The 64,204-nt window shown below is 45.2% G+C and overlaps 1 protein-coding gene and 1 non-coding gene across 13 annotated transcripts; one reads left to right on the top strand and one right to left on the bottom strand.

Moving 5' to 3' along the window:
* Window positions 1-3,502: 3,502 nt before the first annotated feature.
* On the bottom strand, window positions 3,503-3,619 carry LOC139035817 (U5 spliceosomal RNA). The gene has a single exon (XR_011488521.1). It is a non-coding gene; the product is annotated as a U5 spliceosomal RNA (small nuclear RNA).
* Window positions 3,620-12,747: 9,128 nt separating this feature from the next.
* On the top strand, window positions 12,748-51,656 carry PARP16 (poly(ADP-ribose) polymerase family member 16). 12 transcript variants are annotated; one of them, XR_002313869.2, is made up of 10 exons: window positions 12,748-12,817; window positions 13,251-13,549; window positions 30,277-30,414; window positions 32,684-32,890; window positions 35,781-35,952; window positions 37,390-37,531; window positions 38,920-39,001; window positions 46,173-46,267; window positions 46,676-46,848; window positions 51,345-51,529. XR_002313869.2 is itself a non-coding variant. In XM_020893481.2 (8 exons), the coding sequence occupies exons 2-8, from the start codon at window positions 13,376-13,378 to the stop codon at window positions 51,420-51,422; spliced, it is 990 nt and encodes a 329-aa protein (XP_020749140.2). In that variant the 5' UTR covers window positions 12,748-12,817; window positions 13,251-13,375; the 3' UTR covers window positions 51,423-51,656. The 12 variants fall into 12 exon arrangements, 7 of the variants coding, with proteins under 7 accessions (XP_020749140.2, XP_020749139.2, XP_070324736.1 ...); XR_011488137.1 differs by lacking the exon at window positions 38,920-39,001; XR_002313870.2 differs by lacking the exon at window positions 46,676-46,848.
* Window positions 51,657-64,204: the final 12,548 nt, after the last annotated feature.

Below are 64,204 nucleotides of genomic sequence, written 5' to 3'. Positions count from 1 at the left end.
CAATGCCGGAGACTTGAGAGACTCAGGTTCGATCCTTGGGTCGGGAAGATCCCCTGGAGAAGCAAATGGCAACCCACTCCAGTATTCTTGCCAGGGGAACCCGGGGAACCCCATGGACAGAGGAGCCTGGTGGGCTACCGTCCTTGGGGTTGGGAAGAGTTGGATACGACTGAAGTGACTTGACAGGCATGCACACAACAATGGTGTTTTTGTTTTGTTTTGGCAGGTCTGTGAACCATATGGGATCTTGGTTCCCTAACCAGGGGTGAAACGTGAGCCTCCTGCAGTGGAGGAAGGGAGTCCTAACCACTGAACTGCCAGGAAAGTCCCCACAATCTAGTTTTAGGGCATTTTCATCAACTCCAGAAAGGAACAGTTCCCATTAGCAGTTATTCCCCAGCTCTCCCACCCCCCAGCCTCTGCCAAATAGTAACTACTTTCTGTCCCTGGTGGCTCAGAGGTTAAAGCATCTGCCTGCAATGCGGGAGACCCGGGTTCGATCCCTGGGTCAGGAAGATTCCCTGGCGAAGGAAATGGCAACCCACTCCAGTACTCTTGCCTAGAGAATCCCATGGACGGAGAAGACTGGTAGGCTACAGTCCACGGGGGTCGCAAAGAGTCGGACACGACTGAGCGACTTCACTTTCACTTTATGTCTCTAAAGTGATTATTCTAGACATTTCACACCAGTGAAAGCATACAACCTGTGGCTTTTTGTGACCTGCTTCCTTTACTTAGCCTGTTTCTGAGATTAATTCACACCATTCATTCGTCCATTCATTTGAGATTCCTTTGCCTTCTTCCATATTTCACAGTGTGATGGGGAGTTAAAGACCCATGGAGGTGCAGTGTTCTCCCCCTATGAGGATAGTTACACCTCACAGGGCTTGGCCAGGGGCTCAGTCGCTGAGGGGACAGGAAAAGAGTATTTCTCCGCTCCTAGATTGGGGGGGACCTTTGGTCTCCTTCATTCTGAAAGGGTCCTGGGCAGCTTACACTGCCTAGAGAACTACAAGGAGGGTTAACTTGTTTTTTAGCCGTTCCAAGCTCCGTGGACGTTTCCAGGACTCCAGAGCTTGGGCTCACCTCTGATTGTAAATATGGGGCTTGAGGGGCTGGAGCAATTTGTTTATAGTGTGCCCGGAACTTCCATTTCTGGCAACAATTCATACTAATATGTAAGATAAGGTGGCAGTCCCCAACCTGTTTGGCAGCGGGGACCAGTTTCATAGGAGACACGTTTTCCATGGTTGGGAGTGTGGGGGATGGTTTCATGATGATTCAAGTGCATTACACTTATTGTGCACTTTATTTTGATTATTATTACATCAGCACCACATCAGATCATCAGGCATTGATAAAAGGCATACTAAAAAATATAAAACATAAAAACCTTTATTGGAATTTTTTGATTGAAATTGTGATTTGTTCTTGTCTTCTTCCTGACTCTAAAGGGAACATTTATAACACTTTCTGTTACATGTGGTGTTTGCTCCAGGTTTTTGGTTGCTAAAATTCTTCCTTAGGTTAGGCAGATGTTAAATTTTACCTATATTGTTGTTCAGTCACTTAGTGAAGTGAAGTTGCGCAGTCGTGTCCGACTCTATGACCCCATGGATGGCAGTATGCTAGGCTTCCCTGTCCTGCACCATCTCCCGGAGCTTGCTCAAACTTATGTCCATCAAGTTAGTGATACCATGCAATCATTTCATCTTCTGTCGGCCCCTTCTACTCCCTCCTTCAATTCTTCCCAGCATCAGGGTCTTTTCTAATGAGTCAGCTCTTCGTATCAGGTGGCCAAAGCATTGGAGCTTCAGTTTCAGCATCAGTCTTTCCAATGAATATTCAGGGTTGATTTCCGTTAGGATGGACTGGTTTGATATTGCAGTCCAAGGGATTCTCAAGCATCTTCTCCGCAACATCACATCTAAATGTATAATGAATGGGTATTTGAATTTATTCAATACTTTTTCTGCATTTGCGGAATTATTATAGAATGCTTTTTCTCTAATCTCTTCCAATGAGGATCTACATTAAGAGATCAGTGTTAAATCAGTCTTATCTGTTCTTGTGGATTATTCTTTAGTTCCTTTTTGTTGTGGTAGGATCCCAGAGGACACCGCTACAAGTGGCCAGTCTGAGACTTAGAGCAACACCTAATCCTTTCAGATTCTGCAGTGGAGAAGCACGGTCCTGTGCAACGAAAACTGGGCCTGCGGGTCTCAGCTCCTGTCCCTTTCTCCTTTCCGCTGCAGCCTCTGTTGGCCACAAGAGGGCGCTTGCTTCCGCTTTTCGTGCTCAATTCTGCCACAAGGACCTACGTGCTGTCCGGCGATCGCGTGGACTGTAGCCCGCCAGTCTTTTCTGTTCATGGGATTCTCCAGGCAAGAATACTGGAGTGGGTTGCCATTTTCTCCTCCAGGGGATCTTCCCGACTTAGGGAGACCACCCGCCTCTCTTGTCTCCCGCGTTGGCAGGCGGGTTCTTTACCACTGGCGCCACCTGGGAAGAAACTTTGAAAACGTAAACGTGAAGTCGCTCAGTCGTGTCCGACTCTTCGCGACCCCATGGACTGTAGCCCACCAGGCTCCTCTGTCCACGGGGATCCTTCAGGCAAGAATACCGAAGTGGGTTGCCATTTTTCTTCTCCAGGGGATTTTTCCCGACCCAGGGATCGAACCTGGGTCTCCCGCATTGCGGGCAGACTCTTTATCCTCTGCGCCACCAGGGAAGACTTTAGGTACAGAAAAATCACAAACTTTTCCCAAAATAAATAACATCAAATGCTAAAGAATCACACTGAGCAAAGAAACGAGAACAGGGCTGTAACTCCAAAATAGTGGCTCAAAGAAAAACAGTCTTATGAAAGTACTCTAACTTTTAAATAAGATAAGCGTTGGAAACTCCCTGGCAATCGAAAGGTTAGGACGCTGTGCTTTTACTGCCGAGGTCCCAGGTTCAATTCCTGGCGGCTCACTCGCTTTGTCCTGTCTGACTCTGCGACCCCATAGACTGCAGCACACCAGGCTTCCTTGGCGTTCGCCATCTCCGGGAGCTTGCGCAACGCAAGTCCATTGAGTTGGTGATTCTTTATGTTGGACCCCTTCTCCACAGGACTTACCCAAGTATATAGCATTTAAGGCACATGTGAATAACACTGTATGCAAAAGCACCTCCATAACTAATGTATTATGTTAATATAACAACGTTTTGAGAATATACTGGAAGAATCAACGTTTTGAGAATATACTGGAAGAATCTATTTGCCTTAATAAGCTATATTAATAAAAGCTGCTTCATCTCATTATTTTTATTAACTTTGATAAGGTAAACAGATACCTCAGAAAAAAAACCTTTAAAAAGCAAACAACGACAAAATCCAAAGATCATACCATACATGCTCTCCTCGATTTGCAAGTACAGGACATATTACTGCTAACTAACACACTTTTATAAGCCACTGAGGAAACACACCAATTCTTTCTTTTAGACAGCAATAAGTGGCCTCGCATTAAGCAAGGCTTCAAAAAATTGGTTTATCACTCAGACTTGTTCCTCTCCACGGAAATCTTTAGTAAAAGGCGAAAGATTTATACGTTTTGAAGAGAAACCAGAGTATACTTGATGTTGCCCATAATTCGTTTTCCAGTAACGACAACTCCTACTTCGCTGATGGTGACTATTTGCGAAGTTACTACCTCATGAAATTTATTCAAGGAATTCTAAAAATAGTGTTTTCACACTTAGAAAGTTCAACTAAGTAAAAATTTTTTTAATTAAACTCGAAAACTATTAAACTATTTGCAGTGCATTGTGGGTATGCAAATGAGCCTGAGTGATCGCCGAAAATACCTTAGTACCAACTTTAAGGGCCAAAGCCATGGCTTGGCTGCCTATGATCTAAACTCCGGCTTGGTCTAGTAGAGACATTCTGAGTTTATCTGTTTGCACACTGGGACTTTGATATCTCTTTTTTTCTTTTTTGGTATCTTTTAAATAAAATAATTTTCTGATAGTTGAGGTGGGGGCGGGCTTTGAGGAATAGATAGCAAAGTAATTGTTCGTATGAAGTCCAGAATAGTGGTTACTTACAGTAGGGAGTGAGGAGTGTGACTGGGGAGGGGACCACAGAGAGTTTCAAAGGTGTTGGCACTATCTTCTTAAACTGGGAGGGGGGCAGCAAGGTACCATTTTAAAAAGTTTTCTTTATTTTGATGTGGATCATTTTTAAAGTCTTTGTTGAATTTGTTACAATAATGCTTCTGTTTTATATTTTTTGGTTTTTTGACCTCAAGGCATGTGAGATTTTAGTTCCTTGATCAAGAATCAAATGTGCACCCCCCCTGCATTGGAATGCCAAGTCTTAATCACTGGACCACCAGGGAAGTCCCCATTTTATTACCTTTTCCATTATATTTAGAGATCATATGTAGATATCATGTACCATATTCATGAGCATTGTGAATCTTCCCCATCATTGATGTCTATTTTAATGTATTTTCATTTAGCTTTTTTAATTAAATATTTTATCTTAAAAAAACAAAAAATGCCTCTTTTTGGCTGCGTTATTGCTTTTGCGCAGGCTTTCTCTAGTTGTGGCAAGCAGGGGCTACTCTTCCTTGTGGTGCTGGCCTTCCCATTGCAGTGGATTTTCTCGTTTCGGAGCACAGCCTGTAGGTGCTTGGGTCTCATTAGTTGCGGCACATGCTCAATAGTTGCAGATCACAGGCTCTGGAGCTTACGCTTAGTTGCTCCAAGGCATGTGGAATTTTCCTGGACCAGGGACTGAACCCATGCCCCAAGCACTGGCAGGCAGATTTTTATCGCTAAGGCATCAGGGAAGTCCCTCATAGTTTTATACATTTATAACAAAGATTTTTTTGGTTAGATTTACTTTACCCTTAATACCTTGTAGTTTTGGGGGCTAATATAGATTTTTAAAATACTGAGCCAGTGTGCCTAGAGCTCCTGATCTGCAACAAGAGAAGCCAATGCAATGAGCAGCCCACTGCAAGGAAGACCCAGGGCAGCCAAAAATAAATAAATAAATAAAATATATATTATAAAGGGTTTCCCAGGTGGCGCCCGTGGTAAAGAACCCACCTGCCAATACAAGAGATATAAGAGATGCCAGCTTGATCCCAGGGTCCACAAGATCCGCTGGAGGAGGGCATAGCAACCCGCTCCAGTATTCTTGCCTGGAGAATCCCAAGGACAGAAGAGCTTGATGGGCTACAGTCCATAGGGTTGGTTGCAAAGAGTTGGACATGACTGAAGTGACTTAGCATGCACATATATAAAGAGAAAAATGATCTTGCATCTTCATTTTGTACTGGACCTCAAAAGTTATTTGGTAGAATTGTTTTGATTAAGCTAATAGCATTGTACTCCTAGTATACTGCATTTTTTTTCTTCTTGCAGTGTAGGTGGATATTGAGTTAATCATAAGTTTTCCCCTTTTAATATATAAATATAGAAAATTATACTCATAGATTTTGTAGCATAAATTAACTCTGCATGTATAACATAAACTCAATTTAGCAACAATGGATTTTTAAGTAGACTTAATTTTGTAAGAAAAGTTTCAAACATTTTAAAATTCTAAAGAAAAATTGTGAAGATAATGCAGAGTTTCCGTATACCCCACACCCAGTCATCCCAATCACTAATGTTATCAATATGGTACATTTATTATAATTAATGAATCAGTAATCCATAGTTTATTCAGATTTCCTTGGTTTTTATCTAATGTCATTTTTGTGTTCAAGGATCCTACCAGGGATACTACATTTTACTTAGTAGTTATGTCTCCTTGGGGTCCTCTGGCCTCTGAGTTTCTTAGGCTTTCCTTGTCCTGATGCCTTTGAGTTCTGAGGTATACTGGTATCTCATAGACTCCCCTTCTCCGGGTGTTTTGCTTGTGTGTGTGGTTGTGCTGGGTCTTTGTTGTGGTTGTGAGGCTGTTCCTTGCAGTGCCGGGCGCTTCTCTAGTTGAAGCGCATGGTCTTAGTTGCCCCACAGCAGTTTTAGTTTCCTGACCAGGGATCAAACCGATGTCCTCTGCATCGGAGTGTGGACCCTTAACCACTGGACCACCGACGAAGGACCCCCTCCCCCACTGGGATTTGTCTGCTGTTTTCTCACGGTTGGTGGTGGTGGCGGTTTAGTTGCTAAGTCACGTTCGACTCTTGCAATTCCACGGACTATAGGCCACCTGGCTCCTCTGTCCACGGGATTTCCCAGGCAAGGATACCGGACTGGGTTGCCATTTCCTTCGCCAGGGGATCTTCCTGACCCCGGGACTGAACTTGCGTCTCCTGCATTGCAGGTGGATTCTTTACTGACTGAGCTGCCAGGGAAACCCTTTCTCATGATCAGACTAGGGTAATGTGTTTTTGAGAGGAAGTCTACATAGGTGTATAGACATTTTCATCATTTCATTTCAAAGGTATATACATCAACATAATTTATCACTGTTGATATGATGACATTAATCAGCTCTAGAGAGGGGATGGGGATGGGGGTTGAATCAATCACCAGTGGTCAATGATTGGATCAACCATGCCTAAGTAATGAGGCCTCCATAAAAGTCCAAAAAGGACAGGGTTCAGAGAGCTCTGGGGTTGCTGAACATGTAGTGATGCTGGGGGAATGGTAAGCCCCCCGAAAGAGCATGGAGAAAGCCCCTTCCCACATATTTGCCCTGTCATTGCTTTCATTGGACTCCTCCTGTGATTCTATATTTTTATACTCTAGGAAGTTAACTTTTTCTGAATTCTGTGAACCACAGCAGCAAATTAATCAAATCCAAGGAGGGGGACATGTAAGCCTCCCATTTACAGCTAGTTGGTCAGAAGTACAGGTGACAACCTGGCCTTGAGATTGCGACAGAAAATTATGAGACATGCAAAGACATAAGAAAGTGTGACTCATACACTGGGGAAAAAAACAGTCAACAAAAACTGCCTGTGAAAGCAACCAGATGTTGGGTTTAACAGGCAAACTTCAAAGTAACCTTTATAAATATGTTCAAGGAAATAAAGGAAGTGATTGAAAAAATAAAGGTAGGAATAAGGATAATGTTACATCAAATAGAGACTACTTATTGATAGAAATGAAAGAGAAATTATTCAAAAAGAAACAAATGGAAATGCTGGAGTTGAAAAGTATGATAATTGAAATGAAAATTTCACTAGAGGGCTCAGTGGTAGATGTAAACTGACAGAAGAAAGAACCAGCAAATTTGAAGATAGACTGAGAGAGATTACATAATCCAAAAACAGAGAGGAAAACACTGAGGAAAAATGACCGGAGCCTCAGGGAAATGTGGGACACCATCAAACACATCAACATATGTGTAATGGGAGTACCAGAAGAAGAGATAAGAGGAAGGAAGAGAAAAAATATGTGACGAAGTAACAGCTAAAAACGTCCCAGATTATAAAAATAACCATTTACACGTCCAGGAATCTAAATAGGATTCCAAATAAAATACATTCAATGAGTTCCACAGACGCAGCACAGTACTGAATAAAAATACCCAAAGCCAAGACAAGCAGGGAATCTTGAAAGCAGCAAGAGAATAATGCCTCATCACTTACTCATAATAGCCAAAAGGTAGAGGCAATCCAAATGACCACTCAGTAATGAATGGATAAACAAAAGGTGGTACATGCAGATGATGGAATAATATTCAGCCCTAAAAAGGAATGAAGTATTGATGCATGCTACAACATGGACTTTGAAAACATCATACTCTAAGTGAAAGAACAAGTCACAAAACACCACATAGTATATGACTCCATTATGTGAAATATCCAGAATGGGCAAACCTAAAGAGATAGATTAATGGTTGCTTAGGGCTGAGGTACTTGAGAGCATAGGGTGATGATAGCCTAAGTATACAGGATTTCTTTTTGATGTGGTGATAATGTTTTTAAATTCACGACAGTGATGGTTGCACATATCTGCAAATGGACTAAAAACTCATGTTTTATACTTGAAATGTGAATTGTATGGGCTGTGGATTATATTTCAATAAAGCTGCTTTAAAAAAATAAAAGGAACCACAGTGATATGGAATTAGACCAGCCAGCTTGCTTTAAGAGCTCCCAGACTCAACGGTGGCATCCTCAGAGACGTTTCCACAACCCCTGGAACACGGGTATGAACAGTGCGACTCTCATTTCATGTGTGAGATAGCATACTCAGCGAAAAGCAAATTTCAGGTATTCAGCCACCAACCAACCCTTGAGGCCAGTAAGGTGGCCTTGTCTAACGGTCCACAGTGGAGAGGAGCAATATAATCCCCAGACCCCCTGCCTCCCTGCCATAGGCTCTGCCCTTCTGGGTCTGACCTTTGGCAGCCATGTTAGAGTTCCTGAGTCCCGTGAGGCTCCCAGGATTTTCAGGGCACTAAGGGTCTTTTTGGAATGAAAACACAATCACAGAAAACCAATCAAACTGATCCCATGGCCCACAGCCTTATCTAACTCAATGAAATTATGAGCTGTGCCGTGTAGGGCCATCGAAGATGGACGGGTCATGGTGGAGAGTTCTGACAAAACATGGTCCACTGGAGAGGGGATCGGCAAAGCACATCAGTATTCTTGCCTTGAGAACCTCATGAACAGTATGAAAAGGCAAAAAGATAGGACACTGAAGGATGAACTCCCCAGGTCAGTAAGTGCCCAATGTGCTACTACAGTGGAGAACAGTGGAGAAATAACTCCAGAAAGAGTGAAGAGATGGAGCCAAAGCAAAAACAACACCGAGCTGTGGACGTGACTGGTGATGGAAGCAAGGTCCAAAAGAACAATATTGCATAGGAACCTGGAATGTTAGGTCCATGAATCAAGGCAATCTGGAAGTGGTCAACCAGGAGATGGCAAGAGTGAACATCGACATTTTAGGCATCAGTGAACTAAAATGGACTGGAATGGGCAAATTTAACTCAGATGACTATTATATCTACTACCATGGGCAAGAACCCCTTAGGAAAAATGGAGTAGCCATCATAGTCAACTAAAGAGTCTGAAATGCAGTACTTGGGTGCAATCTCAAAAATGACAGAATGATCTGTGTTCATTTCCAAGGCAAACCATTCAATATCACAGTAATCCAAGTCTATGCTCAAACCAGTAATGCTGAAGAAGCTGAAGTTGAATGATTCAATGAAGAAATGCAGTACTTGGGTACAATCTCAAAAATGACAGAATGATCTGTGTTTGTTTCCAAGGCAAACCATTCAATATCACGGTAATCCAAGTCTATGCCCCGACCAGTAATGCTGAAGAAGCTGAAATTGAATGTATCTATTAAGACCTATAGGACCTTCTAGAACTAACACCCCAAAAAGATGTCCTTTTCATTATAGGGGACTGAGTGCAAAAGTAGGAATTCAAGAAACACCTGGAGAAACAGGTAAATTTGGCCTTGGAGTGCAGAATGAAGCAGAGCAAAGGCTAACAGTTTTGCCAAGAGAACACACTGGTCATAGCAAACATCCTTTCCCAACAACACAAGAGAAGACTCTACACATGGACATCACCAGATGCTCAATATCGAAATCAGGTTGATTACATTCTTCGCAGTCAAAGGTGGAAAAGCTTTATACAGTCAGCAAAAACAAGACCAAGAGTGGACTGTGCCTCAGATAATAAACTCCTTATTGCAAAATTCAAATTTAAATTGAAGAAAGTAGGGAAAACCATTAGACCATTCAGGTATGTCCTAAATCAAATCCCTTATGATTATACAGTGAAAGTGACAAATAGATTCAGGGATTAGATCTGATAGACAGAGTCTCTGCCTGGAGAGCTATGGATGGAGGTTTGTGACATTGTACAGGAGGCAGTGATCAAGACCATCCCCAAGAAAAAGAAATGCAAAAAGGCAAAATGGTTGTCTGAGGAGGCCTTACAAATAGCTGAGAAAAGAAGAAAAGCTAAAGGCAAAGGAGAAAAGGAAAGATATACCCATTTGAATGCAGAGTTCCAAAGAATAACCAGGAGAGAAAAGAAAGCCTTCCTCAGTGATCAGTGCAAAGAAATAGAGGAAAACAATAGAATGGGAAAGACTAGAGATGTCTTCAAGGAAATTAGAGATACCAAGGGAACATTTCATGCAAAGATGGACACAATAAAGGACAGAAATGGTATGGACCTAACAGCAGCAGAAGATATTAAGAAGAGGTGGCAAGAATACTCAGAAGAATGTACAAAAAAGATCTTCATGACCCAGATAACCACGAAGGTGTGATCACTCACCTAGAACCAGACATCCTGGAACGTGAAGTTAAGTGGGCCTTAGGAAGCATCGCTACGCACAGTTAGGAAAGGAGATGGAATTCCAGTTGAGCTATTTCAAATCCCAAAAGATGATGCTGTGAAAGTGCTGCACTCAATATGCCAGCAAATTTGGAAAACTCAGCAGTGGCCACAGGACTGGAAAAGGTCAGTTTTCATTCTAATTCCAAAGAAAGGCAATGCCAAAGAATGCTCAAACTACCGCACAATTGCACTCATCTCACACACTAGCAAAGTAATGCTCAAAATTCTCCAAGTCAGGCTCTAATAGTATGTGAAGTGTGAACTTGCAGATGTTCAAGCTGGATTTAGAAAAGGCAGAGGAACCAGAGATCAAATTGACAACATCCATTAGATCATTGAAAAAGCAAGAGAGTGCCAGAAAAATATCTACTTTGACTGTGTGGATCACAACACACAGTGGAAAATTCTTCAAGAGATGGGAATATCAGACCACCTTACCTGCTTCCTGAGAAAGCTGTATGCAGGTCAAGAAGCAACAGTTAGAACTGGACATGGAACAATAGACTGGTCCCAAATGGGGAAAGGAGTCCATCAAGGCTGTATATTGTCACCCTGCTTACTTAACTTACATGCAGAGTACATCATGTGAAATGCCAGGCTGGATGAAGCACAAGCTGGAATCAAGTTTGTCAGGAGAAATATCAGTAACCTCAAATAGGAAGATGACTCCACCCTTATGGCAGAAAGTGAATAATAACTATAGAGCCTCTTGATGAAAGTAAAAGAGGAGAGTGAAAAAGTTGGCTTAAAACTAACACTCAGAAAACTAAGATCATGACATCCAGTCCCATCACTTCATGGCAAATAGATGGGGAAACAATGGAAACTGTGACAGACTTTATTTTGGGGGGCTCCAAAATCACTGCAGATGGTGACTGCAGTCATGAAATTAAAAGATGCTTGCTTCTTGGAAGAAAAACTGTGACCAACCTAGATAGCATATTAAAAAGCAGAGATATTACTTTGCCAACAAAGATCCATCTAGTCAAAGCTATGGTTTTTCCAGTAGTCATGTATGGATGTGACAGTTGGACTATAAAGAAAGCTGAGTGCCAAAGAATTGATGCTTTTAAACTTTGGTGTTGGAGAAGACTCTTGAGAGTCCCTTGGACAGCAAAGAGATCCAACCAGTCAATCCCAAAGGAAATCAGTCCTGAATATTCACTGGACGGACTGATGCTGAAGCTGTAACTCCAATACTTTGGCCACCTGATGGCGAAGAACTGACTCATTTGAAAATACTGTGATGCTGGAGGAGAAGGGGATGACAGAGGATGAGATGGTTGGAATGCATCACCAACTGGATGCACATGAGTTTGAGCAAGCTCTAGGAGTTGGTGATGGACAGGGAAGCCTGGTGTGCTGCGATTCATGGGGTCGCAAAGAGTCGGACACGACTGAGTGACTGAATTGATTGACTGAAGGGCTTTTTCTTCGACTATAAGGCTCTCAGACACTTTTTGATGCTTCTGGAGCAGTACAGGTCTCACAGCACCCAGAGGTTTGATGTGGTTGGCTGCGGACTCGTGGGAGCAGCCAGCACTGATGGGAAGTGAGCGTGAGCCTGGGAAGCCGTGTGATGGCTGGTGGTCTAGTCTTGCTCTTCCTCCCAGAGGCATACATTAATGAGAGCAAGGACCACTCCTCTGGGCTCAGAGTGCTCCTCAGCCTGGCTGGAGAAGGTTCGGGAAGTTCCTCCCTTGGAGGATGCTTGAGTGTGGAGGTGTGGGCAGCGTGCTGCGAGGCTTCTTGGTGTAGGACTTAGCCATCACCTGTGCTTAGATTTCCATGTGACCACGAGGCCAAAATGTGGGGGTTATCTTAATGGGGTTGTGAGTTTGCGGAGGGTATGGGGGTCTGTCCCTTCCCTCCTGCAGACTGGGTCAATCTCCCCTCTGCCCTCGCCTATTACTGGTCTCCAGGGGCTCCCTTTCTTTGGAGGCTCTCAAAGATCTAGTCTGAGAAGCCAGAGATTTTCGCAGTGCAGCGAATTCTGAAAGGCAGAGGAAAAGTCTTTTGGTTTTTAGAATTACGGATTCACGCATCTGGCTGTGGAACCTCGGGCAATCATGTCAGCCCTCTGAGACCCAGTTGCCCTGGGTGTTAAATGACTCTCTGCACCAGTCCATTTTGGAGGGATATGATTCCAGAGGGAGGCAGGAGGTAGTAGCAATTCTCCAGGCGAGACCAGCAGGCTGAGCCCCCGGTGGGTCAAAAGTGCGCCTGGGTCAGCTTCTACTCCGGGCTTCAGCGAGGATGGCCCGCAGCAGCGCGGGCGACCCCGCCGGGGCCGCACACAGGTTAGCCCGGGAGCACGCGGGCAGAGGCGCGCGGACGCTCCCGGCACCTGGGAGTGGGCGGGGGCGGAGGCGGAGGCGGAGGCGGAGGCGGACGCGGGAAGGGGCGGGCCCTCGCTGGGCGGGGCAGAGCGCTAGGCGGCGCCCGGGGCTCGGCGGGGACGCCGGCGGCTGCGGCGGGGAGGGCAGGTAAGGCCCTTGCGTTCGGCGGGGCGCTGGAGTCGCTCGGGCGGGCGCCGTGCGGCCAGCGGACGCTTACAGCTGGCGGAACGCAGGCAACGCCGAGGGCAGCCGGGCGGGCGCCGGTCGAAGGCGGGACAGGAAGGCCCGGGCCGCGCCGCAGCTTCTCCCGGCGCAGGGAGCGGGCTCGGGCCGCGGTCGCCCCTGGAGGTGCCCCCCACCCCAGGCCGCTTCAGAGGACGCGTGTCGGGCCGCTGTCGTCTCACCCATGTCATAGCCCCTCCCCCAGCCCGGGCTCCCCGGCCTCCGGCCCCATTATCCCGCGGCCCCGGCCAGTCACTCTCCTCACCCCTCCGTCTCCCTGGACGGCGAGTGGCTCGGCGCCCCCGCAGAAGACACTCCTCAGCGCGTTCTCACCCTGTCATCTTCTCTCTCCGCCTAGCTCGACCCCGGCCCCCTGCAGCCCATTGTCCGCGGGCCCAGCCCCGCGCTGACCGCCTGCTTGGCCCTGCCTACCCCCTCCCCGCACCTCGGCGCGTCTCCCCCGGCAACGCGCGGCGCCCCGGGATGCAGCCCGCAGGCCGGGCGGCCGTCAGGGAGGCGGCAGGCCGTGACGTGCTGGCCGCCGACCTGCGCTGCAGCTTCTTCGCCTCGGCCCTGCGGAGCTACAAGCGCGACTCCGTCCTGCGGCCCTTCCCCGCGTCCTATGCCCGCCACGACTGCAAGGACTTCGAGGCCCTGGTGAGTGTCCCCCCACCGCCACCGCGTCCGGGCCGCGTTGTGTGTGGAACCCGTGGTCGTGAAGGTGCCAGCCCCGCACTTCACACCCCCAGCCTGGTCTTGGGGAAGGTTTGTTTCCAGGAGCTCAGAACACTCCCGACACTGTAGATATTGACACTCCCAAGTGACTGCCCGAGATGAAGTGAGGAATTCAGCAGTTGCTTTGGCCTCCGCAGCGTTTCCTAGCGAATCAGCTGATTCTGCTAAATAGGAAGTTATCTATCCCTTTGCAAATAGTGAGACATCATAAATCATCAAAGCCACGCGGACCTCATCTTCAGATGAAGTAATATGTGACCAGTGCTTTTATAAATTGTAACATGTCCACATGTGACCTGTTATTTCTCTGATGACTCAGTAGGAACTTAATTTCTTGCAGGGTTCACCTCAGGGTCAGCCTTCCACATACTAGTTATCTTTGTAATCCAAATGTTTGGAATTACCTAGAAAAATCGAACTTGCCGAATTTGCTTCTGTGAGAAATACAAAATCAAAAGTCTATAGGCTTTAAAGACATTCAATTTGTACTCAGAGATTTTTCTCTCAGAAAAAACTCCAGGCCTGCCTCGGTTTTATTGGTGAGTTCTGCCAATCACTGAGGCACTAAGTAATTGCAGTCTTGCACAAATTCTTCCAGAGTAGAAAAATAGGGTAGTGTAATCTTGATACTGAATCTAATAAGAATGATACAAGAAAATTATAGGTCAGTGTCACTGATGAGTATAAATATAGAGATCATCTATTAGGATCCTAAAATTAGCAACATATAAAAAGAATAATTACTTACTGACAGGTTGGGTTTATACCAGAAATGTGAAATTAGTTCAACGTTAGGAAATCTCTTCATATTACGAACCATTTTAACAGAATGTTGGTCATGATTAGAATCAACAAGACGTTTAAAATTATCTCTGATGAGGTAGTCAGTATTGGGTGACCCTTTTTGCTTTCACCCCCAGATGGTCAAGGGACAACGACCCAGCTTCCTGGCCCCTGCCTGGTCCATTGCAGCTTAGGCTAGGGATGTGTTGAGGGGGCTTCAGGTCTTGGCCACAGTGCATAGGGGTTTCAGGGTACAGGGAATGGGAGGTTGGAGAAAGAGGCAAGCAGACTGACTTCCGCCACGATTTGTTCTGCAAATTCAAATATTTAATTGTGTGCATTTGTGCTATCAGAGTGTTGGGGAATGAACCTTTCTTCAGTTCTGTCAGTGGATATATACTGACTTCCTGCTGTGGGCTAGGCGCTCAGGATACAAAATTAAAAGAATGAAGGAGAGGTTAACAGTCTGATCAGCTCTCCTATGGGGTAAGCCCTATATACAACATGGAAGCCCAGAGCAGGACTCTCTGCCTTGGCAGTAGGCTGAAATCAGAGAGCACTTACCAGGGGCAGTTACAACACCATGCTGAGTCCCCAGGGATATGGAGGATTTGGAGTTGCTGAGAGGACGAAAGGGGTATTCCAGGAGGAGTAGCAGGCTGGGCAGAATACCAGGATCTCACCAAGAAGGACAAGTCTGTGCTTCCGTGTGACTTTTGTGGGGAACAGGAAAAGATGAGGCCAACCAGAGCAAGCAGGGCTGGGCATGATCTGCCTAGATGTGTAGATTTTATCCTTGGTCTGGGCCGGCAGTAGTGACATCCAGGATGTATAAGATCCTTGTGGTGGCAGGGTGACAGAGGGATCTGTTCAGGAGTAGAGAGAGAAAAAACTGGGGGTCAGAGGGACCAAACTCACCAGAGGTGATGCCCCACAATACGCTTTCTTAATTTTTCCCAAGAAACATCCAAATGGACTAGAATGCTCAGCATGTTCTCTTTCTGCGAGAACAGAATCAGGTTACTTTGATGGATATGGGATAAATGCAAAGGGATCTTTGGAGTTGTTCACGCATTGATTTGTTCATGCTTTTTAAAAAATTCATTTTAATTATACAAGTAATGTTTGATTATATTCTTGTTATAAAAAAATCCAAGTGATAAAGTGTAAGTGCCCCTGACGGAGCTCACCCTGTCCCACGTCCCTCTCCATAGCGATTAGTGCACTCAGGAGGCATACGCTTCCTCCCGTACCGGTAATCCCTTAGGAGAGTATTGACAACTTGGGTAGCCGCAAATAGCCACCGCCTCTGTAGGAATAGACTGTCCTGCACATGGGGCTCACTTGGGGGCCATTTTTAGACAGTGCACTCTCTCAGGGGCCACTGAAAAAACCCAGATTCTTACCATCCCAACCTGTTACCATTCCTTATTGGGCCCCAGAGTTAGGGATACTTGCCCGGGGCATGCAGATTCTTGGTTTTCTTTTTTTTTTTTTTTTTAATTTTTTAAATTTTTATTAGTTGGAGGCTAATTACTTTACATCATTACAGTAGTTTTTGTTATACATTGATATGAATTAGCCATGGATTTACATGTACTCCCCATCCCAGTCCCCCCTCCCACCTCCCTCTCCACCCGATCCCTCTGGGTCTTCCCAGTGCACCAGGCCCGAGCACTTGTCTCATGTACCCAACCTGAGCTGGTTATCCGTTTCACCCTAGATAATATACATGTTTCAATGCTGTTCTCCTGAAACATCCCACCCTCGCCTTCTCCCAGAGTCCACAAGTCTGTTCCATACATCTGAGTCTCTTTTCCTGTTTTGCATATAGGGTTATCGTTACCATCTTTCTAAAGTCCATATATATGTGTTAGTATACTGTAATGGTCTTTATCTTTCTGGCTTACTTCACTCTGTATAATGGGCTCCAGTTTCATCCATCTCATTAGAACTGATTCAAATGAATTCTTTTTAATGGCTGAGTAATATTCCATGGTGTATATGTACCACAGCTTCCTCATCCATTCGTCTGCTGATGGGCATCTGGGTTGCTTCCATGTCCTGGCTATTATAAACAGTGCTGCGATGAACATTGGGGTGCATGTGTCTCTTTCAGATCTGGTTTCCTTGGTGTGTATGCCCAGAAGTGGGATTGCTGGGTCATACGGCAGTTCTATTTCCAGCTTTTTAAGAAATCTCCACACTGTTTTCCATAGTGGCTGTACTAATTTGCATTCCCACCAACAGTGTAAGAGGGTTCCCTTTTCTCCACACCCTCTCCAGCATTTATTGCTTGTAGACTTTTGGATAGCAGCCATCCTGACTGGCGTATAATGGTACCTCATTGTGGTTTTGATTTGCATTTCTCTGATAATGAGTGATGTTGAGCATCTTTTCATGTGTTTGTTAGCCATCTGTATGTCTTCCTTGGGGAAATGTCTGTTGAGTTCTTTGGCCAATTTTTAATTGGGTTCATTTATTTCTGGATGAGGTGGAGAGAGTAGCTTGATATTTTTGAATATTAATCATTTGTTGTTGCTTCGTTTGCTATAATTTTACTACCAATTCTGAGCGTCTGTATTTACACCTTGCTTGATAGCTCATCCTTAAGTTTGCAAAGAGTTTACAGTTTCATCAGCTCTCCTTGGTTAATGCTTTTAAACTGAAATTTCTTGGAGTGGTGATAGAGAGATTACCGGCAGTTACAACCATGTGATGTCCCCAGGTGTATTGGCTGATTGAGTTGCTCTAGAGACGAAAGGTATTCCCTAGGTTTAGCATCAGAATCTAGATCTACACCAGAGGAAGTGTGTTCGTGTGACTTTTGTGGGATCGTGAAGTAGCGACAAGTGAATTGCTAGTGTTTAGATTTTATTCTTTACGGCGGGTATGACACCAGATTTATCCAGCACCATGTGGTGTAAGAGGATCTTTTCATGTGTAAGAGAACGTCCATGAGGTACCAAATAAGGTGACCAATAGTTCGTGGATTTTTCCTAAGAAACTTCCATGACTGATGCTCACATTGCTTTCTTTCTGCGAGAGTAATCATACTGTCTTTGATGAATCTTTTAGGCATGGCTTTCAGAAGCTCTTTCTGAGGAGAAACCTCTCAGCAGGCAGAGCCTGGCACGGCCTCTGGGGGCATGTGCATGTTCTTAGATAAACACACTTTAGGTTTCGTTTTGCCACATTACATGAGTTAAAGAAAAGGTGCAGAGAGCTTGACATCTGGACCTGTGTCTCTCTGACTCAAAGGTTAACCTTTAAAGGGAGTCAGATCTGGACTTGGCCTTCTGGATCATTTTGTGGTTACTTGGAGAAGGAAGGTTTGTAGCTTTGAAAAGTCTCCCATTTTCCATCCCTGATCAGGGAAGATCCTATGTGCCTCAGAACAACTGAGCTCCTGTGTCACAGCTATTGGAAAAACGCCTCCCATTTTAATTTGTTCGGCTAAAAGCACTTGGAAATAACGTGCAACAGTGTATCATTTTCAGCCATTTAAAATTAATTTTCTCTACACTGTGAGGTGTCCTAACACCTGTAACACACATGTTGGCAGTTTCCAAAAATTAGAGCTCTGGCTTAAATTTGTTTTCCTGAGACTGCCCCCTGCTGAGCCACACTCTGAGGCTTAGCTTGGCTCTGGCCTGTTCTTTCCTGGGCTTCCCTGGTGGCTCAGATGGTAAAGAATCTGCCTGCAGTATAGGAGACCTGGGTTTGATTATTTCATAGCCCCCCAAATTCCAAATCATCTCTCAAGTGCCTTGTTTTGAGAACATTTCTACCAGTGTTGAGCTTTTCGATTTTGTACTAGTCCTTTGTATTGCCAGTGCCTGGCCTGGGAGGTGCTTATCAGATGTTTGAGGAATCACACTGGGTATGTGCTGATTGCCCAGGCTGAGGGTTTTTGATTCTGTTTTTTTGGGAAAAGAGTTGACTAAGCTCTTTTCAGGTCAGAGAATCTGTAGCATTCTTGGAATGTCCAATAGCCTTGACCATCAGCTCCCTCAAACCTCAGGTGGTACAGTTCACATTCCTGAATCACTGACACAGGATCTTGTCTCTGGTGTCACAGCTGTAAAGTTTTTTGTTTTGTTTTTCCCTCTAGAAAACACCATGCCCTGGTTCTCCATTAGCCTGCAGACCCTTGCTGGGGGTGGGAGGTGGGCGGGGATGGCTCTTTTGTATTAATTTCAGATGCTTACCACCCAAAGTGTGGTTGAGGGCCTGCAGAATCAGCATCACCTGGGAGCTTGTTAGAAATGCAGCTTGTTGGGCCCCACCCCAGACCTACCCAATCAAAATCTGCATTTTAAAGAGATCCCTGGGTGTTTCTGGGTGTTTGTAGGCTTCTCTTGTGGCTCAGCTGGTAAAGAGTCTGCCTGCAATGTGAGAGACCTGGGTTCGATCCCTGGGTTGGGAAGATTCCCTGGAGAAGGGAAAGGCTACCCACGCCAGTACCCTGGCCTGGAGAATTCCATGGACTGTATAGTCCATGTGGTCACAAACAGACATGACTGAGCAACTTTCACTGGGTGTTTGTGTGCCTAGTAAAGCCTGAGAAGCACTGCAGCTAGTCTACACTATTTCCATCTCCTGTTTGGGGGTCCCAACTTCTCCAATGACTGTTGGTTCAAGTCTGGCTTATAATGTCTAGACAAACTGACTCCTCAATGGCTGGATTAAAATGTGAATAAGATTCTTCCCTGACCCCAGGGCATGCCTGTCCTCTCCAGGACACCCCCTCTCTGTCCATGCAAACTCTCCTTCATCCTTTAAGATACAGCTGGAACCTCTTATTCTGTGCCTCCACTTCCTAGCAGTTAGGAGTCCTTCATCTGGGTTCCTACACAATTTAAACAAATTTGCTCTTATAAATAATGCTGTGGTGGGAATTCCTTGGGAGTCCAGTGCTTAGGACTCCGCACTTTTGTTGCCAAGGGCATGGGTTTGATCGCTGATCAGCAAACTAAGGTCGTTCTATTACATTAATCATTGCTTATATCTCTCGTTATTTTCTTGAAGTAAATTCCAAAAGGTGAAATTGCTGGCTCATCAGCTAACAGACCTTTCTAAGGAAGGCTTTTGTTGCTTATTTCCAGATTAGAAATTGAATATTAACATTTACTGGTAAGATCATTCTTTATAAGGGCCTCAATCTTGGCTTGAATTGGCATTACCTGGGAAGCTTCAGATACTACTGACATCTGGGTCTCAATGCGTAGATATTCTGATTTAATTGGTTTGAGGTGGAACCTTGGCATTGTGTTTTTTGTTTATTTGCAGAGAATATTTAGTTTAAAATTTTTTCCAGTAACTGATTTGATCATTTCATGGGCACTCATGTGCTGAGTAGTGGAGGAAGTGGTAACAAACAGATTCAGTGTGGTCAATAAGTGTCCGTTAGGTACATGCTTGGTATCTCAATGTAAACTTCTCAATCTCTCAGATTATTTTTTTATTTCTGTTTTTGGGAGGACTGTGTGTAACAAATTTAATCTTCCTAATAACTCAGTGATGTAGATTCTGTTATCATCTCTGTCACCATCAGCTCATCAGTATATGAGATGGTGGCAGACAACTCTCCAGCTTCCAGGCGATGCTGGTGTGGGGTCAGGGTAGAGAACCCCTTTTTAAAGGGTCCCTGTGATGACTTTTTTTATGAAGAGGACTCTTCTAGACTCTCACCCCTAATCTGTTTTAGTCAATCTGGATTTTCATACCTTCAATTCAGTTCAGTTTAGTCACTCAGTCGTGTCTGACTCTTTGTGACCCCATGGACTGCAGCATGCCAGGGTTCCCTGTCTATTATCAACTCCCGAAGCTTGCTTAGACTCTTGTCCATCCAGTTGGTGATGCCATCCAACCATCTCATCCTCTGTTTTCCCCTTCTCCTCTTGCCTTCAATCTTTTCCAGAATCAGGGTCTTTTCTAATGAGTCAGTTCTTTGCATCAGGTGCCCAAAGTATTGGAGTTGCAGCTTCAGCTTTTCAATGAATATTCAGGACTGATTTCTTTCAGGATTGACTAGTTGGATATCCTTGCAGTCCAAGAGACTCACAGGAGTCTTCTCCAACACCACAGTTCAAAAACATCAATTCTTCAGCACTCAGCTTTCTTTTTGGTCTGACTCTCACATCCATAAATGACTACTGGAAAAACCATAGCTTTGACTAGATGGACCTTTGTTGGCAAAGTAATGTCTCTGCTTTTTAATATGCTATCTAGGTTGGTCATAGCTTTTCTTCCAATGAGCAAGCGTCTTTTAATTTCATGGCTGCAGTCACCATCTGCAGTGATTTTGGAGCCCAAGAAAATAGTCTGTCATAGTTTCCACTGTTTTGCCATCTATTTGCCATGAAGTGATGGGACCGGATGCCATGATCTTAGTTTTCTGAACATTGAGTTTTAAGCCAGCTTTTTCAATCTCCTCTTTCACTTTCATCAAGAGGCTCTTTAGTTCTTCTTCACTTTCTGCCATAAGGGTGGTGTCATCCGTGTATCTGAGGTTATTGGCATTTCTCCTGACAATCTTGATTCCAGCTTGTGCTTCATCCAGCCTAGGATTTCGCATGATGTACTCTACATATAAGTTAAATAAGCAGGGTGACAATGTACAGCCTTGATGTACTCCTTTCCCAACTGGAGAAGGGAATGGCAAACCACTTCAATGTTCTTGCCTTGAGAACCCCATGAACAGTATGAAAAGGCAAAAAGATAGGACACTGAAAGATGAACTCCCCATGTCAGTAGGTGCCCAATATGCTATTGGAGAAGAGTGGAGAAATAACTCCAGAAAGAATGAAGAGATGGAGCTAAAACAAAAACAGCGCCCAGTTGTGGATGTGACTGGTGATGGAAGTGAGGTCCGATGCTGAAAAGAACAATATTGCATAGGAACCTGGAATGTTAGGTCCATGAATCAAGGTTAATTGGAAGTGGTCAAATAGGAGATGGCAAGAGTGAACATTGACATTTTAGGAATCAGTGAACTAAAATGGACTGGAATGGGTGAGTTTAACTCAGATGGCTATTATATCTACTACTGTGGGCAAGAATCCCTTAGAAGAAATGGAGTAGCCCTCATAGTCAACTAAAGAGTCTGAAATGCAGTACTTGGGTGCAGTCTCAGAAACAACAGAATGATCTCTGTTCATTTCCAAGGCAAACCATTCAATATCACAGTAATCCTAGTCTGTGACCAAACCAGTAATGCTGAAGAAGCTGAAGTTGAATGATTTGATGAAGAATGACAAGACCTTCTAGAACTCACCCCTCAAAAAGGTGTCTTTTTTATTATAGGAGACTCTAATGCAAAAATAGGAAGTCAAGAGATACCTGGAGTAACAGGCAAATTTGGCCTTGGAGTACAAAATGAAGCAGGGCAAAGGCTAACAGTTTTGCCAAGAGAACGAACTGGTCCTAGTAAACATCCTCTTCCAACAACACAAGAGAAGACTCTACACATGGACATTACCAGATGGTCAGTACCGAAATCAGTTTGATTATATTCTTTGCAGTTAAAGGTGGAGAAGCATTATACAGTCAGCAAAAACAAGACTGGGAGCGGACTGTGGCTCAGATCATAAACTCGTTATTGCAAAATTAAAATTTAAATTGAAGAAAGTAGGGAAAACCATTAGACCATTCAGGTATGACCTAAATCAAATCCCTTACGATTATACAGTGGAAGTGACAAATAGATTAAGGGATTAGATCTGATAGAGTCTCTGCCTGGAGAGCTATGGATGGAGGTTTGAGACATTGTACAGGAGGCAGTGATCCAGACCATCCCCAAGAAAAAGAAATGCAAAAAGGCAAGATGGTTGTCTGAGGAGGCCTTACAAATAGCTGAGAAAAAAAAGAGAAGCTAAAGGCAAAGGAGAAAAGGAAAGATATACCCATTTCAATGCAGATTTCCAAAGAATAACCAGGAGAGGTAAGAAAGCCTTCCTTAATGAACAGTGCATCTGGAGAAGGAAATGGCAACCCACTCCAGTATACTTGCCTGGAAAATCCTATGGATGAAGGAGCTTGAAGGAGTTACAGTCCAAGGGGTCACAAAGAATTGGACATGACTGAGTGATTTCACTTTCACTTTCTTTTCAATCTACTGTATTGTCCTACTCAAATCACTGCTGGTTCAAAAACCAAAGTTTTATCTTTTTTACTTGAAGCAATGAGTATCTTCTTTGAAAAGTATTTCCTATGCTTTCTTCTTTGTGGGTCTTTTTGAAAAGTGTGAGAATATATTAAAATTATCATATCACTATTATCACTATCATGTCATATCACTACTAACTAAAATGATGTGCAACTTATGCTAAGGCCAACTTATGCTTTCTTCTTTGTGGGTCTTTTTGAAAAGTGTGAGAATATATTAAAATTATCATATCACTATTATCACTATCATGTCATATCACTACTAACTAAAATGATGTGCAACTGTGTACTTTCCTAGTCATGATATATTCAGCATATATTGAATGTCAAACAAATTGAATCTAAGTCATTTTTATTTGTCATTTCCCATATCCTACAGTTTAAGGGTTAATTTACTTAACCTAACTTAATCTGTATCAATTAATTCCATCTCTCAAATTAACAAGTACATATTGTTTCAACTTGGTGAGGTATTTTTATATCTTGATTTTACTACCCAGCCATATTAGCTTTTCCTTCCAGCTCTAACATTCACAACATTGTACATTGTATGGCTATATATTTTAGTAAGTTGTGATACAGATCTAACTGGGACACAAATAAGTAAACATCCTTGTAAACTCAATGAACTTTTCCAGAAAATGTCAATAAACAGAAAACTAAACAATAAAAAAAAAAAGATCAATGCAAAGAAATAGAGGAAAACAATAGGATGGGAAAGACTAGAGATGTCTTCAAGGAAATTAGAGATACCAAGGGACCATTTCATGCAAAGATGGACACAATAAAGGACAGAAATGGTATGGACCTAACAGAAGCAGAAGATATTAAGAAGAGGTGACAGGAATACTCAGAAGAACTGTACAAAAAAGATCTTCATGACCCAGATAACCACGAAGGTGTGATCACTCACCTAGAACCAGACATCCTGGAATGTGAAGTCAAGTGGGCCTTAGGAAGCATCGCTATGCAAAGTTAGTAGAGGAGATGGAATTCCAGTTGAACTATTTCAAATCCTAAAAGATGATGCTGTGAAAGTGCTGCACTCAATATGCCAGCAAATTTGGAAAACTCAGCAGTGACCACAGGACTGGGAAAGTCAGTTTTCATTCTAATCCCAAAGAAAGGCAATGCCAAAGAATGCTCAAACTACCGCACAATTGCACTCATCTCACACACTAGCAAAGTAATGCTCGAAATTCTTCAAGCCTGGCTCCAACAGTACGTGAATCGTGAACCTCCAGATGTTCAAGCTGGATTTAGAAAAATCAGTGAAACCAGAGATCAAATTGCCAACATCTGTAGGATCATTGAAAAAGCAAGAGAGTTCCAGAAAGACTTCTGCTTTATTGACTATGCCAAAGCCTTTGACTGTGTGGATCACAACGAACTGTGGAAATTTCTTCAAGAGATGGGAATACCAGACCACCTTTCCTGCCTCCTGAAAAATCTGTTTGCAAGTCAAGAAACAGCAGTTAGACCTGAACATGGAACAACAGACTGGTTCCAAATAGGAAAAGGAGAACGTCAAGGCTGTACATTGTCACCCTGCTTATTTAACTTACATGCAGAGTACATCATGTGAAATACCAGACTGGATGAAGCAGAAGCTGGAATCAAGATTGCCAGGAGAAATATCAGTAACCTCAGATACACAGATGACACCACCCTTATTTTAGAAAGTGAAGAGGAACTGAAGAGCCTCTTGATGAAAGTGAAAGAGACGAGTGAAAAAGTTGGGTTAAAGCTCAACATTCAGAAAACTAAGATCATGGCATCTGGTCCCATCACTTCATGGCAAATAGATGGCAAAACAATGGAAACCATGGTAGACTTTATTTTCTTGGACTCCAAAATCACTGCAGGTGGTGACTGCAGCCATAAAATTAAAAGACGCTTGCTTCTTGGAAGAAAAGCTATGGCCAATCTAGACAGCACATTAAAAAGCAAAGACATTACTGGGCCCACAAAGGTCCATCTAGTCAAAGCTTTGGTTTTTCCAGTAGTCATGTATCGATGTGAGAGTTGAACCATAAAGAAAGCTGAGCGCTGAAGAATTGATGCTTTTAAACTGTGGTGTTGGAGAAGACTCTTGAGAGTCCCTTGAACTGCAAGGAGATTGAACCAGTCAATCCTAAAGGAAATCAGTCCTGAATATTCATTGGAAGAACTGATACTGAAGCTGCAACTCCAATACTTTGGCCACCTGATGCGAAGAATTGCCTCACTGGAAAAGACCCTGATGCTGGGAAAGATTGAAGGCAGGAGGAGAAGGGGACGACAGAGGATGAGATGGTTGGATGGCATCAGTTACTCGATGGACATGAGTTTGAGCAAGCTCCCGGAGTTGGTGATGGACAGGGAAGCGTGGTGTGCTGCAGTCTATGGCATCGCAGAGTTGGAGATGACTGAGCGACTGAACTGAACTTTACCGATTTGGAAACAGTCTGTTGTTCCATGTCCAGTTCTAACTGTTGCTTCTTGACCTGCATACAGATTTCTCATGAGGCAGATAAGGTGGTCTGTTATTCCCGTGTCTTTAAGAATTTTGCATAGTTTGTTGTGATCCACACAGTCAAGGCTTTGGCATAGTCAATAAAGCATAAGTGGATGATTTTCTGGAACTGTCTTTTTTTTTTTCTCTTTCTTTTTCTATGATCCAATGGATGTTGGAAATTTGATCTCTGGTTCCTCTGCCTTTTCTAAATCCAGCTTGAACATCTGGAGGTTTTTATACCTTAGGTTTGTGCAAAGCAAGGTGAACCTGTATGCAACTGTGCTGTCTTACCTTTCCTGCCTTCATCTCAGTGGGCCACCCCATTTTTCTGGGTGTCACTCTGTTGTCAGGTCCCTGAGGCTGGTGACCTTGGCTGTACCTTTGGTTTATTTTTTTCCAGCATTTCCACCCACAGCTAATAATCATGGCCTCAGGCATCTTCCTAGACAAGGTTTTTTTCTCTCAGATGTTCTTTCCTGCTGCTAGCCCTTCTAGGACAATATTGCTTAACATCTAAGCCTGAGTGTCCCCATTTTCATGGTGATAAGAATCACCTGTGGCAACCTCTGTAAACACAGTGTCTTGGGCCAAGTCCCCAGGAGAGTTTGATCTGGGGTGTTGCCAAGTGTCCGCTGAGCTGTCCTGTTCCCCTCCCGACTCCCTCCCTCCCTCCCCTGCCCCAGCCTGGTCCCTGAGCAAGGAGACTGAGTTGTCTCCTAAGGTCACTGGTCCCCTCTCTTCTGCTTGTCCCCTGCTGGTTCCTTGCTCTTGATTTCTCAGTCACCCAGACCACCTCTTCCTTTCTGAAACCCCTTTGACCACTTAGTATTGTCCGACGTTCAGGACTTGCCCAGGCTCCTTCAGCCACTTCTCCAACTGAATCCTTCCTTCTTCCTTAGAGCAGAGGCTGCAGAAAGGTGGCCTGTGGCCTGACAGGTTTTGTTTCTCATCTGGTCTTTTACAAGCAGGAAAAAAGTCTGAGGCTCCACAGCCTGGGTAGCGGTGGCCCTTAGGCAGAGAGCAGCTGGAGGTTGGTGGCTGGGCCCTTTGGCCGGCCTTCAGTGCAACACGGTTCTCACTACTCTTTCCTAGACAACCTCTTTCTCTTTTCCATCACTTCCCTGGCCTTGGGGCATTTGAGCCCTGGACCACCTTTTGGGAGAGGCACTGTTCCCTTCTGTCTCTTTGCCATGCTCTTTCCCACTGGGAATTTTGTTCCCCTCAGAATTCTACCCCTCACCCAAGTTTCCACTCCTATCCTGCCTGCTTTGAAAACCCTTCCCTCTGCCTTCGCCTCAGCCCCCATAAATGCCTGCCCTCCTCCTGAACACTTTCCCCTCAACCCAGTTGTTGAAAAATGCCTTCTACTGTCACCAACTGTGGTTCCTTACTCTTGTCTAGATGGAGAGTTTGTCTTCTTGACAGCCCCACCCCACCCCACCCCCCATACCACGCATGACATACATCTTTCTTCTTAAGCCCTTTGACAGGGCTTAGGCATAGACAGGAGCTAGCTGTCTTGGCTGTGTTATTCAGGAAACATACCTGGAGCTTCCCAAGCAGCCTCTTAAAGTTCTCCTATAATTGCTCTATTGTGCTAAAGTAGTCAGTCCACTACTAAATTTCTCCATTGATTTGGTAGGAAAGCATCATGGAGCATGGACTTGCATCAGGCTACCTGGCTTCATGTCTCTGCCTTGCCACTGAATAGCTCTGTGACCCTAGGCAAGGTACTTGAACTCTCCAAGCCTCAGTTTCCTCGCTTTTATGTATGTTTGTATGTATATACATATATATCTTTTAAAATTAAAAAGTTTCTTTTATTGAGGTATTCTTGATTTACAGTATTAAGTTTCAGGTGTATAACACAGTGAGTCACAATTTTTAAAGGTTATACTCCCTTTATAGTTAATATAAAATATTAAGTATATTCCCTTCACTGCACAGTATGTCCTTGTAGCTTGTCTATTTTTACAGAGTAGTTTGTGCTTCGTAACCCCACCCCTTTCCTACCCCTCCTCCCTTTCCTCCTCCCACTGATAACCACTAGTTCTCTGTATCTGTGTGTGTGTGTTTTGTTATATTTACTAGTTTGGTTTTTTGATTCCACATATAGGTGATGTCATACAGCATTTGTCTTTATCTGTCAGACTTATTTCACTTAGCACAGTGCCCTCCAAGTTCATGTGTTGTTGCAAATGGAATAATGCAACAGCAGTGCCCCCCTGTGTGGGCAGGCAGCTGTGGGAAGAGCCTGGGCCTAGCTCAGAGCTGAGAGGGGTCTCTCCCACGTCCATAGACTGGACCCCTGAAAGGGGCCTTGCCTACTGACAGTCTCTTGTGAGGCCTCCATGACGTGATCTGGACTGTTGGTGGAGGCTGTGGCTCGCAGGTGGGATCTGAGAGCAGCAATGGGTATGGTCACTCCAATGGGAGATAAGACTCTGGCCTAACAGGAGTGGACCGGGAGTAGGAAAGCGTGCCCGTGGGGACCGCGGTGTACCTGAGGGCGTGTCATTTGGATGCATCTGCAGGTACCCTCAGTGGCCCCATGTTGCCTACAGAGCAAAAAAATCAGAGTCCCAAAGGAGGGTCCAGTGTCCTTCGCAGGCTGATCTCAAGCCACCTTCTCGCTCCTGTTCCTCCTGGTGATGCTCCCCACACTCTCAAGGTGTAGCCACACTGAGCCAGTTGCAGTTAGTGATGACAACACTCTTGGCAGCCCCACTAACTGCATGCCTTCCTATTGCGCTAAGCACAGTACTCGTTTAACTTGGTTAACCTTCAGCAGGATCCTCAGAAGTGGCTAATTTCATTCCAATTATATGTTTGAGGAAACTGAAACACAGGAAGTTAACTCACCCAGGTCATACAACTAGTAAGGGTGAGCCCAAATTTGGAGCTGAGCCACCCAGGAAAAGAGCTCGGGGTTAACTTCCCTTGTTGCCATCCATGCTCCTGACAAAGGCTGCACTTCCGTGCTGCTTGTGCCTTTGCCTGTCAAACTCGGTCACACAGCACCTCCCCTTCCAAGCCTTTTCTGGCCACTCCCTTTTCTCCCAGCACCTACCCAACAGGAGTCTCTCCTGGTCTCCTTTCTAGTTTGTACCCATCTTTGTTATGACAGTGAGTAGTTTTAAGTCATACTTAATTATCTTTCTGCTTCCCTACTGTGTAGCATCAATTCTTGTGGAGCATCTACACATCCCTATTTTTAAATTGGATCCCCACTGATGGCCCACAAGACATGCAGATTTAGTTTTATCAGAAACCTGAGTCTGTTGATTGCATCTTTAGAAACAGAGACAAGAATAAAACACCTCTGAAATGTTACAGGGTTAGGGAATAAACCTCCCAGGGTTTGCAATTGTGAACTAGCTAGAAACAGAGGAAAGAACTGCTGGTATTCATGAAGTACCAACTACAGCCCTAGGAAAGGTATGTATTGTCCAGGGAGAAATACAGATTAGAAGAAAAGAAGTGGACATACACTGTATAGACCAGGCCCTGAGATTCTGTTACCTTCTTTGATCTTCCTGACAACCCACATGGAGATAGTAGGGTTCTCGTGTTAGAGAAGAGATCCAGGCTCAGCCAGGTCTGGTGGCTGAGCCAGGTCTAAGGAGTGCGGATCCAACCTGAGATCCATCTTTTCTTTCCTCTACGTCCAGGGAAACAGAACTTGGAAAACACAAGACAGTCCTTGATCTCGGGGAATCCTGGCCAGTTTGGAGAGACAGTACTGGGGCTGAGTGCTTTAGGGGTTTGGAGGAGAGGGGTTGCCTGGGTTGGTAGAGTTGGGGGAAGGGGCATTCCAGGGGACTGAGTGAGCTAAGCTTGGAGGAAGTATGTTCACAGGTGGCATCAGTCTGCAGTGGTGTTTTAAATCCCACTCTGGAGAGATGTGGCTTCTAGGCAGTTCTAATTTCTGAGCAAACCCGCCAGACACCTTGTAGCTCTCTGCTAGTCTAAGTCCTCAATCGCTTATCAGAAATCCTGGCACCAAATCTGTTGTGGAATAAAGATTCTGCCTGATTTTTACGGAGGCAATATTGTCCACCTCACACACCAGGTACTAGCCTAAATCAGAAGGCTCTGGAATGGATCACAGCTCGCAACAGGCTTTCCATTTCTGCAGAAATCCTTGTTGTGGTCCACAAAGAGGTCCAGGAGCTAGTCTTTGCCCTCTAGTGTGACAGCTCAGGTGTTAAGGAGAGGAGATTCATGTTGAGTGACTGCAGGAACTTCTCTGGTCTAATGAAGCCCCATGCTCCACGGAGGCTGGCCCCTCTAGTAACGATATCATAAACATAGCTCCCAGAGTCCTCACAAAAGTCACACACGCAGGGAAACCCCAGCCGTGGAGTCCCCATTCACAGCTTCTTCCAGTCCAGCTGCAGTTACCATGTGGGTTGTAGTTAACCATAAGCAGTGTTGCTTGGTTATGTATGTAATTGCTCTATTTCTTTTATCTGGTCTCCAGGGGAATAGGTGGATAGGAAATTAACTCATGCTGAAGGGAAAAGGCTTTGTTAACCCTTCACCCACAGTGTATACTGTGTATTTGGTAACATCTCCAGCAGGGTGCTTCCCATAATCAGGTATTAAAAGTCCTGCAGAGAAAGACATTGCATTAATAGCAACACAAAGTGAGATAATTCGATGAAATGAACTTCACATCGCTCAGGTTAAGTTTTTTAAAAATTACTTATTTATTTATTTTTGGCTGTGCTGCACGGGCTTTTCTCTAGTTTCAGTGCTTGAGCTTCTCGTTGCTGTGGCTTTTCTTGTTGTGGAGCATGGGCTCTAGGATGTGAGAGTCAGTAGTTGCAGTTCGCCAGCTCTAGAGCACAGGCTTGGTGGTGGTGGCTTAGTTGTTCAGTGGCATTGTGGTGTCTTCCCGGACCAAGGATTGAACCCATATCTCCTGCATTGGCAGGTGAGTTCTTTACCATTGAGCCACTAGGGAAGCCCTTCAGGTTAGGTTTTGTACCAATTAAGTTACATATAACCTTCCAGGGTTCAGAGCGTTAGGAGTTGGGCAGTATTTGGAAAGGGATCACAGACAGAACGCATTTTGCCCTCTTAAATTCCTTGGAACATGAAAGAAGTGCGAGTTGCCTGCCTTACCGCTAGAGGGCACCTGGTTACTATCATTTTCCCCCAGGATCCTTGCTAACAGAAGTTTTCCTCACTTCAGCTTGCAGATGCCAGCAAGTTACCTAACCTGAAAGAACTTCTTCAGTCTTCAGGAGAAAAAGACCCATGGGCTTGGGACCTGATGAGCTGGATTTTATCCTCAAAGGTCCTGACAATCCACAGTGCAGGGAAGTCGGAGGTGAGACTTTGGTGTATAGGATCACAGATTCCTGAGCCTGGAGAGCTGTGGGAGCTCTTTGTGCACCAGCGTGACCTGGGCAGCTTGTTGGAAATGTAGGTTCCTGGACCCTGTCCCCAGAGATTCTGATTCTATGTCTGGAGTGAGATTCTGATTCTGAGTTTGCATATTGGCAGGGCAAAGCTGTGTTCTCCCTCCTCACTAGCCATGTGACATTGAGCGGGTTACTGGGCACATTTCGGTACCTGAGTTTTCACTCTGTAAAATGGGGATAATAATAGTATGCTTCCATCAGTGAACTGGCTCTGAGAATTAAATTAATATTCTCACTTAGAATAATACCTAAGGATACATGCTAAGGGCTCAGAAAATGTTGGCTATCACAAGCACCTCAGATATTTCTAACAAGGGGGGGATCCTTGACCACAGCTTAAAACATTCCAGCTCTCAGGAAGCAACAAGGCAGACCGAAGTGATGGATAACCTCAGGCTCTCGGTTCAAATTCTATCTATTATTTAGTCTTCTGTGCCCTATTTGTAAATTGAGAATATTAACAGCTCAGAAGGGAGCTATGACAGAATGTGTGTCACCCCCAGCATAGTTTCTGGTACAGGGCAGATGGTCCGTAATTTGGCTTCCCTTGCCTGGTTGGGATCTTGCAGGGACAGGCTGGGACAACAAGGGTCAAAGTGTAGACTGACAGATCGCTGATCTGGTGTTCTTACCTCTAAGTGGTAACAGGGGTTTGTCTGTACCATTCTTCACTTAATCATTTTAAATTTAAGAGCATTTGATTTCATAAGTTCCTCCTAAAGACAAAAATGCTCCTTAAGTGGCATAGATTTTGGTATCTTGGTTTCTGGTGTCTAGGGACATCCTCCATCCATGATGGGTGGTAAGAAACATCAGCATCCTGGAGTGGGAGTCAGGATACCTGTGTTCAGATCCAGGCTGGGCTGCTAACTCCTAGATGGTCTTTGGGTTTCACTTTTGTCATCTGTTAAATTTAGATTTACTCCTTCCTCATTAGGGGTTTACTGGCTGTTGGGTGTTGTAGGCAAAGTAGATAAAGCAATTGCTTCTTGATGTTTGATTATAGAGCAGTTAAGTTCCATTAATATATGAAGTGTTGGGATCCAGGATTATCAACTTTTTATTTGCCGTGCCCAAGTAAGGACATTAGTCTACCACATATTATTTTAAAAAAGGATATTTTAATATGAAAAAGGGACGGTGGCCCTGACCTCCGGCTAAAGGATAGTTCTTTTAAAGAAGGGCTCATGGCAACCTTACATCAGTGTAAATATATCTGTGAAATTGCCCTTATTTTTGTCATTTAATGATAACCCAGAGAAAACTTTACCACAGACTGACTTTGGTCTGGGATGTACTGTTCGAAAATTTCAGAAATGATGTGGTCTCTGCCCTGAAGAGCATTATTACCCCTTAGGAAGGAGTTCATCCTTGCATGTCAGTTGACTTCTGCTGCATCACAAACCATCCCCAAAATCTACTGGCTTGAAACAACGTGGACTGCTGCTCACGATTCTCTGCATGGGTCGGGTGGTTCTCCTGAGCAGGGCTGGCTCACGTGGGGCTGTCCTAGGGTAACCTCACTTAAGCGTACGGGGCTTCAGCTCTCCCAGCTGAAGGTGGCTGTGGCTGGTGCCTGCTTCTGCAAGGCTGTCATCCTGTAGAAGGTTTGCAGGGCTTGTGGAGTGTTCCCAGCAGCAGACAAGAGAAAGGAAAGCTCTTTTCAAGTCTCTGCCATATGCTTACCAAGGTCCCGTTAGCCAAGAGAAGTGAAGATTTAAAGGGTGGAGAAATTGATTCCATCTCCCGATGAAATCTTGGTGGAATTCCACCTGCAAAGTCACATTGCAGAAAGGTGAATGGACAGGGATGGGAGGAACAATTCATGGCCAGTTTTGTAATTTATCACACCTTTCTAGCTCCTGATAGTATTGTAAAGATGGAATGCAGGAAATAAATGTGAAAGTGTAATGAAAATTAGATGTGATCTTTAGTTAGAAGGTACAATTCATGCTTCTTAGTTAACTGACTGTAGGGGAAAACACCATTAGAGGAAAGCAGTCTTGAGCTGTAGGCTCTGAACTTGTTTATGAACTGATGTTTTTATTCCTGTGAAACCAGTTGTTCTCATGAACAGAGCCCATAGGAGCTAAGCCCAAGGCTTTAGGAGGCCATTTTGGCAGCACTCTTTACCAGCTTCCCAAATAAAACTGCGACTTCCTGCATGTTTTCAAGTTTGAAAAGATCCAAAAGCTGACTGGTACCCCTCACACGCCTGTCCCTGTGCCGGACTTCCTGTTTGAAGTCGAGTATTCCGACCCAGCCAACACCAAATTTTATGAGACCAAAGGAGAGCGCGACCTCATCTACGCCTTCCACGGGAGCCGCCTAGAAAACTTCCATTCCATCATCCACAATGGCCTGCACTGCCACCTGAACAAGGTGGGCCCAAGTCTGCTGACACCAGGGGGCCGTGAGGGGTGGTCAGAGCTGGTGAGGGTGGGGGCAGGTAGGTTCACCAAGGTCTTGCCACTCAAAGTGTGGTCTGTTGACCAGCAGCATCACCTAGGAGCCTGTGAAATGCAGAATCCTTGGCCCACCAGACCTGAGTCAGAACCTGCATTTTAATAAGGTCTCCAGGGGATTCCTCTGCTGATGAAAGGTTGAGAAGTGTTTGCTTTAAAGATGGTTCCCAGCCTTGGCTGCACATTTAGAATCGCTTGGGGGAGCCATTAAGAGTCCCAGTGTCTGGCTACGTCCCCATCCAATTAAATCAGAATCTCTGGGAGTGGGGCCCAGGCACCGGTGTGCTTTCAGAGCTCCCCTGGTGGTATGGCCAGCCCTGTCTTCCCAGCATGATCCCTGGACCACATCACTGGGAGCTTGTTGAACACGTGGAATCTCAGGCCCATCCAGACCCCATCATGTGAGAAATAACAATTTAGTAGACTCCCAAGTGATTCATATGTGTGTTGAAGTTTGAGAAGTACTTGCCTCGGGGACCCTCCCAAGAGAGTTAGTCATTGAGGAAATTGAGAGGAGCTCCCTCCTTGAGCTCCCCCGCACCTTTTTTTGAGGAGGGGGGGCTGTGCTGGGTCATCATTGCTGCACATGGGCTTTCTCTAGTTGGGGCAGGCGGGGCCCACTCTTCATTGGGGTGTGCAGGCTTGATTGCCCCACGCCATGTGGAATCTTCCCAGACCAGGGGTCAAACATGTGTCCCCTTCATCGGCAGGCAGACTCTTAACCACTGTACCATAAGGGAAGTCCCTTTCCTCCCTTTTTTAAAATGGGCAAATTTATTTAACCTCTCAGAGCCTCGGGGTCTTCATCTGTAAAATAGGATGCCATTCCCCACCTTCTGGTGTCCTGATGGGACTGAAACACTTCTCACATGCAGAGGGCTCTTCCTGTCCTTAAGCACCAAGGAAGCAGGGGCTTCTTTTAGAGGCTGAGGGAGAGGGACTGTGGGGGTGGTTGGAGGGGGCTGCAGCTTCTCCCTTAGTTGTGTCAGCATCGGCCTTGTCTGGGGGCTGGCTCCATGAGCTGTGGACTCATTTGTAGCTGACGCAGCCCCAAGGCAGGAGAGACTTTTCCAACACTGCTGCAGCTGATTATCGCAGTTGGGTTTTGTTGAGGAGGATGGGCTTGTTTACTCTGGCTCTCAGCTTATTATGGCCAGGCTACTGGAATCCAGGGGCCCTACACTTCACACTAGAGCACATCTGAAGAAGTTGTCTGCCAATTCCAGTCTTGTAACCAAGCCTTCTCCTGGTTGAGGGGTTTGCTGCTTAGAAGCATCTCATCAGAGCCCTTTGGTGAAGTGGATATTCTTCTGGCCTCTGTCTGAGTTTTCAGTGAGGGGCTTGCTTGAGGGAGCCTGCCTTCCAGCTGAAGCTCTAAGAATGTTTCCTTGGTATAGATACTCCCAAGTTTCCTGCTGTTGCGCTCCCCTGTGCATGGTTCTTGAGTCTAGGGAATTGTGTATACATGGCAGGCATAAGCAGAAATGGGTGTAGGGTCAGATCAGAGAATTACCTCCTTGGAGAAGGCCTGTGCTAGCTTTTGAGCTATGGGGACCTTGTAAAATGGCCAAGCAGAGGCTTGCTTCGTTTCCCCTAAGCTTCACTTAATTGGCTGAGAATTGTGGAAGCCTGGTGCCACTGAATAGGATGTTTCTCAGTTCTCAAGCAGAGGATGTTCAGTGAGTTGTGTAAGGCCGTTCAGTCATCTTAAGATACTGACACTGAGGCCCAGAGATAGAATTTGACTTACAACTTACGTCAAATTCCATCCACTGGTAGCAGTTACTTGGAATGTTGTGCTGAGAAGGAGTCTGAATCGGTATGAATGAGTGCCATGATTGATATATTTTTTTTTGATTGATATTTTTAAGTTGGCATCGTGATTGATTATTGATGTCTACCATGGGCAAAGGATGTGTTTGCTATGCCTGCCGTAGCCTCAGCTTGGAGGTATTTCACTTGAGAGGTTTCTGTTTTACTTGGCCTGCTTCCTTGTGGAGGACAGCAAGTTAGCACCTACCACCAGTGACCTGCCTCCTAGAATTTTGGACCTTTTCTTGGTCTGCACCAACACAAAACTTAACCCTGCTTCTCATATAGTCCTGCCTTATTTGGTTACAGTGTCTGGTCTGAGAGATTCATTTCTTTTCCAAGTAATGACTCAGATTACTTCCCCATGTCACTTAGGTGTGACCCCCGTGCCCTCCCTGCACATAGGGGCATGACTTTGCTTCTGCAAGCCAGTCAGTGCCACCATGCTTAATCCAGTCGTGTAGCAGGAATTACTGATACCCCAAGACACGAGAGCCTGTGATGGAATACCCACCCCTCTCTTGGGCCAGGTATTCTGTGTGGTGCTTTATGTGCATCGTCTCATTGAATCCTTGCCTATGACCTTGTGAAGAAGAGATTATTATCACCACTTTGTAGGTGTGGAAACTGAGGCCCAGAGAATTTATATTACTTGCTATCTTGTTAGAGGGGTAGGCAGGGTTCAAACATGGGTCCGTTTGGGCTCTTAACACCTGTGTTTTTCTTACTCAGCCTTAAGCACTAGAACTACTAGTTTGCCAGGTTAGTCAGCCACATGCACAATCAGTTATGCTGTGGTCGGATAGGAATGTGTTTTGTAATAACACTGTGATGATGTCATGGGAGTGTTTGATCTTATGTCTTTTGCTGGGGGAAGGAGAGGCTGGAAGACTTTGTGTTAACAACTCTACTGAAGAAAGACCTGTGTTGTTTTGCTGCACCCACTCAGCACTCACCCAGCCCTGTTTGTTTTCTGTTGATCTCCACCGTTCCAGACATCCTTGTTTGGGGAAGGGACCTACCTCACCAGTGACCTGAGCCTGGCCCTCATTTATAGCCCCCATGGCCACGGGTGGCAGCACAGTCTCCTTGGCCCCATCCTTAGCTGCGTGGCTGTGTGCGAGGTCATTGACCATCCAGACGTCAAGTGCCAAACGAAGAAGAAGGGTGAGTAAGCACTTGGCCCTGACCTGGGCTGCAGGCCTCTGGGTGTCAGGCTCTTGCCTTTGACCCAGCTTTTGGGTGGAACACCCATCGCATGGCAGGGGATGGGCTGGATGTAGAGCGGCGTAGGATAGAGCCTGCCTTCAGGGAGTGAGCCATCTTCTTAAGAACTGAACACAAGTGGAAAGGATATCACCTACTACAAGGCAGTAGGTCAGGAGTGCCAGCTGAGGGTGCTGATGGGTCCACGGGATAGCTCAGAGGAGGGGACAGTCACGGTGAGTCCAAGTGCTCAGGGAAAGCTTTGGGATAGAGAAGATGAAAATGAATATGCAAGGCCAGAGCACTGGCTCCTTGAAGGCAGAACCTGGGTCTCATTCACTCTTGGGCACCTGGTGTCAGCAGGGAGCCTGGTACGCACTTGACATCCAGTAAACATTTGCTAAACTGAAGCTAAGGATGCGTCTCAGCCTGTTCCTCCAGGCTGCTCTGCTGTGTGCTGGAGCCCCAGGAGGATGCGAGGGGCAGCTGAGGCCATGGGGGTAAATCCTGGGCTCCCCAGTGAGCAGATGACCAGTGGGCCCCTCGGTGGCCTCTCTGGATCTCCCTTAAAGCTCTCAGACCAGTGGGCTCTCTGGATTTGTCCCTTAAAGTTCTGCCCCCTTCTGTTTTGTCCTGAAAGGCAGAGAAGTCACAGGACTGTCATTCTAGACTCCAGAGCTGGCCTGTTGGTTCCACTGAGAAAAGGAGAATTGAGAACACTGTCTGTTCCTCGCCCCTAATGTAAAACAACTGGAATCCTGAGGAACGGGCCCAGGTCTGACGCCACTCTCACAAACCAGACAGCATAAGTATTCGCTTGTATAATTCTTAGGAAGTCTGCACACCGTGACATTAAACATTAGGACAAGACCTTGTAATGTCTGCCGTCACAAAGCTTTGGCCTGTTGTGGGTTTTTTTGGTAGTGGTTTTTTTGGTTCTTTTTCATATTACTAAAAGGAAAGGTTTTTTGTTTTTTTTAAACAAGTCATAGTACGAAGGATGGAAGATGAGTGTTCTAGGAAGCTCGAATGCAGAATGGTTAATTTAAAATGCCTGTTAAAAGACTTGATTCAGATCAAGCCCTGTTGCTAGTCCCAGATGATATTTTTGTTGTGGCCATCAATCTGCTGCTTCCCTCTGCTTTCCTTGCTCAGTCTTTTTCTTTTTTACCCTCTTGTATCTTTTTTATTTTCCTATTCCCTTTTTGTTCTTCCTGGCGGTCTTTCTGTCGAACTTTCCTGTTTTTTATTCCCGCTTCCTGTATATAGACAGGCCATTCCTCTGCCTGCCGGGGCCCCTCCACCCTCAGGACCAGGAGGCTTAACTTGTTTCTATTCATTGTTTGCTTTTGTTATTGCATTTCCCCCTGTAAAGTTGTGCTTTTTCTCCTTATTCAGATTCCAAGGAGATAGATCGCAGGAGAGCGAGAATCAAGCACAGTGAAGGGGGTGACGTCCCTCCAAAGTACTTTGTGGTCACCAATAACCAGCTCTTGCGCGTGAAGTACCTGCTGGTGTATTCGCAGAAGCAGCCCAACAGGTAAGAAGGATGGTCGCTGCACGAAGTCCAGGAGGACAGCCAAGGGCTGCATTCCTGGGAGTGGGTTCCTGGTTGTCAGCGGCCCCTCTCCCTCAGCCTACACCGCAGCTGTGTATGAGATATAGAAAGCACTCTGCTTCATGTAAGGGGTAGGGAGTGAGGAATACAGATTGAATAAAATGTGGTCCTGGCCCTAGGGGACCCTAGGGGACTATATATTCTAGTGAGGAACAGCTTTGTTAACACAAATGACTTGAGGGACTGAATGAAGCTGAGACGTGAGACCTAGGCTCTGATCACAGGCTGAAATCCACTGATTGGGCTGAGCTGAGAGGTAGGGTGGGGCCAGGATTGGGCTGGAATTCTGATTCTTTGCCGTCTGGCTCAGTCACTTTCCACAGTGACTCTCAAACCACCACCTGCCCCTTTCTGGACCTGGGATGCTTCATCTTTATCTCTAAAATTAGAGTATTGAATCCAATAGCAGATGAGGCCATTCTAGCCAGTAAGAATCTGAGAGTGGTGGATTCTTCATGCTGTTCCAGCAGTGTGTATTTGGGGGTTTGGCAGGGCTCTCCGGGGTTGGGGGTCACTTTGAGATTTTGTTGCATTGTTGGGGGCTTAGACTCTACCGTGATAGAGTTTCTCATGGGGATGAGCAACAGGTGAGCAGGTTAGACAGGGAAAGGGTTATTGTTAATACTCCCAACTCCTGCTTGTCAGTGGCTTCTATGCTTCAGGATTCAATAAACTAGTAAAATCGTCTCCCCTTAAATCTGGGAAATATATACAGGGTTCCTAAGCTTGGGGGACAGTATCCTGTGGTTTAAAATCATCTGGCTTTTTTTTTTTTCTGGCTTTTTCTACTTGAAAATTCCATTCCTTTCCCACTCCTTCCTGCAGTGTCTCTGCAGTGCACATTGGGATGGCTTAGATCATCTCCCAGTGGGTCAGAGAGGATTTCCCCTGCTCAGAGTGATATCTGTGCATGTCTGAAAGTGAAAAGCCTTGTGCTAAATACCCTGCCACCTGCCGCCATCTGGTCATCTGCCTTAGCAAGGTCATCTGTCTAGATACCATAGTCTTGCTTAAGAAAAGACTGGTTATAAAAGGTTCAAGAGGAGCTATAAAAGAAAAGATCAGGATGAGCTCATTGCATAGCTGTCTTTGTACATTTAGAAAATGTTCTGGTGAAAGGCATGTCAGCGCCAGGGCAAACAGCTCCAGATTTTTTTGAGTGAAGGAGCACGCATGAAGCTTCATTTCATGGCTCACTCAGAGGACGAAATTCATCATTTCATCTTCTCTGAGCCAGAAGTCGTTGCATACCCTTTAAAAAAATATTTTTCTCTTTGTTCCAACATCACTCCTCCCCCACCCCCCTGAAGCAGGGCTTCCAGCCAGCTCTCCTGGGTCTCCAGCCATTGGTTTACGGTCATGATCACCCTGTATCTGCTGCTGCTGCTCACAGTGAGTGTCATCAACTCCTCAGCTTTCCAACACTTTTGGAATCGTGCGAAGAGATAATCTTTCTGGGCCTGGTGTGGGGGCCACCTCGATCACGTGCCTTATGATAACTCGTTCTGTACCTCCTGTGCCCCCCATCCAGCCAGGTCGAGCCTGGGGGCCACTTGGGGACCACAGGACAATTTTCATATGCCATAAATGTATCAATTGCCTTTGACGATGCTCTCCACCACTCTTGTCGATGGAGGGCACTGGCCCCTCTTAGCTTTTAGGGGAGGTTTCCTGTCTGTTCTCTCCCTAAACAGTCTGAGGGAGTTGGCTTTTTTGCCAGGGCCAAAGGAGAGAGTCCTGCTGCATTTGAAAACAACGTGTCCAGGCTGTCTGTGGGGTGTTTACAATTGCTTCTGGTGGACATCGGCCCTTCTCTAATGCCTTCTTGGAAGGCAGAAAATGTGTAGTGGGGACTATAAATCACTAGGCAGTTGCCTTGTTTTGACTTGAGACACCCAAGAGGAACAGTCCTGTTTCTCATAAAACTCGGTGGGATCATTTTGTTTTTTTTGTTTTTTTTTTTTACAGTTTGTATTTTCTTTTTTTTTTTTCCATTTATTTTTATTAGTTGGAGGCTAATTACTTTACATCATTGCAGTGGTTTTTGTCATACACTGAAATGAATTAGCCATGGATTTACATGTGTTCCCCATCCCGATCCCTCTGGGTCTTCCCAGTGCACCAGGCCCGAAAACTCGGTGGAATCATTTTGAATTCCATCAGCCTTTGTATGTGAGTGCAAAAAACACTTCACAGTTTTCTCACATCAACAAGCAGTCCTCTGCCACAGCTGTAACCCCTCCACCCAACCACGCATGAGAAAGGAAGGAGTCAGAGACCTGATAAAAACGATGAGCAACTCACGTCGTCTTTTTCTAAAAATTACCAATTGCTGATTACAGCCTAAATGGAACCAAATGTTTGTTTTATGATTAAAAAAAAAAAAACTATTTGACAGTTTGTTTTTGTGAGCTAAAAGGGGATATTTCTAAACCTAGAACCCCATTTGGCCAGTGACCACAGCCTCTTTCCTGGCCGTGCTTTAGAGAAAAAGGATTTGAGCTGCAGGCCTGCCTCCTCCTCTCGTTCTCACGAAGCTGCCTTCATTGTGGCCCGTCAGCCGCAAGTGCCGCACCGCAGTCCTTCTGGGGGTGGCCGGCCTTTGAAGCAGAGGCTGGCCTCGGTGTGCCGCAGGTGTGTGGGGGCCACGCCTCCCTCCCAGGGCCAGCAGGTCTCTGGGACTCGGCCTGAGCTTTAAATGTGCAGGAAGAGCCTCGGACCACTCTGAGAGCACTGGTTCTCCCTGCTCTACTCTCTGCCCCTCCTTCCCGCCAGGGCCAGCCGTCATGGAGCCCTGATTTTGGGGGGAGATTTCTGTAAAGAAGATGGAAAGTCATTTTTCTATAATTTGTGAAGTTGTGAAAAGGCCACTATCATGGTTTCTACATTGAATATTGGAACATTTCAGAAATAATAAAGATATTTTCCTAATTTCCAAGTTGCCTTTGTGACTGCTTTCAGCCTCAATGCGAGGCTGCTGTGTATTCATCATTGTGAAAAATTTCATCCTCTCTTTCCTTCCATGTTTGAGGTGTCCATTTTCTGGAGAGTATATATCTCTAGGATGTCTATAGGCATTACATTTATAGTCATTGATTTAGCAAATATGAGCACCTGCTGTGTACCAGGCACTAGAAACAGGAGCAGCATCAGGTCCAACTACCCCTGCCCTCATGGAACTGACAGTCTAGCGAGGTAGACAGACCAACAGACATTCTCAGGAGTGAAGTCGGCATTATAGGATGTTATAAAGGAGTTCTGGAAAACAGTTGGCAAGGTTATCTTAACATGATCTGGGGTCACCCTGGAGCCTACAAGGCACCTTTCATGTACTGATTTCTTTAATCCTCACAACAGATAAGAAAGTGAAGTACCAGAATGTTGAATAGCTTGCCCAGTTACATGGCTAGGAAGTGGCAGAGCTGAGGGTGGAACCTGGCTTCACTGTCAGTCTCGTAAGCGCCATGCTATACAGCCCCCCTGGGCTCCCAGGAAAGGGGATGTTCACTAACTCCTGAAAAAGCCATCAGAGGTGGAGGAAAAGTGTTTCAGGCAGTGTGAATAGCACGTGCAGAGACATGGAGTTTTTGCTGGAGAAGCTAAAAGCAGGATGGGTCATAAAGGAAGAGGCTATGGTGAGAAGTGGGGCTGGAGAGATAGGCAGGGGCCAGATCATGAAAGACCTTAAAAGCAGTGGGCTGGGGAAAGCCATTAGATTTTAAGCGAGGAAATGACATGATCACATTTGGTTTGCAGAAAAATTACTTTAGCTGGTAGTTGGAGAATGGATTTAGGAATTATTTTGAGGACTAAAAGAATTTGACAGTTACAGTAGAGCAAGTAACTGATATGTTTCAGCTGCTGCTGTTATTGTTATTTGTTTTCAGTGGCCCAGCGGAGGAGATTATAAGGAGGAGCATGCAAAGTAGAGCACTAGTGTCCAGGGACATTGGAACAGTGACGTGTCACAGAAGTGAAAAGGAAGTCTTGGTGAGCAGTGTCAAATGCTGCCGGACAGTCGAGATTATACCAGAGAAGTATTTATTGGATTTACTGAGTTGGGGATCCTTGGTGAGCTTGGCCGGAGCAGTTTCAGTAGAGTGCAGCACACGGGATGTGAACCAAGTCTGACTGTACAGATCTGACAAGAGCACAGTTTCCAGGGGTTGTCAGACAATACTAATTTAAAAACTAGCCCCCCTTTTTCTGAGGTTTCTGTTCTTTTCCACTTTCCAAAAAAAAAAACAGTTGTACAATACCTGATGTGACTCTGGGACAGGCACTGGGCTTATGATGGGGACAGGAGGATGGTTGAAGAACGGTCCTGACCTCCAGGAGCCTCCAAGCCAACGGGCCCCAGGGACAGATACGTTTCTGTATGAGGGAAGGAAATCGCTGGAGTCTGGAGGGTTGGAATGGATATGAGGGAAGACTAGGACAGGACAGGGCCACCTTATGACTTTCATGAGCCCTGTGCACTTTTGCCTTCATGGGCCCCTTTATCTAAAAAATATCTAAAATTATACTTTAGGACTGTGTTGGTATAAAGATGAATGTATTACTATTATATACTAAAATGTTTTCCTCCATTTAAAAGCTCATCCCCCCCTACCCCCCCGTTTCTTTAATTGGCTGTACTGGGTCATAGTTGCGGCACCTGGGATCTTAGTTGCTGCATGTAGGATCTAGTTCCCTGACCAGGAATTGAACTCAGGACCCCTACATTGGGACTGCAGAGTCTTAGCCACTGGACTATCAAGGAAGTCCCTCTTCCACTTTTAAAGGGAATTAAATCCTTTTTGTGATGTGGACTCTAGGCCCTATGCCTACTATGCCTAGTGGATGAGCCAACTCTGGACGAGGGTCACGGCATAGTGTGGGGTCCTGGGGGGTAGTGTGAGATCCCTGGGTACCTGGGGATAGAGAGGCAGGAAGGAAACAAACCCTAGTCTCAATTCTGTTTAGCACCAACTCCACATCTAAGGCAGACCCTGTAGGCCAACAAGGTCAGGACAGGGCAGAATTGGCTCCTGGGAGTTGAGAGTTCAGGGGGCTCACGCTGCAGACACTTTCATAGAGGAGGAAGCACCTAAGGGCCAAGAGCTCCCCCAGGCAGCTGGTGGCAGATGAGACCAGATGGTGGTTCATTTGGAGCTGCCTCTTATTAGAGGCCCAGCTGCCTTGGTCTTGTCAAAGCAACCTCATCAGTCTCTGTCACTAATGCCACTGCCAGGGACGGGGTGAAGGGGACAGTTACGGGAGGTGGCAAGCGGACTTGTCACCGGCTAGGTCCCTGCTTCTGAGGAGTGCCAAGGGTCCCATGAGCTGTCACTTTCCACCACAAAAGGAAGGATTTTACTCTGGGCTTTTGGATAAGTGTACATGTGTATGTGAGAGAGATGTGGAGGAGGGATGTGGCCCATTCTTGTTTCTATTTAGTTAAACACTGATTGCCTGCAAAACCAGTAGTGGGTGGGAAGTTCTAATTTTAAAAGCCCAATTCAGATCTTTTTCTTTAGAACTTGTCCATCTGAGCCCATTCCTGCTGCTAAGCCTGGGAAGTTTGTCCTGACTTGGAATCAGCCAAGACTCACCCTCCTCATTGCCATGGTGATTCTTGGTAGGGGGTGGGGTGGGGCTGGATCTAGCTCCCTAGAAAAAACCAGGACCAAACCTCTCCCTAATCCCCTTCCACAGCCCTCCTCTCCTGTCCCCTCCACCCTGCCCCACCAAGAGAGTTTTCCATCTCTTGGCCTTTGTTTGTTTTTGCTTTTGTCAGTCTCTCACCTCTGGATGGGTTTCTGTTTATTTCCAAACTGTCTGGGGCCATGCACCAGGGAGACAGTGTCCTGGGCTGCCTCTAGCTCTGATCTGGTTAGAATAAGCCCCTCTCCTTCGCATGAATCTCCAACCTGACATTTGGAACATCCAAAATAAATCATAATATTCTGAAGTAAGATAGAAACCACCATCTCCACCCACTCCTGTTGGCACTCTTATCCACTTGGAAAGAGTTTTTAGAAAATTTCCAGTATTCCACTGCAGTGCCCACATAGCACAGCCCTGAGAAGGGGAAGAAGCATTTACTGAATACCTGCTGTATACCAACCACTGGGCTAGACTTTGCTTGCATTAAAAATCTGGTGGTGAAAGTGATGTTTCCTGCAGTAAAATTTAACTGCAAGCTCTTTGAGGGCAGGGCCCAGGTCATCTGTGTAAACCCAAGTATCTAAGATATGGTGGAAGCTTAAGAAAAGCTTGTTGACTGAATAAATGGATGAAAGGATGAACGAAATTTCTTTGCCATAGTAGAGGGTAATGTCAGCAAAGATGATTGAGGTCAGACAAGAAAAAATTCATTGGTAAGCCAGTACAGGTGGATGAGGGTTTCAGAGAATTTTGTGGACGTTTTTCGGTTGATTTCAGAGTCTCATTCTCTGTCACCAAGAATACCTTTTGGGAGTAGTTTGGGGTGGGGAGGACAGAGTCTTTTATTTTTTATTTTTCATTTATTTTTATTAGTTGGAGGCTAATTACTTACAATATTGTAGTGGGTTTTGTCATACATTGACATGAATCAGCCATGGAGTTACATGTATTCCCCATCCCCATCCCGCCTCCCATCTCCCTCTCCACCCAATTCCTCTGGGTCTTCCCAGTGCACCAGACCCGAGCACTTGTCTCATGCATCCAACTGGACAGAGCCTTTTAAAAGTTTCATATTTAAAGGCTCAGACTCCAAATGCAAATGGTCCTAAGAGATTAAATTATTGATTTGATGTTTATTCATACACAAGTGTAAATGACTGAAGAGGAAGCCTTTCCTAAGAACAGGTTTTAGTAAGAGTTGAGAAGGAGCTGGGGAATGGTGAGAGAGAAATCGCTGGAAGTTCAAGGGTGAGTGGAGTTTTGACCATGTGAGGAGGTAGGGGGAGAGGGCTGAGGCCACTGGAGTCAGACTTACTTGATAACTTAAACCCATTTGGCCCAGTGAAATCAGCCTGCGGTGCTGACAGGCCCTTCTGCCCTGGTGACACTGGTCACTTCAGTCAAACTGCCTGCTGGTGAGGCAGGAAGGAGACAAGGCTGGTCCGAATTCCTGGCAAGTATGGACTGCATACCGTTTAAAGGTATAGTTCTTACTGTTCTCAAGCATGTCCAGGCTATCCCAAAGAGGTCTGTAACACATTGCCTGTCAGAGGTCTGTAGGGATTTAAAACTAGAACATCAATAATATTTTTAGAGGGTTTGTGTAGGCTTGAAAAGCATTTATCATCTTAGTTTCTGACCCACTTATTTCTTTGGTTTGATATCTCTTCTTGTCCCCCGTGGTCCATATCACTCTCCTGGTACCGAATCCACCTTCCCGGTGGGGAACCAGTTTCGTTCTCGCTGGATTTTGGTAAAGCTGAAGGCTCCTCCCATCCACACACTTTAGGGGTGGAGCAGTGGCTGAGGCCCGAGCCCATCAGTGAGTTTCAGCCCCACACCTCTGCCTCAGTGATTGGTTCAGACATGGGCATGTGACCCAATCAGGGGCTCCAAGGAGATTTTTTTTTTTCTTGAACTGCTAGGAAAGAGGCTTGTATTCCTCCTGCTGCCATCTTGCTGCTTTGGGAGGCTTTAGGCTGATGCCAACTCAGCTGGAAAGCAAAGCCAAGAGGGGAAGAGGAGCAGGGTCATGATGATGATGTTTGAGTACTGAATGCACTTATGCCTGAAGCTGGATTTTTCACTTAAGACCAATGTGGTGGTTTAGTTGCTAAGTCGTGTCTGACTCTTTGCGACCCCATGGACTGTAGCCTGCCAGGCTCCTCTCTCCATGGGATTCTCCAGGCAAGAATACTGGAGTGGGTAGTGATTTCCTTCTTCAGGGGATCTTCCCAACACAGGAATCGAACCTGGGTCTCCTGCACTTCAGACAGATTCTTTACCGACCGAGCTACGAGGAAAGCCCTGGTAGCTCAAATGACCAATTAATTCCTCTTTATTTAACAGAGTTTAAATTGGGCCTTGTGGAGAATACAAGGACAGAGTCCATAACTTATACCCACTGTCATCTCCGGTGCTCTGTTATTTTTGGTGTAGACCTTTTATTGAATATATAAAGATGTGGTTTTCAGATATATGAGTCTGAATTGTTGAATTTTGACAGTCTGCACCCCTGGACTATACCCACAAGGCACTCAAACCAGTGCAAAATGAGAATTGGGCAACACACATATAAAACACCATATTCTGGGGTATTCTGCAGCCTTAGCATCAGGGTGTTTCCTTGGGTCACCTTGCACTTTTCCAGAAAGTCTTCTGGCCTAGGGAACCCCAGAGTACTCTGAGGTCTGTGAGGAGCAGAGGGGAGATGAGACCAGGGCTCCGGGTTATAAATTATACTGGCGCATCTTGGCCCTCCAGAAAACCGAAGGTTGACTCTGTAGCAATAGAAGGAATGAGGGAGAAAGGCACACCATTTATTAAGTGCCTCCTGCATGATGCGTATATCGAAAGAATTATTTGATCTTCACAGTGTCCTTTCAAGGCAGATACCATTGCCTTTATTTTACAGGAGAAGAAAGAGGCTTGGAGAGGTGACTGCCCAAGGTGAAAAATCCCGAAAGAGGCAGAGCCAAAGCTGACTCTAGAGCTGAAATAATAAGACAGGTAAATGCGAGGCCGCAGGTAGAGGAGCTGCCTGAGCAAAAGGGATCTGGGCTGATGGGGTAGGAGGCTGGAGTGGGCAGCACCAGGCTCAAGGTGTGCCAAGGAAGCTCACTTCCCAGGCAAAGACCGTTAGCTCTGCCATGTCTCATAAGCAGGGTGCACCTGGATGCTGGAAATGGGCACAGGGGAGGTCTCCCCTGACACCCACACTATTAGAGCTTCAGGCTCAGCTTCATTCACCTTTCCAGCCCCATCATTGCAGACCCAGGAGGTGAGCTCTGAGGGGCACATGGCACTGCATGTGGGGCACAGAGGGACGGCCTCTCCTTTCCACCCCCACTGCCTGCTCAGGGATTGGGCCATCAGCCTGCTCTGATTCAACTGACTTCTTCTAAACCTTGCATCCAGGGGCTGCCAGCGGCCAAATCCCCCTGGTTGTCTGAGATGTTCTCGACATCAGAGAATAAACAGTCTCCCCTGTCCAGCCAGCTGTGCTGAGCAGCATTCCTGTCTCCCAGCCTGCTTGGCCGGGTGGGGCTGCAGCCCTGCGTCCACCTCCAGCAGAGGCCTTGGGGGGCCTGGTGAGTAGCTGGAAGGGGGGGGTGACCATCTGTGTTCAGACTGCACAGCACATTCCTCTGCCTGAGTCCCCATTTCGCCCCCCTGCCAAGCACCTCAGCCACTCTTGGCACAGGCTCTTTATTTGTAGTAATGACTCTTGTGACTTCAGACAAGGTCAAGACAAGGCCACTGTCCTTAGGTTTGGAGCCCCTTCACCCTTGCCCAGAAAGCTGCCTGTGGAATTTGAAGCTCCCACATTATTCTAGGTAGATCTGAAGGCATCACACCTCTAAGGCTTGTTTTACAGAGGTGGACATCGTGAGTCAGTGCAGAAGCAAGGCTAGACCCCAGGCTTTTTTATTTTTTTGCTGTCCACTGCCTTGGAATGTTGTGGCTAGAATGACGTGAGGGGCTCTGGGTGAGAGGGGTGGCCCATGTTTTTGGAGAGGAGCAGAGGTGTTTTCATCCTACGCCTGTTTTGGAGATCAAGCTTGTGGCTGAGCCATTTCCTGAGGAAGCAAGGTCTCTGGAAAAGCACTGTTCACCCGCGCCTCCTAAATCATCCTGTTGGGAGTGGAGCTGGGGCAGCAGGACCTGAGTGGGGCTCTGCCACGTCCAGGATCCAGCGCCCAGTTGAGGCTTGGCCAGGATATAGGAGGTGGCCAGGGCCAGAGGGCAGATTACTTGGGAAGGGGATGCCCCGGCCAGCACACACCATCTGCTTTTCTGCCCTAGGGCTCTGGCCTGGGACTGTGGGGGAGGAGAGAGAATACCTCAGCCAGTCTGCAGAGAGAATTCCTCTAAGAGCCCCCTCTGGCCGCAGACAGTGTGGGAACCCAGGGTAGCCTGGGGGTCTCTGTGGACGGCTGTTTAACTTTCAGTCTGTCTTGGCCTTCTTCTTTTATCTTTGTCTAGCTGCATGTATCTGTGGATTTATGTGACTGTTCCACGTTTGTGTAGGCAGCTGCATTTCCAGTTGGAATTGAATTCCTCGGGGAAATTGTGTGCTCCTGTGTTTGTGTGCACATTTATACATCCACATCTCTGTGTAAGCTCATGTGGGGGGTATCTTTGAGGGAAAGTTTAGGCCTCTGTGTCTTTGCATAGATGATCTCTGCCTGGTGGGAGTACACATGTGAGCATTTAGGTTAGTTTGGTAAAAACATGCTTGTTTTTGTTGATGTATTAAGTTGAGGCATATGTGTCTCTGAGAGCAAGGGCATAGATTTGTCACTGATATGTTGGTGAGTCTCTGAAAGCGTGGATGCTTGTCTGTTTACATTTGTGCAGAAGCATTCATTCACTCAGTCTTCAGTTCATTCATAAAGTGATTTGCTCATTTACTAACAGACATCTTCCAAGTGCTTGCATTATGAATGGCCCTATGCTGGCACAGGGGATTTAGAGAGGTGTCTAGCTCAGGTCCTAACATTTGAAAGGCCCCGGGGAAGTATACAAATGAAGGCTTATGTTCATGTCTAAATATTTAAATGTTCTAAGTCAAAACAGCAAGCAGCTAAATGAAAGACTCCTAATAACTGGAGGGCTGGGTTTGATTTGGAATTCCCAACTCCTGAGTTTTGTGCTGAAACTCAGCAACACAGAGTGAGTGGCCCAGCCTCTCCTTCCCCATCCTGGCTTCATCCTGTAGCTCACAGGCATGCGCGATTCTTCACATGTGTCCAGACTCTGTGTGTATCCCCTTTGGCCACCCTTTGCGCCTAGGGGTGCCCACACGCACTGCCAAAGTCTACCATATGGCTCTGAGCTGGAACTAATGCAGTCTCACAGACCTGGTTTGTAGTCTAGCAGTGGGGCCTGGGTTCCCGGTGGGCCCATCCTCTTGACCCCAGGGACTTGTCACTGTGTGGGATCGTGGGGGTCAGAATAGAGCCAGAATGTGGCCATCTAAAAGGTAGACCTGCAGTCAGGACCCTTCCTGCTTGTTTTCTCATAGAACGGTGGGTGTCTCTGCATGTCTGCCTGTGTGCTTGGCTGTGCATGGCCGTGGATGTGTTTTTCTTTTCATCTGTGTTGTGTCTTCTAGAGGGCAGAACCCACAGCTTTTCTCCCACTCTTCCCTCACCTGACTTAGTGAGGGCTTAGGACTGTGAGACAGGCTGGGGTGGTGGGAGGAACACTGAGTCTGAGTCTCTATCCTGTGCTCAGCTCGGACCTGCTCTGTGATCTGGCCTCAGTTCCCTCATCTGTTGGAGTGGCGAGGTTGGATTACCACGTCTTTAATTTACAAGCCTTACTTGGTTCACGGAAGGAGTGGGATTGATTTCCTGAGTTAATTACTTTCTAGAAGTTCAAATTGGGAATGCTTCGTTGTAGACTGTCTGGGTTCATATAGAACCAGGTTTGAATCCCAGCTTTGCCATATGTGCTGTGCCTCATGTATTGTTACTCTCCCTCAGGGTGGTGGTGATGACTGAATAAGATAAACATGGGTAAAGGGTGGAGCATCATACCAGGCTCACAGTAGATGTTCAATAAGCATTAGCTTCTGTCCTCATGTAGGGTCTTTCCAGCTTTCTTACCTTATAAATTCTGGGTTAGTAGACATGTCTAATTGAGATAATTGGAACCTCCTGTTTGGGGAGCTCAGGCGCTATGTTGCTTGAGGGGGCACAGTTGGATGAGACAGTCTGGCCCTTAAATGCTTTCTGAGAGGCTGCCAACTCATATGTGTGTGAGCCTCTCCCTCCACTCCATTCTCTGACTTGGATCTTTGACATTTTCCTAGTTTTACGAAAAGCACTATGGAACACAGATCCAACGCTCTTTTCTGACCCGATTCTGCCCCGAGTCCATCCCTGGTGCTGCAGGACACTGAGCTAAGTAGGGTCGGGCCACAGGGAGGAGCTGGGTCAGGGAAGGCCTCGGGCCGCCCGACATGTCTGGGCCTGTCTGACACCAGCCCCGGTAGTGGGCAGCCCCAGCTAGGCAGCGGGCACCTGTCTTCCATGATTGATGCTCCTTGATTGAGGGCATCACTCTGCTCCTGCGCATGTGGCCTTAGGATCCTGGAGCCCTGCGGAGACTGAGGAGACCTCCATAACTCCTGTTCCCCCAGGTCTTCCAGAATGGCTAAGTTCCAGCGGGAATGACACGGAGGGGGTTGGGAGAGGCAGGTGACAGCGTCTCTCAGCCAGGGCTGGTGGGAGTGGCCATCTTGGGAATCCCCTGGAGCCTGTGAAAACTGGCAGCTCTTGGACTCTCCGGAAATATCCCTGACCTGGAGGGAATGAGGGAGGGGTCCAGGGCCTAGCCAGGGATTCTGAAATGAGAAATGCGCTGAGTATGAGCTCAGGGTAGCTGAGGTGTTGAGGGAGGCCCTCAAGGAGAGGGTCTGCCCTTGAGATCATCCTGGGCACCCCTCTGACCCACCCTTCCACACACACACATGAGTGATGGAGAACTGGTTTGATGATCTCTCAGCTCCAGAGGTGACTGGACAGGTAGGAGCAACTTAAACTGCAAAAGTCCCTCTGGGAGTTATTTTGATATCCCCCCATCATCACTGGGCTGCTCTATTTGGAGCCAGGACTGGAAATTTTCCTCTTAAAAAAAAAAAAATGAAAACAAGGGCACAAGTGGGTTGAGCCCAAAATAATGTGTTTAAGGAAATTTCTGCTTCATGCTGGCTAGGACAGGGAATGTCTGGTCAAAGAGCTGCTGACGGCCAGGGTCTCTGTAAGTAAACAGACCGCCTCTGGTGGCCATCCTGAGCTCATTTCCCTCACCAGTGTGCGAGGAGGGTGAGGTCACCCGAGGAGGGCCTCCTGGGCATGCAGCTTGTCAGTGGGTAGGTTGAAGGCCCAGTGAGCGCCAGCGGTCTCAGTACGGCTGTCCAGTTATCGCAAACAGCTGCTTCTCATGCAGGCAGTTCTGACACCCTCCTACACATGGTCGTCTGTGATGGGACTCCACCCACATCCATGATCTCACAGCCGGGGGTGTTCCTGGGAAACTTGGGATTCATTGTGCAGTCCCCTGCTTCCATGCAAGGCCCCTTCCTCAACCAGAGAGCGGGGTCTCCTATGATCTATGGAGAGAGGCACCTAGGTTGGGTTCGGTTGCAAGGAGTGGCCTCTGGAAGTACAGGCCCGTGTCCTGCCCCTGTGGACAGCGGGCTTTGGCGGCACGCACCACTGCCTGTCTCCCGGGGCCAGACAGCCAGGCCCACTGGGGGAGTTTCCATGAGCAGAGGGCCCAATCCAGGGGAGGTGGGGTGGGGAAGAAGCCACAAAACTCTCTCTGTGTCTCCTGAACAGGCTCTTGCTAAGCACAGCAGTCGCCAGGTAAGGCTGTTAGGGCGTTTGGAAGCCCTGCAGCAGTTGTTGAGCAGCTGCCAGAGGCTGGGTCATGCTCTGCGGCCTTCTCCCTAGTCACCCTGTGCCATCCTCTCCCTCCCGGCTGGGTGGTGGGGAGCCATGAGCCTCCAAGTAGACAGGCGGCCAGAAGCTTCTGGGCAGTGAGCCTCAGCTTTTCATTTCTTTGTGTCCCCCAGAATCCTGACCTGACAGGGGGCTCATCAGTCACACAGCCCTACCCCACAGAGCAACCAGCCCACTCAAAGCCTACCTGACCCACCTCAGGCTGATCGAGAAACTCTGACTGGCCAGCTCACAGAAGACTCACTGCCTGCTTGATGCGCAGCCTGACTGACCAATAAATCTACGTATTCAACAAATAGTAATTGAGCACCTTTCTTGTACCCACCTTTCTTGTTATGCTGGGTGCACGGGATACAGCAGTGAACAAGACAGACAAGATTCCTACTCTTAGGGAGCTGACAGTAAATAAAACAATGACAGAGTGATGTGTGTGTGTGTATTTTTGTTTGTTTTTAATTTTTTTTTTTTAATTTTTGAAATTTTAAAAAGAAATTTTTGGCCACACCATGCAGCATGTGGGATCTTAGTTCCCCAACCAGGGATTGAACCTGTGCCCCCTACATTGAAAGTGCAGAGTCTTAACCAGTGGACCACTAGGGAAGTCCCAAGGGTGTGATATATGTATGTATTATGAAGAAAATAAATAGGATTCTATAGGAAAGAGTAGCCATCAGGCCCTACCCTGGATATAATGGTCAGGGAAGACCTCCCAGATGCATAATCTGAGATTTGGGGAATGAGAATGAGAAAGAAAAAAAAAAGGAAACATGCAGCGAGCCCGTGGTAGAACTTTCCAGATAGAGTGAAAAGCAATGCTGAGGCCTTGAGACAGGGAAGAGCTTGGTGTCACCCTGGAATAATAAGACCGATTTGACGGAACGTGGTGAGTGAGCAGAGGGCGGCGTGAAGCTAAGTTTGCAGAGGAGGCCAGAGCAGACCAGACAGGCCTTGTAAGCCACAGTAAGGAGCTAGGTGTGAGGGGAAGGCCTGAGGACTTTAAGCGGAAGTGTGACACATACTCAAGAAGAAATACATAGGGACTTCCCTGGTGGTTCAGTGGTTAAGACTCCGTGCTTCCAATGTAGGGGCATGGGTTTGATCCTTGGTTGGGGAATTAAGATCCTACGTGCCACATGGCCAATTAATAAATAGTACCTAATGCTGGTTCTGAGGTAGAAAAGAAAAAAACAGATAACCTGGATAACACTCTATCCACTAAAGAAATTAAATTTGTAGTTTAAAATATTCCCACAAAGAAAACTTCAGATCTGGATGCCTTTACTGGTGAGTTCTCCCAAACATAAGGAAAAATTACCAATTTTTATAAAATCCTTCAGAAAATTGAAAAGAAAGGAATAGTTCTTAACTAATTCAGAGACTAGCATTACTTTGATACCAAAACCAGACAGACATGATCATAAATGCAAAAACTTAATAAAAATTCTAGCAAAGTAAACCCAGAAATGTATAAAAGAATAATTCATCATGACCAAGTGGGGTAAACCCAGAAATGCCAGCTTGAAGAAACATTTGAAAATCAATTCATATAATTCACCATATTAGAAAACTGAAAAAGGGAAAAACAAACAACATTACCTCAATAGATGCAGGAAAAGGATTTGACAAAATTCAACACTTATGTTTGATAAAAAACCCTCAGCAAAGTAGGAAAAGAAGGGAAGTGCCTCAATGTGGAATCTATGAAAAACTAAACGATAACATATAATAGTTAATGGTTAAAGACTGAGTACTTTCCTTCATGAGACAAGAGTGTCTGTTCTTATTACTTCTGTTTAACATTGTACCAGAGGTCCTAGCCAGTGCAATATAGCAAGAAAAATTAATAAAAGGAGAATAACAACTGAGTCAAATGGTGTGTTTCATTTTTAAGAAAGTACCATAATGTTACTGAAAGTTTTTACACAATTTTACATTCCTATCAGTAGGAGAATTATAGTGTGTTTTATATAGCTGATGCCATATGCTCTCCAACACTTGGTAAGGTCAGTCTTTTAGCTTTCCTAAAAGTAGATGTATAGTGGTATCTCTGTATTTTAATTTACATTTCCCTAATAGCCAAGGAGCACTTTTCATGTTCTTATTTGCTGCTTGTGTATCTTCTCTGGAGAAGTGTCTGTTTAAAACTCTTTCTTATTTAAAAATAAAATATTTTTTTGTGCCTTCTTACTGAGCTGCGTATATTTTTTCCTTTGTTTTTTTTTAATTTATTTTTTTATTGAAGGATAATTGCTTTACAGAATTTTGTTGTTTTCTGTCAAACCTCAACATGAATCAGCCATACTGCTACTGCTAAGTCACTTCAGTCGTGTCCGACTCTGTGCGACCCCATCCTTGGGATTCTCCAGGCAAGGACACTGGAGTGAGTTGCCATTTCCTTCTCCAATGCGTAAAAGTGAAAAGTGAAAGTGAAGTCGCTCAGTCGTGTCCGACTCTTCGCGACCCCATGGACTGCAGCCCACCAGGCTCCCTGTCCATGGGATTTTCCAGGCAAGAGTACTGGAGTGGGCTGCCATTGCCTTCTCCGTGAATCAGCCATGGGTATACATATATCCCCTTGCTTTTGAACCTCCCTATCATGCCCCTCCCCAGCCCACCCCTCTAGGCTGATACAGAGCCCATTTGAGTTTCCTGAGCTAGGCAGCAAATTCCCGTTGGCTATCTACTTTGCATATGGTAATGTAAGTTTCCATGTTACTCTTTCCGTACATCTCATCTTCTCCCCCTCCTCGTGTCCATAAGTCTATTCTCTGTGTCTGTTTCTCCACTGATGCCCTATAAATATATTCTTCAGAACCATTTTTCTAGGTTTCATATATGTGCACTAGCATACAATATTTTTCTTTCTCTTTCTGACTCACTTCACTCTGTATAACAGGTTCTAGGTTCATCCACCTCATCAGAACTGACTCAAATGTGTTTCTTTTTATGGCTGGGTAATATTCCATTGTGTATATGTACCACAACTTCTTTATCTATTTGCATTTTTAAGTATATTCTAATACAAATTCTTTCTTCATGTATTCTGGGTCTATTCTTTCTTTAATGTATTCTAGATCTATTATAAATAGGTTTTTAAAAAGTATATTCTAGATATAAGTCCTCTGTAGGATATATTTTACAAATATTTTCTCCCAATGGTGGCCATCTTTTCATTTTCCTAGTGGTTTCTTTTAGATAGCAAGTGTTAATTTTAATCATCTAGTTTGTTTTTTTTTCTTTTATTGTTAACACTATTTGTAACATATCTGAGAACTCTGCCCAACTCAAGGTTATAAAGATTACTGATAATTTCACAGATGTATCCAATATGTCAAAACTTATCAAATTGGATATTCCAGTTGTATCCAATTGTATATGTAATTGTATGTTAACTATACCTCAGTAAAGTTGCTCAAAAAACCTGAAACCTGATCTAATTTTTTAAAATTAATTCTGGCTGCTATGAGGAGAAGGGGCTGGTGTGGGAGAGTGGGTAAGAATAGGAACTGTGGGTGTTTAGGAGACTGCTACAGTCGTACTGGTGAGAGATACTGGTGACAGTGGAAATGAAGAGGAGGGGCTTACCTGGTGGCACAGACAGTAAAGATTCAGCCTGTGATGCAGGAGACCTGGTTCAGTCCTCAGGTCGAGAAGATCACCTAGAGAAGGGAATGGCTACCCACTCCTGTATTCTTGCTCTAGGAAATCCCGTGGACAGAGGAGCCTGTTGGGCTACAGGCCATGGGTTGCAAAGAGTCGGACACGACTGTGCAACTATCACTTTTCAGACATGTTTGAGAAATATTTTGAGACCTAATAACAAATGCACTAACACACTTATAAGATATGAGAGAAATGGAGAGATCTAGGACGGCTACCAAATTTCCAACTTGAGTGCTGAGTGGCTGGGGTTGCCTGGTCAGGAAGACTTGGGAGTAGAGATGGGAATGGAACCAGATTTTTGTCTACCTGTGAAGATGGCTAGACTTCAAGAGAAGGGTCTGAGTGGAGTATCAGTCACCCTGCGAGAATAAACGAATAAGAAGCTTGAAAATAGCCTTGGGCATTCCAACACTTGGAGATTCCCTGAAGGAGCCGGTAAAGTTCCTCAGGAAGGAACAACTAGGGAACTACCAATCATATTAATTTCCTATGGCTGCTGTGACAAATTACCACAAACGGGTGGCTTTAAACAACTAAAAGTTTATTATCTCAGTTCTGGGGGGCCAGAAGTTCAAAATCAGATGTCTGGGCTGAAATCAAGGCATCAGCAGGGCCATATTCCTTCTGGAGGGTCCAGGGGACAATGCATTCTGTCACTCTTCCAGATTTTGGCCGCTGTTGGTGTTCCTTGACCTGAGCTTCATCACTCTAGTCTCTGTCTCCATGGTCACGTACTTCCTCCTCTCCTGTCCATGTCAAATCTCTCTCTGCCTCAGTCTTCTAGGGACATGTGTCATAGGATTTAGAGCCCACCCAGAAAATCGAGGATGATCTCCTCATCTCAAGATCTTTAGCTTAATTATATTCATAAAGATCTTTTCTTCCCCCAAACAAAGAGATGAGCCTGTGGACCTATCTTTTGGGGGCCCATTATTCAACCCACTGTACCAGCTGATTGACAGACTAAAGGAGTGACTAATTAAGTAATAAAAGTTGGCAGAGCTCCCTATGCCTGGGAAGAGGGACCGAGGATGTCAAGTATAGGGTGCGTAGGACCTAGGCTGCTCTTAGCTTGAGCATGTGTGTGGGAGACTGTCATGGAGAGGGGATGTACTGTGGACAGGAATCTCCTAGCCCTTCCAGACCTGACTCAGCATCTGGCAGGGGTCATCCATGCAAAGTGACCTTTATGTTACAAATCTGTTCATGTCACGCCCCAGTGAGTGGCCCTTCAGTAGCTTCCTGCAGCTTTAGGCCAAAGACAAATGTTCTCGCCCACCTGCAAGGCCGAGGGGCCTGGTCTCAGCCCATCTCTGCAGCCTTGCCTCACACCTTCGTCCTCAGGACACTGGCTGCCTCCCAGGTCCTTGCCCACTGTTGCAGGCTCATGGTTACAGTTTTCTCTGCCCGGAAGGTTCTTCTTCAACTCATTTCATGGAGTCAGCAACAACTAATACTTTGGATCTCAACCCAATGTCTCTTCTTCAGGGAATTCATCCCTGAGTCCCTGGTGCAGGTCATACTAATGTGTAATATAATTTCTCATGGCTCCCCATACTCATCTTCCATAGTACTGTCAGAGTATACAGTTGTATACATATTTGTAATATTATTTTATTAGTGTTTGTCTCTACCACTAGACCATAAGGGAGGGTTTGTATGACTTACCACTCTTATCACAAGTGCCTTGTACAGTGCTTGGCACACAAATGGAGTACATGGTAGTTTTGAAATGTGTCTGCAAATTTTTTGATACTCTTCCCATCAAGAGATAGAGTCCAATTGACCTTCCTTTAAATATGGGCTGGTCTAATGACTTGCTTCTAGTTAACAGAATGTGGCAGAAGAAATGCAGTATGACATCTAAGGCCTGGTCATGAAAGGTAGTATGGTTTCCTCCTGGCCTGATTTCTTTTTGGATGCTCCCTTTCAGAAACAGCTGCCATGCTGTGATGATGCCCAGGCCACATAGAGAGGGCACAGGTAGGTGTTTCAGCAAAAAGCCCCACTGAGAACTTAGTCGATACCCAATATCAACTGGCAGACATGTACTGAGGGAAGCTTAGAGGTGATTCCAGCCTCAGCCTCTTTCTGAGAAACCCTGAGAGAGAATTTCCTAGCTGAACCCAGTGACTCCTGGAACCACGAGAGATGAAAAAAATAACTGATTGTTGTTATTAAATAACTGATCATTGTTGTTATTATTATATGTAAGTTTTGGGATGATTTGTTACTTAGAAGTGGATTGGAACAGGGTCCAAGAAATACTCAATAGATATATTTAATGAATAGATGTGGAAAGGTCTGGCTGAGGGAATATTGCCTTTGCTTTAGCTCTGTATAAATTTTGGTTGGTAACTCTCAGTTTTTCCTGCTCCAAGAGATCTTGGAGATCCTGGAAGCCCCAATCTAAGAGTCTGTACTCATACTTAGCCAAGAGAAGACTCGCAGAAACTCTGCCCAGAGCAAAGAGCATGGCGGGGTCATAAAAAATGAGCTCTGGCAAGAAACTCAGCGTGCATTCATGTCACTGTGGGTTATTAATCTTGGGCCATGCATGGTTTCAGGGGAGCAAAAACATACATTTCCCCTGCATGTGTATTTTCCTAGGGGGAGGGTCTCTAGGCTGTCATTTTTATCAAGCTTTTTAAATGCCTATGTCCCCAAAGTGTTAAGAACTACTGATTTAGCACAGCAATCTAAATTTCTAGATTAAAAAACTGAGAACACCTCATTTTCTAGTAAAAAGATGGACGAAGTACCCTAAATAAGCTTCCTTCTGCAAACAATTCTGGATAAAAGAGAAGAAAAACTTTTAATGCACTGATGAGCTGGCAAGAAAATGAGGAATACTCAGCCCCTAAAACTCAAGAATCCAGAGAGGTAAGTTGAGCTATTTTTTAATGTATTTGTTTGTTTATACTGTGGAGACCACTTAACCTCTCCCATATACATAATGAAATCTACGCTCTTAACAAATTTTATTTATTTATTTGGCTGTGTTGGGTCTTAGTTGCAGCACACGTGGAATCTTCGTTGCGTCACGAGGGATCTTTCACTGTGGCTCGTAGACTCCCTAATTGTGGCCCACAGGGTCAGCAGCTGTGGTGCATGGGCTTAGTTACTCCAAGGCACATGGGATCTTAGTTCCCAAACCCATGTGTCCTGCATTGCAAGGTAAGTTCTTAACCACTGGACCGCCAGGGAAGTCCCCCCTCTTAACCAAAATTTAAGTGTACAGTACAATACTGTTAACTATAAGCACAATCTTGTACAGCAGATCCCTACAGCTTTTTCATTTTGCACAAGTGACACTTTATTATTTTTATTTCTTAACTCAGTAAACTTGAACTTGGTCATATAGAATGGGGTGATATGAGAGAAATCAGTGTTGTAGTAGTAACTGGCTCTCCAACAAGACAAAGTACCCTATTTTTAGTGTTTGCTGATTTCCAAGGTGTAAATATTCTTAGCATAGCCAGTTTCAAGCTCTCAATGGTACCAGAAACTGACACTCGAAATTCCTAAGTATTTGGTTCTTCTGAGTTGGTAGGAGCCAGTTCCAGCACACTACTGAGAAAAACTCAAGCTGTCTCTAAGGTGGGAAGTCTGATAAGACCTTTCTTGCATAAGATTGGGACTTCAGTGAATGAATGGACCAGATAAAACCACCACTACCACCCAACAGACTGTAAAGAAAAATGCCTATCTTAACGTCCCTCTTCTCAGGAGAAATAAAATAGCCCCTGCAAATTCACAACTGTAAGGCATTTGTGAATGCCTTACAAATTAAAAAGAAAAATGCCTATCTTAACGTCCCTCTTCTCAGGAGAAATAAAATAGCCCTTGCAAATTCAAAACTGTAAGGCATCTATGTCATTTGAAGCCCAAATTCACACTACTTGGGTGATCTGAAAAATTTCAGTCCAGCAGTTAATTTAAAGTGGTCCCAGTCTGGTAACACCGTGAGAATCTGGCAAATCAAATGCAAATACTCTTGGAAAAACCCACCTTCACCCCAAGTCTCAAGAATTCCCACAGAGAAAGCTCCAAATAGCAGCTTCTAGGTGAAAATCACCAAACACCAAACAACAGATGGTGGAAACAAGTCTGTGTTGTCTTTAGATACTGGAATTATCAGACAAATAGTATAAAATGACATGTTTAAAATGCTGAAAGAGTAGAAGAGAAAGTTGAAAATTTGAGCAGTGAGCAAGATACCCTGAAAAAGCATCAAGTATATTTGAACAAGAACTAGAATGTCCTTCTAGAAATTTAAGATATCTTAACTAAATCTACAAATTCAATGGTTGTGTTAAATAGAAGATTAGACACAATTGACTATATCAGGCACAATAAAATTATAACTGGACGATAGAACTGAAGAAATTCTCTAAAGTGCAGCATAGAGATATAAAAAGATGGAAAATATGAAACAGTACTTAAAAGATATGGGGGATAGGTTGAGATGGTCCAAAATACATATAATCAGAGGTTTCAGAAGGAGAGCAGAGAGATTATGAGACAGAAGTAATATTGGAATAGTTAGTGGATGAGATTCATCCAGAAATCCATCAATTCATGCATTCAAGAATCTTGGTAAATCCTCAAAAGAATTAATCAAAAGAAACCCACAAGTAGACATATCATAGTGAAAATGCAGATTGCCAAAGATGAAGTCTTAAATAGGAGATTATTTTCAAAGTAGTGACAATTAGACTAAAACAGGTGATTTCTTAACAGCTGGAAGATAGTAGAATTGTATTTTTAATGTGCTGAGGGAAAATGATTGTCAGACAAGAATTCTAAAACAAGTGTAAAGATATTTTAAGAATAAGTAAAAAATAATGATATGATGAGATGAACAAAACTATATTTGCCACTGGCAAGCAGAAAGAAAGTGATTCCAGATGGAAGAACTTAAAGACAAGAAGGATTGCAGAGCAAAGAAAGTGGTACCTGTATCAGTAAAAACAAATATTGTATACATAATATTAACAATGTCTTGTGAGCTTAAAAAAAAGATAAAATTCAAATATATAAAAGTAGTCATAATAAGCTAAAAGGGGAGTGATTAGAATTAGTTCTAAGGTCCTTGTTTTATTTAAGAGAAAAGATACTGGTTAATGTCAAACAGGCAAAATGTGCCCATTAAAGTTTCTAGTATAACCTCTAAGAATAGCAAAAACAAGTATAATTTGCAAACTAGTAAAGGAGAAAAATGGAATAAGAAAAAATAATCAAGAAAACAAGAAACAATAGAAAAAGAAATCAAGGCATGAAAAATACAAATTAATAAAGTACATATACATTTACATACATACACACACACACATATATATATGTGTGTGTGTGTGTGTATGTATCAGTATTTTAATAGATATGCATGGACTCAATGCTTCAGTTAGATGAAAAATATTGCTGGGACTTCCCCGGTGGTCCAGTGGCTAAGACTCCATGTTATCATTGCAGAGGGGGCCCAGATATGATCCCTGATCAGGGAAAAAAAAAACCCATGGCGCAGCTAAGACACAGGGCAGCCAAATAAATAACTAACTAAATAAATAAATATTTTTTAAAAAGAAGAAGAAAAAGATTGCCAAGTTAGACAAGGTAAATGAATCCAGCTATAAGCTATTATAGAGGTGTATCTAAAATATAATACAGAAAGATTAAAAGGATGAAAAAATCTGCCAAATACTAAGCAAAGAAAGATGATATATTTTAGTCAAAATAGACTTTGACCAAAAAAAAAAAAGCATTATGAGAGACAACAGGGTCACTTCATAATGATTGAGAAGTCTAATTCATCAGTAAGATGGAATAAATCTTACATTTGTATGTATTTAATAACTTCAAAATAGATAAAGCAAAAAGAGAAATCAAGGAAAGCAAAATAAAAACAAATACATAATGCAGTGGGGGATGTTAACACACTTCCCTCAGTAACTGATGGATCAAGCAAACCATCAGTAAGGATTAGGAAAGTGGGGTCCATAGAGGGGAAGTGACAGATGATCCTTCATTCTTCTACAAATATTGAGAGCCTGAATGTCCAAGATACCACAATTATATGCTTTGCCAGAGAGAAAAAATGCTTTTAGTATTTTTATGAGTGGGAATTCTAGTCCCATTTTATGAATTAGAAGCTTGAGAGGCTTGGAGAAGTTAAATAACTTGGGTATAGATGCTCTTGCCCAGAAATCTTTAATGTCAAATCCTACAGCCTAACACAGCCCTTGACCTTCCTACTTGTGGACGATCTTAATCCCCCTACATCGCCTCCTTGACCTTTTCAAACTTCCTGGAGACCTCTGGTCCAGTCTTTTTGCCCCCTCTCATCATGCGTCCTTCTTTCCCAGTCTGAACCTCTGGGGGTCATTTGAATCCCTCTCTCCCCAGCACTCCTGATTCCCTTGCACTCCCATCCCCTTGGGCTCAGCCCAGTCTTGTGTTATACCTGGAGTCCACCTGTCCTGCTCCTGGGATTGGCTAGGCTGCTGAGTCATGCTGGAGAAAGATGCCCAGCTCTGCAAATTCCTCCCCATAATTCTGGGATCTTGCTCCATCACCTTTGTTCACTCTAATATCTATAAGACCTCATTCTCTTGGCTTTTTCTCCTTAACCCAACAACTTGCTCAAGTCTCTTCCATTCCCTTTTTTTCCTTTCTTTAAAAAACAAAAAAGCAAACCCAGCGTCTTTTATTTACTTGTTTAAATTTTATTTATTTATGACTGCTCTGGGTCTTTGTTGCTGCACGCAGGCTCCCTCTAGTTACAGCGAGTGCGGGCTACTCTAATTTCCGTGCTGCGGCTTCTCGTAGTGGAGCGTGGGCTCTAGAGCTGGGGCTTCAGTAGTTGCAACCAGGGATTGAATCTGTGTCCCCTGCATCGGCAGGTGGACTGCTAACCACTGGACCATTAGGGAAGTCCCGAGTCTCTTCCATTCCAAAAAGAATCTTCTCCTCTCCTTTCTGGCCACCATGTAACCACTTCTCTTCTTTCCACATCCAAGGAGTAATTAACAATGTCTCTACTTCCTCACCTCCCAACTTTCCTTCTTTATCCTTTGTAGGCTGGCTTCAGCCCCCATCACCCCACTGAAACTTCTGTTTCTAAAACTACCAAGAATCAACTAATTACCAAATGCAAGAGATATTTTTCATTCTTAGAACCTGGGCTCCACAGGCCTCAATAGCCTAGGATATAAATGGATCTACATGAATAAAAACAAAACAGTGAGCACCAAATTTCACCCATTCTTTGCATCTACCCACTGAGGTGGGTGAGGACCCACTCTGGTCTCTGCAAAGCCCACTCATATATTTCTGGGTCCACAGGCCAATGCTCCTATGGACTCACAAACAGCCTCAGGGTATAGGGCATCTCTTGTGGCCTATGTTTTCCTGCCTTGATTGAGGCAAAGAGCTCTGTGGAGGAAGAAATGTTTCTTTTTGCCTTATGAGTCCCCAAAGCAGGTTTATCTGCTCCTTGAAATCCTTTTTTTTTTTTTTTTTATCACACTATTTCCATTGGTAGGACTCAGACATGAGTTCAGTGGGCCAATTTAGGAGCTGAACCTGAATACAGACTCAGAAATGAGTTCAGATTCTTCTTCCTCCCACATCCCTGCCTCCCCAAGCACTAAGGTGTTTCCTTTGGCTCAAGTTCACACAAGACTTCTCACAGTGAAGCAGGCCCTGCTTCCCAATGGCTACCCAATGGCTATTCCCCCTCCCCTTTCCCTAAGAGCCCCTGACTTTATTCGGGTACCTACTTTACTCAGAACTAGTTTAGAGAAAATAGTTCCAGGCCTGGCCTCATGGGGCGAGTCAACATTAGTTTATTGCCATAAAAGTGGTCCTAGGCCCCCCCAGCTAGTGATGTAAGCATGGACTTCTAAATGTTGTCCCATTTCCACGAGGCTGAAAAACTGAGGCTCAAGCTCACTGAGTTCAAACAGTGTCTTCAGACTAACAGCTAATTTCATTGGTTAGAATCCATTGCCCTCTCAATTCTAGCTTTTGTTTTTTTCTGGCCTGAGTGCAGTAAGTCCCCTACATACAAAAGAGGTCCATCCCAAGAGTGCATTCATAAGTCCAATTTGTTCATAAGTCCGACAACATACCCAACTAATTGGCTATATAGTGTTGTACTGTAATAGATTTATAATACTTCTTACAAAAATAATACATAAAAACAAAAAATAAAGATATTTTTAATTTTACAGCACCTTGAAAATTGCAGTGGTACAGTACAACATCTGGCATACAGGGGCACGTTCACATCTTTGAAAGTTCGCACTTTATAAGTTTGTATGTAGGGGACTTACTATGTATTCCTGACTTCATTGCCAGTCAGGATGTGTTTTCACACAAAATGGCACTCTTTCCTGGATTCTTCCCCTACTATCCTGCTTCCCCTTCTCCCTAACTGGTTTCTCCTGGGAACATTTCTTTACTAAATCATCTTTATTGAATCTTCACTGAGAATCTGATGAAAGTCATGGACCTTGTCCCCAGAAAAATGCAGATACACACATTCAAAATGGTATATATACCTTTCTGCTCTCCCAAAGTCATCTATGGACCCAAGATTAAGAACTCTGGACAAAATGATCTTTGGAGGGACTTCCCTGGTTGAGACTCAGCTTCCAGTGCAAGGGGCACAGTGGTGGGGGGTGGAGGTGTGATCCCCGCTGGGGAAACTAAGATTCCGCATGCTGCGTGGCACAACGACAGCAACAGAAGATCTTCGGGGCACCCCCATAGCTCACTTTCTCTGCATTTTGCACCCTGGTTACCAGGGAGTGGGGGGCAGGCTCACTTGGGGCTGAGCTGTCTCCCTCTGGAGTTGCTGAGGCTGGCCATGCTTCCCTGGAGGCCACAGCCCCGGCTCTAGGCGCCCGAGAGCGTCCCGGTGCCTACACGTAACGTGCCTTCAGCCGGAAGACAAACCTGGACAGCACAGCGCTCCCTGCGGTGGCCTCCGCTCTTCCTAGACTCCCTTCTGGTGGGGCCCAGGTCTCCTCCTTCCGGACTTCTGTGCTGGGCCCCACACCACACTCCCCGCTCCCCTCCCTCTGGCCAGGAGCCTGGGACCCCGCCTCTGAGGAAACCCTACAACAGGGTCTCTGGCCTCCACTGAGGAAGCTGGACTCGGGCGAAGCTCCCAGGCAGGGGCTGTGGGCCCTTGGAGACAACCTGCTCTCCTGCCTTTGTCCATGTCTGGGCTCCGGGGGGTGCAGGCAGCCTTGGGAGAGGCTGTTCTCCACTTGGCCACCCCCACCCCCCGGCGCCTGGCTCTCCT

This window comes from Odocoileus virginianus, chromosome 6 (assembly GCF_023699985.2).
Source record: "Odocoileus virginianus isolate 20LAN1187 ecotype Illinois chromosome 6, Ovbor_1.2, whole genome shotgun sequence".
In the NCBI taxonomy this organism is placed as follows: Eukaryota; Metazoa; Chordata; class Mammalia; order Artiodactyla; family Cervidae; genus Odocoileus; species Odocoileus virginianus.
Note: the sequence above shows the minus strand (reverse complement) of the source record. Positions and strands in the feature narration are given on the sequence as shown.

Bases quoted from the DNA above. Each gene is read 5' to 3' on its own strand.
- PARP16 (XM_020893480.2), top strand. From the start codon at position 13,376: ATGCAGCCCGCAGGCCGGGCGGCCGTCAGGGAGGCGGCAGGCCGTGAC. The intron at 37,532-38,919 runs GTAAGAAGGATG...ACCCCCCTGAAG, and splicing joins TCGCAGAAGCAGCCCAACAG to CAGGGCTTCCAGCCAGCTCT. The intron at 39,002-51,344 runs GTGAGTGTCATC...TGTGTCCCCCAG, and splicing joins ATCTGCTGCTGCTGCTCACA to AATCCTGACCTGACAGGGGG.